This window comes from Peromyscus maniculatus, chromosome 5, assembly GCF_049852395.1.
Source record: "Peromyscus maniculatus bairdii isolate BWxNUB_F1_BW_parent chromosome 5, HU_Pman_BW_mat_3.1, whole genome shotgun sequence".
Lineage (NCBI taxonomy): Eukaryota > Metazoa > Chordata > Mammalia > Rodentia > Cricetidae > Peromyscus > Peromyscus maniculatus.
The window spans coordinates 21,457,648-21,518,595 of record NC_134856.1 but is presented as its reverse complement, the minus strand read 5'-3'; the positions used below and the strand labels follow the sequence as shown (position 1 = coordinate 21,518,595).

The 60,948-nt window shown below is 52.8% G+C and overlaps 2 protein-coding genes and 1 long non-coding RNA gene across 9 annotated transcripts; 1 reads left to right on the top strand and 2 right to left on the bottom strand.

Moving 5' to 3' along the window:
• Positions 1-12,439: 12,439 nt before the first annotated feature.
• On the top strand, positions 12,440-20,122 carry Dcaf15 (DDB1 and CUL4 associated factor 15). Of its 2 annotated transcripts, none has more exons than XM_006993085.3 (13): positions 12,440-12,703; positions 14,328-14,425; positions 14,509-14,644; positions 15,118-15,224; positions 15,317-15,456; positions 15,539-15,709; positions 17,951-18,385; positions 18,473-18,564; positions 18,655-18,783; positions 18,862-18,947; positions 19,099-19,203; positions 19,288-19,403; positions 19,684-20,122. In XM_006993085.3, exons 1-13 carry the CDS (start codon positions 12,572-12,574, stop codon positions 19,737-19,739), a joined length of 1,803 nt encoding a protein of 600 aa, XP_006993147.2. In that variant the 5' UTR covers positions 12,440-12,571; the 3' UTR covers positions 19,740-20,122. The 2 variants fall into 2 exon arrangements, with proteins under 2 accessions (XP_006993147.2, XP_076427973.1); XM_076571858.1 differs by having other exon boundaries at positions 12,545-12,703; positions 15,524-15,709.
• Positions 12,934-14,060, bottom strand: LOC143273275 (uncharacterized). The gene is made up of 3 exons (XR_013051207.1): positions 13,930-14,060; positions 13,239-13,344; positions 12,934-13,066 (listed from the first exon to the last, which is right to left on the bottom strand). It is a non-coding gene; the product is annotated as an uncharacterized LOC143273275 (long non-coding RNA).
• A 73-nt stretch (positions 20,123-20,195) lies between the features above and the next one.
• Positions 20,196-54,852, bottom strand: Rfx1 (regulatory factor X1). 6 transcript variants are annotated; one of them, XM_042277440.2, is made up of 23 exons: positions 54,720-54,852; positions 44,033-44,371; positions 38,013-38,122; positions 37,466-37,549; positions 36,305-36,394; positions 34,952-35,065; positions 33,506-33,598; positions 32,834-33,154; positions 32,589-32,648; positions 32,078-32,172; positions 29,568-29,952; positions 27,083-27,264; positions 26,380-26,499; positions 25,952-26,064; positions 24,764-24,882; positions 24,544-24,653; positions 24,306-24,457; positions 24,135-24,232; positions 22,323-22,472; positions 22,013-22,221; positions 21,673-21,826; positions 21,546-21,591; positions 20,196-21,422 (listed from the first exon to the last, which is right to left on the bottom strand). In XM_042277440.2, exons 2-23 carry the CDS (start codon positions 44,328-44,330, stop codon positions 21,253-21,255), a joined length of 3,273 nt encoding a protein of 1,090 aa, XP_042133374.1. In that variant the 5' UTR covers positions 44,331-44,371; positions 54,720-54,852; the 3' UTR covers positions 20,196-21,252. The 6 variants fall into 6 exon arrangements, with proteins under 6 accessions (XP_042133374.1, XP_042133376.1, XP_042133378.1 ...); XM_042277442.2 differs by lacking the exon at positions 32,589-32,648; XM_042277444.2 differs by lacking the exon at positions 32,589-32,648 and having other exon boundaries at positions 32,861-33,154.
• Between the last annotated feature and the right edge of the window lie 6,096 nt (positions 54,853-60,948).

Here is a 60,948-nt window from a genome sequence, read left to right as displayed (position 1 = left end):
TGTCTCAAAAAACCAAAAAAAAAAAAAAAAGACTCAGAAGTTGAAGGGACTTCTGAATCCTAAGGTGGTGCAGAGTACTGGCTGCTCTCCCAGAGGACCTGGGTTCATTTCCTAGCACACACATGGCAGCTCACACCTGTCTGTAACTCCATTTCTAGGGCTTCTGACACCCTTACACAGACATACATGCAGTCAAAACACCAATGTACATAAAATAAAAATAAATTATGGAAAAAAAGTGTGGTGGGACACAACTTTAATGCCAGCACTCAGGAGTTGGAGGCAGTGAATCTTTGAGTTCAAGGCCAACCTGGTCTATATAGCAAGTTCCAAGCCAGCCATAGTGAGACTCTGTCTTTAAAAAATATAATAAGTAGCAGGGTGGCAGTGGTGCACACCTTTAATCCCAGCACTTGGGGAGGCAGAGCCAGGCGGATCTCTGTGAGTTCGAGGCCAGCCTGGTCTACAAAGCGAGATCCAGAACAGGCAACAAAGCTACACAGAGGCACCCTGTCTTGAAAAACCTAATAATAATAATAATAATAATAATAATAATAATAATAATAAAGCCTTTTTTTGCCAGGCAGTGGTGGCACTTGCCTTTAATCTCAGCACTTGGGAAGCAGAGGCAGACAGATCTCTGAGTTCAAGGCTAGCCTGGTCTACGGAGCAAGTTCCAGGACCTGTCTTCCAAAAACAAAAAGCAAAAACACCTCTTTAAAAGATGATGGTGAGGGACTGTAGAGATGGCTCAGTGGTTAAGAGCATTATCTGTTCTTCCAGAGGACCTGGGTTCAATTCCCAGCACCCAAGTGGCAGCTCACAATTGTCTGTAACTCCAGTCCTAGTGGTACTAAAACATCAATGTACATAAAATAAATAAGTTATTTAAAAAAATGATCTATGATCAGAGGCTCATTAAGACTCAGTCAGTAAACAACTCACAAGTCTCAGGAAGTCTCTAAACCTAGCAGATGGACAAGCCCCTCCTTCCCCAAGATTATATAAGCAGTAAGGACTGATGAGGAGACTCTGAACATCCAAGATAACTGAAAAAAAAAATGATTTGATGGCACACTACCTACAAATTGTGCAGAGAAAACACTCATACACATTAAAATACAATAATCTAAAAAGAGAAGGGCTAAAGGCATGGCTGGATGGAGTACTTGCCTAGCATGCACTGGGCCCTGGGTTCCATCTCCAGCCCTAAATAAGCCAGGTCTGAGAGTACACACCTAGAATCCCAGCATTCCACCCTCAGCTACAGATGGAGTTCTAGGCCAGCCTGCGTATGCTGGCTGGTTTTATGACACAAGCTAGAATCATTTGGGAAGAGGACTCTCAACTACTAAAAACAGCTTCATCAGATTGGCCTATAGGGTTGGGCAGTTCCAATCCTGGGGAGGTGGCTGTGGGTTACATAAGGAAACAGCCAACAAACCGTGAGGATCAGGTTTGGGGCAGCACTCCTCCATGGATCATCTATCAGTTCCTGCCTCCCTCCAGTTCCTGCACTGACTGCCCTCAGTGATGGAGTGTGACCTGAGAGTTGTAAGATGAAATCGTTTCCTCCCCAAGTTGCTTTTGATCGTGGTGTTTTATCACAGCAATAGAAACCCTAACCAAGGCATTGGGCTACACTAGACCCTTTCTTCAAACAAACAAACAAACAAACAAACAAACAAACCAGAAAAGGCAAAACAAGCTAGTGGTATGCAAGCTGACTGTGGGGAGGAATTATAATGTGTAATTCCATGTGCTTCTCTCTTGTGCCCGGGGCCTGTTTTCCATGTCTGGTTAGTGATTCAGAGGACAGAAAGTGTGGTCTACCATACTGCACCCTGCTGTAATTTCCAACTGAATCCACACGTCATTGGGTTGTGCTGACAACTGTCTTCTGGAGTGTGTCTTGTGATCAAAAATATGGGGAACCTTCTGTGATAACACCTGTGAGTCTAGCACAAGGAGAAGGAGGCAGGGGGATCATGGGTTTAAGACTAGCCTGAGCTACATGAGACCCTCACTAAAATAAACAAACAAATAAACAAACAAACAAAAAACCATACCAGGTTGGCAAGATGGTCCAGGGGGTAAAGACACTTACTGTCAGGCCTGATAATTTGAGTTCAATCCCTGGGCCCCACATGGTGAAGGAGACAGCCAACTCCTGCAAGTTGACCTTAGGCCTCCACATGAACATCATGGTACATACACACTGTAGTAGTGTGAATGTAATTGACCCCCATAGGCTCATAAGGAAGTGGCACTATTAGGAGGTGTGGCTTCGTTGGAGTGGGTGTGGCTTTGTTGAAGGAAGTGTGTCACTATGGAGGTAGGCTTTGAGGTCTCATATATGCTCAAGCCATGCCCAGTATCTTAGTTCACTTCCTGTTGCCTGCACAAGATGTAGAACTCTCAGCCACCTCTCCAGCATCATGTCTGCCTGCACACCACTGTGTCCCACCATGATAATAGACTGAACCTCTCAACTGTAAGGCACCCAATGAAATGTTTTCCTTTATAAGAGTTGCCGTGGTCATGGAGTCTCTTCACAGCAATAGAAACCCTAACGAAGACAAACACCTGCACTTATATATTTCTCTGTGCAGTCCTGGCTGTCCTGAAATTCACTCTGTAGACCAGGGTGGCCTTGAGCTCACATAGATCCACCAGCCTCTGCCTCCCAAATGCTGGGATTAAAAGCCTGCGCCACCACCACCTAGTTTATTTGGTTTTTTGAAACAGAGTTTCTCTGTGTAGTCCTGGCTGTCCTGAAACTCTCTTTGTAGACCAGGCTGACCTCAAACTCAGAGATCGGCCTGACTCTGCCTTCTGAGTGCTGGGATTAAAGGCGTGCGCCACCACTGCCTGGCTATTTTTATATTATTATTATTATTATTATTATTATTATTATTATTATTATTTGGTTTTTTCGAGACAGGGTTTCTCTGTGTAGCTTTGCACTTTTCCTGGGACTCACTTGGTAGCCCAGGCTGGCCTCGAACTCACAGAGATCCGCCTGGCTCTGCCTCCGAGTGCTGGGATTAAAGGCGTGCACCACCACCGCCCGGCTTATTTTATTTTATTTTTTTTAGACAGGGTCTCATTAAGAATATCTGGCTGGCCTGGAACTTGCTATGTAGACCAAGCTGTCCTCAAACTCATCAATATCCTGCCTCTCTCTGCCTCCCGAGTGCTGGGATTAAAGGCATGTGCCACGTGACTTTTTAACACCTGAATTCTGAGGCTCAAACTCAGTTTTTCAGGTTTGTGCAGCAGTTTACTGACTCAGCCATCTCCCTAGCCCTGTGACGCTTAGTATCGTTTTCCAACCTGATTGGATCTGAGATCAACTAAGAGACAGGCTCCTGGGCGTCTGTGAAGGCATTTCCAGGAAGGGCTGAGGGGACCCACACAGTGCGAGGAGAATACCTCACAGGTTGTCCTCTAAGCTCCACACGGGTGTCACACACAAATAAAGAATGAACATTTTATAAAGAAGACGGTCTCACCAGTGTCCCAGCTGCAGTGGACACTGTGTTGGTCAGTTGTCACGTGCTATTTGACGACGTAGCTCTGTAAGTGAGGCTGCCGCCCCTAATTCAGACCCAAACACCTCTATCTATGTTAAGTGTCCTCGAAGACTCCTTGTCCAGGGATGGGCTGCCCTCTCCCCGAACTCTGCACCTGCAAGGAAAGAACAGCAGAACAGCCCGAGTGAAAACAGCATGTCCCTGAGATAGCTGGAGGGTGAACCGTTTCCAACCGCGTTGACTACTGTTCATACTGTCCACCCCATAATATAAAAGTGTCTGAGGGAGACAAAGAGCTGCAAGCTCAGCCATGGAGAAAAAGCTCAGTGGGAAACCCGTCTGGAGCTGAATAAGGTCAAAAACAGACTTTTCCCCCCGAGATAGGGCATTAGATTTACTTAAAGCACTGCTTGTACTGTTCATTTCCAAGCATGGAACCTGCCACCTGGGACAGAATGACCTGGAGAAATAGCTGACACCGTGCATCCTTGCCCTCAACCACCTGACTCCAAAGCTTACACCTTAGTAACTTACACAAAAGCTTATAACACATACCTGGAAAAATAGAAGGCTGACTGCCACGTAGGAGTCTGTAAAAGCTCTCTTGATTGCTTGCCCCAATTTGTGGTTTAAGAGTATAAAATGAGGGCTGGAGAGATGGCTCAGCCATTAAAGGCAAGGCTCACAACCAAAAATATAAGAGTATAAAATGAGAATGAAAACTGGACCTGGGACCAAGGCCTTTCAGGAGCTGTCCTGGCTTTGGTCCACCAATGACATCTCTTCTCTTCCATTCTCATTGGTACTGGGATGCTTATTCCAGAAAGATTCCCACAACACATCCATCCACCCATCCATCACCCATCTATCACCCATCCATCCACCCACCCATCCATCATCATCCATTCATTCATCCACCCATTCACCCATCCATCCATATACTCATCCACCCATGTATCCATCCACACATCGACCTACCCACCCACCCATCCATTCAATCTATTCATCTACCCACCTAGCCATCTACCTACTTACATCTGTGTATCTATTATCAGACTAACATCACTTGCTATTTATTATTTCACTGTGACTTGTTATATACTTAGTAAACTCACTCATACAAATGCCATAGCCAGATGCCCTTGGATGCCAGAACTGCCTGCTAAGTCAACCTCTGGGTTGTTTTTTTCTTATTACATATATTACTATTTGCAATATAGTGTGTGTGCATGTGTGTGCCATTGTGGGCTTGTGTAGCTTGGAGGGAACATTGTAGGAGTTGAGTCTTTCCTTCTATCATGTGGGTTCCAGAGGCCAAATATAGATTATCATGCTTGGTGGCAAGCACCTTTACCCACTGGGACACATCAAAGGCCCTAAAGGTAGTTTTCTTTTCTTTAGACAGGGTCTCTATATGTAGTCCTGGCTGTCCTGGAACTCACTGTGTAGACCAGGCTGACCTTGAACTCACAGAGATCCATCTGTCTCTGCCTCCAGAGTGCTGGGATTAAAAATGTGCACCACCATGCCCAACAGTCCTCAAGCTTTTATTTGGAAACCAGTTTACTTTTATCTAAAATTTGCAAAGATGTTGAAGGGCATTCTTACGCTGAATGTAGTAGGTCTCACCTGTAATCATAACACTCATAAGGCTGAGACAGAGGATGACTGTGAGTTTGGGTCTCAAGAAAGAGATGGAGGGGGATAGAGAACTCTTTTCTGAGGTGTGTGTAGTATATGCATGTGTGCACGTGTGGAGGATGCTGTTCGCGTGTGAAGACTAGTCCAAAGCCAAGGACCCAGACACCAAAGTGAGACAGATCATTCAGCACCTCGGGGTGTTTGTGGAGAGGCTGTCTGACGTGGGGGTTCTGGCAGCAGCAAGATCAGTTGGAAGCTGGATGTAGCATAACACATTTGCAGTCCAGATATATTGGAAGTGGAGTCTGGAGGATCAGAAGTTCAAGGCCAGCCTGGGCCTCACAGTGAGTTAGAGTTCAGCTAACTCAGATACGTAAGACTCTGTCTCAAAAAACCAAAAACCAAGTAGTTCATGATGGCCAATGCCTGTAATTCCAGCACTTGGAAGTGGAAGCAGAAGGATCCAATATTCACCATCCGAAGCCCAAAACCAAACAACAACAGACCTGGAGAGACGAGCCGGAGCAGGCCGGGGATGGGGGTGTCTCTGTGACCTTCACAGGCAGCAGAGTGAGGTGCTCTGGGAGCCAAGAAGACAGTTCAGCACACCACTCAGCAGCCAGTGTTGGCTCACACTTCGGGAGTCTGACCCCGAGTGGTTTATTTCAGTCCTACTTAAGCACAGCACCATCTAGTGAAACCTTCTCTTGTGATGATGAACTCAATCCCGCGTGCACAACAAAGCATACCTAAATCTCTTTGAGTAAGCAAGCTAAATACAGATCAGATGTGACGACATCCAATTTCTTTGTAAAACGCGACACCTTCCACAAAGACAGGTTCTATCAATTGACTGAGAAAACTAAGTTTACAAGAAGGGTCTGGAGGAGGGTCCAGTGCCCAAAAGTCCGGCCACACAGATTGTGCGAAGGTCATCAGGCCAGAAAGTGTGTCTGTTCCAGCCTTGAAGGAACAACCCTGTGTGCTTAACCTTCCAGGTTCTTCTAGTGCATGTCTGTGAGCACAAAAACCTCCGTGTGTCCTACAGACCCCTATCAGAGGGGTGTATAAATATGATTTCTTCCTGGATGGAATGCACATGGTTTTTTTTTTTTTTTTTTTTTTTGGTTTTTCGAGACAGGGTTTCTCTGTGTAGCTTTGCGCCTTTCCTGGGACTCACTTGGTAGCCCAGGCTGGCCTCGAACTCACAGAGATCCACCTGGCTCTGCCTCCCGAGTGCTGGGATTAAAGGCGTGCGCCACCACCGCCCGGCACACACATGGTTATTTTAAGCTAAAATGAAAGACCTAGGCTCATCCCTGATCCTGACCCCCACACCTCTAATGGCTGTCTAACGTGGTTTGCTGGGGAGCTGTTCTGGAAAGACCCAAGCATAGTTCTCCAACAGTTATACTGGTGATAACTCAAGCTGGCTGCCATTGTATATCATGCTAAGTCTGCATAGCACTCAGTTTCCTCTTGTCAGCATGGAGGCTTTACCACTTCTAGAGAATTGTTGGTAACCATGGACCACATTCACTGAGCCACAGACTGTGTTTAAATTTTACCAGTTTTCCCTCTGATGTCCTTTCTCTGGTTCGGGATCCCACCCAGAAAAGTCTCATTTGTTGGGTGACAATCTGCATAGTTTCATATCCTTAACACCCTGGTGTGGTGGTATTGTGTTCCCCAAAATATTGTGCACCCTCATAAACTTATCTGGGGTCAGAGACAGAACAGCCACAATATTAAACATGAGGATAGGCAGTGGTAGCTCACTCCTTTAATCCTAGCATTCCAGAGGCAGAAATCCATCTGTTCAAGGATACAGCCAAGCATGGTGACTCACGCCTTTAATCCCAGAAAGTGAGCCTTTAATCCCAGGGAGTGATGGTAGAAAGCAAAAAGGTATATAAGGTGTGAGGACCAGAAACTAGAAGCATTTGGCTGGTTAAGCATTCAGGCTTTCGAGCAGCACAGTTCAGCTGAGAGCCATTCGGATATGAGGACACAGAGGCCTCCAGTCTGAGGAAACAAGACCAGCTGAGAAGTTGGCCAGGTGAGGTTAGCTGTGGCTTGTTCTGTCTCTCTGATCTTCTAGTGTTCACCCCAGTAACTGGCCCTGGGTTTGATTTTATTAATAAGACTCTCTAAGATTCCTGCTATACCCTGGAAGTTCAATGTGCAGGTTTTTTTTTTTATTAGATTAATGTGTTTGTTTTATACGTGTGTGTATGCGAAGGCGTACCCTATGATGGGGCACACACAGAGACCAGAAGACAACTGTTCATTTGCTCTACCATATGTCTTCTAGAGACTGAACGCAGGTCATCATGGTTGGCAGCAGGCGCCTTTACCCACTGAGCCCACCCCGCTTCTGAAGTGGGGTGTGGAGATACTGCACCATGGGTCGGCCTTTGTGTCTCTGTTGCCAGGATTGTAAAGCACACCAGACCTTTCCTGACAAGGGTTCTGAGGAATCAAACTCAGTTTTCATGCTCAAAGGGTAAACACTTGAACAGCTTACCTGGCTGCTGTCACCCCAGAAGTGTTTGTTTGTTTGTTTTTTGAGACAGAGTTTTCTTGTGTAGCCCTGGCTGTCCTGGAACTCACTCTGTAGACCAAGCTGATCTTGAACTCAGAGATCTACCTGCCTCTGCCTGGGATTAAAGGCGTGGATCACCACTACTTGGCTGTTTGTATTTATTCATATATGAATTTTTTTTTTTTTTTTGGTTTTTCGAGACAGGGTTTCTCTGTGTAGCTTTGCGCCTTTCCTGGAACTCACTTGGTAGCCCAGGCTGGCCTCGAACTCACAGAGATCCGCCTGGCTCTGCCTCCCGAGTGCTGGGATTAAAGGTGTGCGCCACCACCGCCCGGCATATATATGAATATTTTTGTCTGGATTGGTTCTTCTTTTTTCTCTTTCTCCCCTGGGTTGCAAGTAGCTCTGGCTGGTCTTGACTCACCACAGGACCATGAATGAGCGTGAACGCCCAATGCTCTTCCCTTCACTGAGTACTGGAATCACAGGTGTGTGTCACCATGCTTAGTTTGCTTTTTTGATTCAGGGTGTCACTCTGTAGTTCAGCCCAGGATCCAACTACTACTACTACTACTACTACTACTACTTCTTCTTCTTCTTCTTCTTCTTCTTCTTCTTCTTCTTCTTCTTCTTCTTCTTCTTCTTCTTCTTCTTCTTCTTCTTCTTCTTCTTCTTCTTCTCCTAGATTTATTTATTTATTATGTATACAGAAGAGGGCGCCAGATCTCATTACAGATGGTTGTGAGCCACTATGTGGGTGCTGGGAATTGAACTCAGGACCTCTGGAAGAGCAGTCAGTGCTCTTAACCTCTGAGCCATCTCTCCAGCCCCGGCTTCTTTTATATATATATTATTAAAAGAGTTTATTTTTAAATAAGGAGTTTAGGGGATTTAGCTCAGTGGTAGAGTGCTTGCCTAGCAAGCACAAGGCCCTGGGTTTGGTCCTCAGCTCTGGAAAAAAAAAAAAAAACTCTGAAGGCAGAGGCAGGCGGATCTCTGTGAGTTCAAGGCCAGCCTGGTCTACAGAATGAGTTCCAGGAAAGGCACAAAGCTACACAGGGAAACTATGTCTCGAAAAACAAACAAACAAAAAAAAAAAGCCTTTAATCCCAGCACTCGGGAGGCAGAGGCAGGCAGATCTCTGTGAGTTCGAGGCCAGCCTGGGCTACCAAGTGAGTTCCAGGAAAAGGTGCAAAGCTACACAGAGAAACCCTGTCTCGAAAAACAAAAACAAAAAAAACAAAACAAAAAAAAAAACAAAAAAAAAAAAAAAAAGAAAAGAAAAAGAAAGAAAGAAAGAAAGAAAGAAAAAAGGAGTTTAATTTCCTATTTCCAGATTCACAGTCTGGGGTTTGTAGCAGGATTCTTAAAAGTTCTTATTAATAAAATCAAACCCGAGGCCAGTTATCGGGGTCAATGCTGGTAGATCAGAGAGACAGAACAAGCCACAGCTATCTTGCCTCACCAGTTCCTCAGCTGGTCCTGTTTCCTCAGACTGGAAGCCTCTGAGTCCTCATCCAGAATGAATCTCAGCTGAACTGTGTTGCTCCATAGCTTGAAAGCTTAACCAGCCAAATGCTTAACCAGCCAAAATGCTTAACCAGCCAAAATCTCCTAGTTTCTGGTCCTCATGCCTTATATATCTTTCTACTTTCTACCACCACTCCCTGGGATTAAAGGCTGGCTTTCTGGGATTAAAGGCGTGTGTCACCATGCTTGGCTATTTCCAATGTGGCCTTGAACTCACAGAGATCCAGATGGATTTCTATCTCTGGAATGCCAGGATTAAAGGTGTGAGTGCCACCATTTTCTAGCCTTTGTATCTAGTGGCTGTCTGTTCTCTGACCCCAGATAAATTTATTAGAGTACACAATATTTTGGGGAACACAATACCACCACAGGGGTTTTAATATAAACTATATCTACAATAAGGAAAATGACTTATTTTTAATTACATCTAAGTGTGTGGGTATGTGCATGTGAGTGTAGGTACAGAGGTCAGAAGAGGGCGTTGGATTCCCCTGGAGCTGGGTTTATAGGCAGTGCAAGCCTCCTGAGCTGGGTACTGGGAGCTGAACTCAGGTCCTCTGTAAGAGCAGCAAACACTTAGCCAGTGAGCCGGCTCCCCAGCCCCAATTTTAGCTTCTTCAAAACTGGGATTACAGTCCTATGCCACGTCCCTGGTCTCTGCTTATTTTTGAGTCATAATTTTTTTATAGAATGTTCTTGAATAGGGGACAAATAACTATCTACTGGTGTGTTCTCAGGGTTAGACTGAGGTTATAGGGTTAGGGTAAATGTTCTCAGAAGCCGTGAGCAGTGGACTTCCCTGTCATTCCTGGGCTGGCAAGACAAAGGCAGTAGGACCCAGAATCACACAGCACGACCATTCTCAAAGAAAGAAAGAAAAGAAAAGGGGTCTGGGCATGGTGATGCGCACCTTTAACCCCAGCATTTGGGAGGCAGAGACAGGTGGATTTCTATGAGTTCAAGTCCAACCTGGTCTACATAGAAAGTTCCAGAGCAGCCAAGGCTACATAGTAAGATCCTCAAAAAAAATGTGGGGGTGTTTGTCACACAAGCCTGACAAGTGAATTCAATACTAGGAGTCGACCAGGCATGATGGTAGACATCTTTATTCCAAGCACTCAGGAGGCAGGGACAGGAGGATCTCCGTGAGTTTGAGGCTAGCCTGGTCTACACAGTGTGTTCCAGGACAGCCAGAGCTGTGCAGAGGTACCCTGCTTTAAAAGAAAAAAACAAACAAACAAACAAACAAACAAACAAAAAGACCTAGGAATCTAAAGTAGGAGAGAACCAAGTCATGAATGTTATTCTCTGACCTCCACAAGCATGCCATGATGTCCTTGCGCGCGCGCACACACACACAGTAACAAAAAGAAAGAAAAAAGAAAAGGTGTTTTCCTCAGACCTGTCCCATGTCCAGGAGAGCAACATGGCTCACAACTGAAGTCTTTGACCTCAACCTCTTGGTTAAGAACTTTCTGCCAGGCTAGGTTTTTTTTTTTTTTCCCTCCAGTTAGTTCCCTTTTGTTTATTTGTTTGTTTGTTTGTTTTGAGATAAGGTCTCACTATGTAGCCCTGGCTGTCCTGGAACTCTCTATGTAGACCAGGCTGGCCTCAAACTCACAGAGAACCACCTGCCTCTGTCTCTCTAGGACTGGAATTAAAGGCCTGTGCCACCATGCGTAGTTTCCTTCGTCTTTCTGTAAAGACACTAATCTAATCCCTACACCAGGGAGGAAGTAAGCCCTACCTCCTGCAGCGGGGAGTGTCTGTCGTCGAAGGCCCCAGGGATGAATAAAGAGCAAAGCCAGATTCCTCACCAAAGTTTTGTTCCCAACTTTAGCATCCCTGGGTGGATCTTGTCTCCTAGCTGAAATCACAAGCTCCAGGCTCAGTAAAAGACTCAGGAGGCACTGGATCTCCCTGAGTTTGAGGCTAGCCTCGTCAACATTACAATAGCAAGCTCCCGGCCAGTCAAGGCTAGATACAGTGAGTCCCTGTGTAAAAAAAAGAAAGAAAAAATTCCCACCCCAAAATCAAGGTAGAGATGATAGACCAATGTTGACCTCATGGGTAAAGCACACTTGCACACATGTCAACACACAATCATACGTACATCATACATAGACACATATGCTGCGTCCTTGCTCATCTTTTCCCTCTTGATTGCTCCTGCTCTGGCCCCATTAGTCTGATTCAGCTGAGGGTGGGTCTGCTCATGGAAGGTTATGTTGGTTCCTCATGCTGTAGGGATTTTAGTGAGGACTCTGGTCTTAAAGATGAAATCACCCAATGACAGTATCACAGCACATGTCTCCATCACTAATCAATATGTCACTGCGGTTTAGTCGCAGTCTTGAAACTCCCCAGAAACCTTTGCCTTTGCTGGAACGTTCCTACCGCCACACTGCATAAGACTGCTTTCCAACTGCCTTTCTACCCTTACCTGGAACTCACTCCCCTGTTTATGGCCTGTCCTGTTAGTTGGTTTCTCCATAAACCCTACGAAGTATGCTGGCTCTTCTGCTACTGTAATGCGAGCAGGCAGCAGCCTCGGTACACAAGTGCCATGTCTTCAGGAGAGCTCATTTTATGTCTGTCTCACTGTAAAAATAAAGAACCACTGCAGAGACTGAGTGGAGGCACACAAAACTTGTGCACGAGGCATCCATGTCCAGCAGTGTTTATTACCATCAATAGTGGGATGGCCTAACACGGCTTCCACAGGGCAGTGCAAGCTCAGAACCGCGCCTGACTCATGAAAAGCAATTTTTTTAAAGCGGCATATTGGCCGGTGCTCTCATTGTCACTGTCGCTTGGAAGATGTTTTGATAGGAACCATTCTTTTTCCCCACCGTCTTTTCCCGGTCTCCTCCCTAGCCGCCCAAGGATGCTCCTCCGCCCTCCCCGCCTGAGCCAGAGCCAGGGTCAAGATTCTGCCCCTTGTGGACCACGGGTTCCCATCGCCCCGCCCACCGGCCTGGACGGCTAGTGGTCTCCATGGAAACCCACTCAGGGGCGTGTCAACGTCACGCCTGACAGGAATCTTCGCCTATTCACTTAAAGTTTTCTGGGCGAAGAACGCCACAATGGTTTCTGAGTGGTTCATCCTTAATGAAGGGCGGGAGTGAGGCGGGAGCTGTTGCCATCTCTACCAACCAAAAGCCGACATAGCTTTGATGGACAGGTGTAGCGGGAAGAGGCCAAGAATGCCGGTTGTCACCCAACCGGCTGGCCGCTGTGAGGAGAAACGGCCAATCAGAACGCGGAGGGGGCGGGGCTAAGGGACCGGTTGCTCCGGAAGTGGAGGGAGGGGGTGAAAATGGCGCCCAGCTCGAAATCGGAGCGGAACAGCGGGGCCGGGAGCGGCGGCGGCGGCCCTGGGGGAACCGGGGGGAAGCGGGCGGCGGGGCGGCGACGGGAACACGTCCTCAAGCAGCTGGAGCGGGTCAAGGTGAGGCTTGGAGCCTGAGGCGAGCGCGCCGGGGTGTGAGGAGGAGGGGACGCGGGAGGCGGCCGAGGGAGGGCGGCGCGGCGAGGTGGGGGGCGGGGCCGGGAGGGGGCTGGGCGGGCCGGGCGGTGGGGATGAGGAGGGGATGGCGGGGCTGAGGCTGGTGCCGGGGCGCGGGTCGGGGTGGCGGAGGTTGGTGACTTGGATGGAGCAGGCTGGGCGCGTCACCTGCAGGGGGCCTGGAGGAGGGCGGCTGGGCCGGATCCTCGGGGAAGGGGCTCGGGTGGAGGAGGCCGGGCGAATCACGGAGGAAGGAGCGGGGATGGAGGCGGCTGCGCGGGTTACTGTAGAGGCTTCCCGAGGAATCTGGAGGAAGGGGAGACCCTTGCTGAGACCCATTTTTCAAAGCCCCGCTCCGCAGTGGAGCTTGCCGCCCAGCTCCCCACCCCCGTGGCGGAGTCCCTGCCGCTGGCTCCCGGCATCCAGTGCCTGGTGCTCCCTCTCTGTCCCAGCTCTGACCGTCCCGGAGTTGGTGTACCTGGGTCTGCCTCACTCATTGATGTTTCCAGAGTAGGGCCAGGACTTCTCAAAGTGGAAGCCGCTTGCTTGATCAGGGCTCGGTCTCCCTCGTCAGATTGGGACACCTGGAAGGGCAGGAATGTGAATATCCTGTTAAGTGGGCAGCAGTGGAACAAGATTGGCTACGTGCACTAGAAATTAGAAGCTGCGTGAGGGCAAAACTGTGCCTCATCTTTTTTAACTGGTGCTCCCTAGGCAGGGCTGTGGCTCTGTCCTTAGCCTGGGCGCTCCCTGGGCAAGGGTTATACCCTCTCTGGAAGGCTTGGCCGACAGAACCATTCGCTTTGTGGGTTGAGATGTACTGAGGGCAAGGTGCCAGCCCTTCCCATGCAGCTCCTTCCCACTATCTTCTTGAAGGCAGGCCAAAATAGCTTCCCAGTGGTCAGTGTATGCCTGTCAAGTTTCCTCAGGTCCTTCCTTGGTGATGTTTTACGGTGTGACGGTTGGCAGGTTGCAGTTAATTAAGAAAAGGATTTGGCTAATAATGGATTGGAGACAGTTTGGGAATACTGGGTGCTTTGGGTTCTGGGGTTTTAGCCAGTGAGATGGCTCCATAGTGTACTTGCCACCAAATCTGATAACAATGTGAGTGTGATCCCCAGGACTCCCATAGTGCAATGGGGTAGCAGACTCCTGCAAATTGTCCTTACCTCTAAGTGGGTTGTAGCCTGCACAATAAATACATTCTAAAAAGAGAAATGGGTCCCTTTGTGGGCTAATTGAGAGCAGGCAAATGAATGAATGCATGGCCCGCATCCTAGTCTCTACTATCTCATGGTCCGCTTTCAGGAAGGAGCCAGGTGGCCTTGGGAGGGGACCCTTCCACAGGGAGAGGATGTTGGGCTTAGGCTGGGAGGACTCTGGATCCACAGGGGTAGGGCTGGGATACAGCAAGGGTCCCTGATGGGGTTAGGGTGCTTTGTTAAGTCATGTGGCCTAGGTGTCTCCCTCTGCCCCAGCAGTGGGCTGAGGAAGCTGCTCAGCTTCTTCCTCTGGTAAGGAGGCAGGGAACCACTTGACTGAAGAGCCCTGGCTGTCTTCTCCCCAGATCAGCGGGCAGCTTTCACCTCGTCTTTTCCGGAAGCTGCCCCCCAGGGTCTGCGTGTCCCTCAAGAACATCGTAGACGAGGATTTTCTCTATGCAGGGTGAGGCTGAGGCCAGGCTGGGAGGTGGCAGGTGGGGCTGTGAGCTTGTCCTCATCTGGCCACTGTGCCCGTTCTGCCCACAGCCATATCTTCCTGGGATTTTCCAAGTGTGGCCGCTACGTCCTCTCCTACACCAGCAGCAGTGGGGATGACGACTTCTCCTTCTACATATACCACCTCTACTGGTGGGAGTTCAACGTCCACAGCAAACTCAAGCTGGTAGGACCGGGCTGGCCCTTCAGACAGCAGGGTCTCAGCAGCTCCTGCATCATGCAGGCTGTGTGTAAAATGGCAGTGATGTGCCAGTGGGGTGGCCCTTGTGGAGCTGCTGACTTTTTAGTTCAAACTGGTAATTTCATCTGGCTCTAGGGGCCTGTACAGCCCGTCTAACACCCTTGGCCTGGGCGGGATGCGGGCAGATTTCTTACATTCACACAGGTTGGCATAGTGGCTTTAGCCCCCTGCCCCAAGGTGGGTGTTGCTTCCGTTTCTGTTGCACATGGGCTTCGTCACCCAGAGGGAGCCAGGAGAGAATATATTCAGTCAGGTGTCTCTAGCTGGCAGGGCTCTCTTGGCCCAGACCTTCCTGGGCAACTTGTGAGGGGAGCTCTTTTGTAGCCTGGTTGTGGTGTAGATCTTCATCCTCTGGTCAGCCCCCGCTTAACCTCCCACTGACTGAGCGTGCTGCTCAGGTCCGGCAGGTGCGGCTCTTCCAGGATGAGGAGATCTACAGCGACCTGTACCTTACTGTGTGTGAGTGGCCTAGCGACGCTTCCAAGGTCATCGTGTTTGGTTTCAAGTGAGACTGGGGGCAGGCAGGGTGGCCGCGGGGCAGGCAGGGTGGGCTGGTAGCCCTAGATGGGCTTCAGGCTGAGGGTGTGCTACCCCTAGTACCCGCTCAGCCAATGGGATGCTCATGAACATGATGATGATGAGTGATGAGAACCATCGTGACATCTACATCAGCACTGTGGCTGTGCCACCTCGGGGTCGCTGTGCTGCCTGCCAGGATGCCAGTCGTGCCCACCCAGGTGAGGCATCGGGCCCTGGAGGGGTGCATGGCTGCCGGCCCGCCGCCAGGCATCAAGTGAGCTGTAGTGTGTCTTGCTGCAGGGGACCCGAGCGCACAGTGCCTGCGGCATGGCTTCATGCTGCACACCAAATACCAGGTGGTGTACCCCTTCCCCACCTTCCAGCCCGCCTTCCAGCTCAAGAAGGACCAGGTGGTGCTTCTCAACACCAGCTACTCCCTGGTGGCCTGCGCTGTCTCTGTCCACTCAGCAGGTAGGCCCGTTTCTGTTCACAGGGCAGACCAGGAGACCTGGCTGAGAGGGGTCAAGTCTCGTGGTTACATAGTTGGGAGCGGGGGAGGCTGGTGCATCACCCCCACCCCACCCCCGTACTGTGCACTAGCACTTTCCAGGGGCTGACATGTTCAGTGATGGCCTTGTAGCTACTTGAAATACAGCTTGTCAGCCCAGGAGCTGCTTTAGCAACAGTGGGCTAGAGGTTATTCCTCGGGGCAGGTGGCACTGCTGTCCCTAGGAGGCACTCACTGCTCAGGTACTGACCTCATGCCTGTAGGACGGACTCTGTTCCCTTCCCAGCATGACAGAAAAGAAGATGTGATGCACTCCAGTTACTGTGCTCAGAGGACAGGGCTATGTCCTAAGCAGTGCACTCTCGGACAGTTTGTCACAGTGTGAGCATGAGAGACAATGTTGTTACAGTGTTGATGGTGTGACAGTGGGCAGTGCCATGAGCCCCATAGGCAGTGGTACCCGCCCTGCATGCATCCTTGGTGTCAGGGAATATCAGTAACAAATTGCATGGTGTCTCTTCTGTTAGACAGTGTCTCTGTAGCCCTGGCTGGCCTGGAACTCACCATGTAGGCCAGGCTGGCCTCAAACTCACAAAGATCCCTGCCTCTGCCTACTGAGTGCTATAATTAAAGATGTGTATCACCATGCCTGGTGTCTTCTTTTTTTGTTTTAATTTTAATTTTTAAATCACATTTTACTTATTTATTGTTCTGTGTAACAGCCCTGGCCTGGCTGTCCTGGAACTAGCTTTGTAAACCAGGCTGGCCTTAAATTCACAGAGATCCTCCTGCCTCTGCCTCCCCAGTGCTGTGATTAAAAGCGTGTGCCACCATGTCTGGCATGTTTTAATTTTGTATTACTTAGAAAATCTTTGTGTGTCTCCGTCTGTGCACGGTTTGTGTATACATGCATGTGCCATGTACATCAGGATAACTTTCAGGAGTTGATTCTCTTCTACCATGTGGGTTCCAGGAATTTTGAATCCAGGTCCGCACACCTAGTGGCAGATTCCTTTACCTGCTAAGCCATTTCTCCATGTCTTGCTAGAGTGACATGTTAGGAAGTAGTGTGATGTCACTGGCTGGCAGGAATAGAGTGAGGACCTGTGAGCCTGAGCCCACAGCTCTGCCCTGCTGACTCCCCACTTCTGAGAAAGCCTGAATTCGTCGGGTGTGTGTTCAGGTCCATATCAGGGAGCAAGGGGCCTCCTGGTGCCTTCTCTGTGGTAGAACAGGGTCAGGTCAGTGTCCCGTGGACACCAGAGAGAGACCACAACATACACAATGCATCTGGACACAGACACAGAAGAGAAATCTAGAGCTGGGCACTACTTTTGTTTTGATTTGGGGAGAACTCAAGAGCATTCCCATTAAGATGGCTGCCCTGGGGCAGGGGAAGGAAGAGGCAGGGTAGAGTGCATGGGACCAGGCTGCCCAGCAAAGGACAGGGCACTTTATCCTAAGGCTCAGCTTGAGTTCTCCCAGGCCTGCCTGGGCACCTCTGTCACTGTGGAGGGTAACTAACCTTTACCAAGGCTGTGCCAGCTGACTGGTGACCATGAGCCTCCCACACGAGGCCCGAGCAGGACTGGGGACTCTTAGCCTGAGGTTCGCTATCAGCCTTGTCCTCAGCTGGAGTTGAGCATATCCCGGAAGTTTATGCCAAGCCATCTTCAGTAATCCTTCTTTCCTCAAAGTGTCCCCCACGGCCTCGTAGACAACAGCCTCTCTGAGGGGCATGGTGCTGCTTAGAGGGAGGGCTGTGGCGCTCTTTGGTGGCTTGCCAGGCTCCTCTGCTGAGTGTGGCCTGTCTGCCTGAGCTGGTCTGGCCGCATGGTGAGAACTCACTTGTCGGTCCTCACTGCACACTGAACCCCGAGGGCACAGCTTTGTGCACCTCGTTTGCTGTGTCCTTTCCGAGGTTTGAGGCTGGGGTGGCTCAGCAGTGGAGTCAAGTCTCCAGGTTCTGTTCCCAGCATACTTTTTGAAAAGTCTTGAATGAGTGCCTGTCTGCATAGCTCTGGTCTTTGTGTTCAGAGTGTATGTAGTTTCTGAACTCGTACCCTTTGAAGGGTTTCACACTGATTTCAGGACAGGAAATGCTCCAGGGGGCTCCTTCGGGTGGATTTCTAATAATCCGGGCTTTGAGGCAGCTCAGAGTAACCGTGAACCGTGGTGACATGTCCCCTTCATGCTTCCTGCAGGTGACAGCAGTTTCTGCCAAATCCTGTATGACCACACAGCTTTGCCCCCAGCCCCACCCAGCTCTCCAGGACCCTGGAGCCCTGAGGCAGCCCCTGCCTTCCCCAGCCTTGGCCTTGAGGTGGCCCCAGCTCGGCCCTCTGGAGCCTCTGAGCCCTCACCAGCCATTGCCAAGGCCAAGGAGTTTGTGGCTGACATCTTCCGCAGGGCCAAAGAGGCCAAGGGTGGTACCTTGGAGGAAGCTCGGTTGCCCTCGGGCCTGGGGCCCTCAAGTAGCTGCTGCCGCTCATCCTCAGAGCCACCAGCCCCAAGTGGGGAAGTGGTGCCCAGGGACAGTCCTCCTGCGTCAGAGGCATCTGCCCCGGAGCCTGGCTACATCAACTACACCAAGTTGCACTATGTGTTGCAGTCTGGGGAAGGGACAGAACCTGAGGATGGTGAGGGGGCTTCCTGGGACAGGCTCTGGGATGGGGCAGTCCCAGGAGGACCCTTGGCCTGCTCCTACCCTGTGCCTGCCTCCCCAGAGTTTGAGGATGACAAGATCTCCCTGCCCTTTGTGGTGACTGACCTCCGTGGACGCAACTTACGGCCCATGCGAGAACGGACAGACATGCAGGTGGGTAGCCATTGTGCAGGCCGTGGGTGACCCAGGATCTGTGGGGTGGTTGGCACCACCTACCCCTGGCTCTCTGCCGTCTGTCCCCAGGGCCAATACTTGACGGTGGAGCAGCTCACATTGGACTTCGAGTATGTCATCAACGAGGTCATCCGTCATGATGCCACCTGGGGTCACCAGTTCTGCTCCTTCAGTGACTATGACATAGTTATCCTGGAGGTAAGGCTAGGTACAGCAGGAGGCTGGGGTGTTCCCACTAGAGACCTCTTATCTATAACCGTCGCTGCCTACTCCCAGGTCTGCCCAGAAACCAACCAGGTCCTGATCAACATTGGCCTGTTGCTCCTAGCCTTCCCAGCCCCCACTGAGGAGGGCCAGCTCCGGTAAGTGGCAGGGCCCTTGGCTAACCCTCACATGGTGGCCATACCCAGCCCCTTCTGTGCAGGGTGTAAAGGGTGAGCCCATCCTGTCACTGGTGTGTTGACAAGCCAGTGCAGGAACTCACTGGCCCACCCTCGTCCTCCACCATCACAGACCAAAGACCTACCATACCAGTCTAAAGGTGGCCTGGGACCTCAGCACCGGCATCTTTGAGACAGTCAGCGTGGGTGACCTCACCGAGGTCAAAGGGCAGACCAGGTGAGGCAGGGCAAGAGTGGGTGGCCAGGGAAGCCTGGCCAGTTGGCAGGAAAGGCTCCTCTTGACTCATTGCCTGGTCTCCAGCGGCAGTGTCTGGAGCTCCTACCGAAAGAGCTGTGTGGACATGGTCATGAAGTGGCTGGTGCCAGAGAGCAGTGGCCGCTATGTGAACCGGATGACCAACGAGGCGCTGCACAAAGGTAGGAACTGCCCACTAGTGCCCCAGCAGGGCAGCATGCTGATCTTACCCTGGATCCCAGGGCATGCTGAAGGGAGTGTGCATGCGGGACACGCAGGGTGCCATAGATCTGAGTGCCGTGCCGCTGTGGGCTTACTCAGAGGGCTTAACTATGGCTGGAAAAGGGGGTGGAGGAATCATCAGGGAGCCTGTTTCTGGAACTTTCTGAGTCCAGTTAACCCATGGAAGTTGTCTGCAGGACTAGACAAGTGCATCATGGTCCTGCATGTCCTTCTCTGCAGGGTGCTCACTGAAGGTTCTGGCAGACAGTGAGCGGTACACTTGGATTGTGCTGTGAGGGCTGGACCGCCCTGGACCCTGACTCCAACTACCTCCGCAGGCCCGGGAGAGGACCGCCTTCCTGGGCTGGCCCTGCAGGGGCCACAGCTGGCACTAGTGTTAGGTTGCGGGATGGGACTGGTGCAGCAGCAGCCTCTGGTGGCCCAAGAGTCTGGATGTGTCTTTATTTATGCCTATTTAAGTTGGGAAAGGGCAGAGGGAGGAGCCCCTCAGGCCTGGCCTGCCCTAGCAAGTCCAGTCCTGCTTCCTGTGCTCTGGCCCTTTCCTTGGCTGCAAGTGTAGCCCTTAGGGAGGCCCAGTGGTTCTGGCCTCCCTCCCCTGGGGTGGGAACCCTGTGGCCACCTGGCCTTGTTCTTCATGTACTAAATGCTTTATTTCTGAGCCTGGCTGGTGTCCCCGTTCTGTCCTCAACACAGACACGCCCCCAGCCCTGCTAATCATCAGTAGACAAAGATCACAGCAGTATTTATTGTTTTAAGAAAGACTACAAAAAGGTAGAAAACAGCACACTAGACTAGCACGCGCGTGGGTACGTTCACCACTGGGAAGGGAGGCCCCTGGGGAGTGTGCAGGACCACCCCGAAAGCTGTAGCACGCGGAGCACACAAAATAGTGATTTCTATACAGTAGGCCGGGTTTCCTTTTTTTTTTTCCATAAACATCTATCACAGATTGAAGACACTGAGAAAACGGGAACGGATAAGGCCATGATGGTTGGAAAAAAACCAACAAGTTACTGACTCCGCTCAAGCGGCACTCACTAATCACACAATAGTTACAGGGGTCGGGGGCACGGCACGGAGGAGAAGCATCTCTGGGAGCAGGTTTCGGTCACAAGCCGGTAGGGTGGAAGGCGCAGGGCGCGGCCTCAGGTCTGGAGCACCTGGCCCTGCAGCCAGCCGGATGCTCCTCTTTGGAAGCTGAAGGCCGGGGGCCCTTCACAATATGCCCCTCTCTGGGCTGCGGGGCCAGGAGAACCCAGCTCTGGAGAAGGTGCGACACCCACAGCTTTAATTGCACTTATACCAAGAAAGGGGAGCAGTGGGGCTGCTGCTGCTGCTGACAGTGGGGGTCCCCGGGTGCCACCCACCTGCGCCTGCCCAGGCTTGGGTCTGCCCAGGCAGGCTGTGCAAAGCCAGAGAGCAGAATAAGTTAACAGTTCGCAGGGGAGGGGCCGGCCTGCTGCCCTCTGGGGTGGTAGTGGGGGACAGGGCTGCGAGCTGGGGCGGGAGAGAGGGGCACCTGGGCAGGCTCCTTAAGGCACGTCTTTTGTGTCACGGTTTGCAGCTTCAGTTCTGCCCGGCCCGGCCCGGGATTGTACCGGCTCCACGGGAGGGGAGGCTCCCCAGCCTTCCCTGTCACAGGGCCCTCTCCAGCTCTCGTGGGCTGGAAGGGTGACAGTGAAGCCACAAAAGCTGAGGGACCGGACCCTGGCTTGGAGGGACTGACCCTGGCCTGGAGGGACAGCAACGGCGGGTTGGGTGGGCGGAGGGGGCAGGGACGTCTTGGGCTTAGCTGGAGGGCAGGGCCTGCACAAAGAGGCCACGAGTGTCGGCCCGCGCCAGCTTCGCCGGTGGTTCTAGGGCTTCTGGGCCCAGAGCCGGGGACTCGCTGCCCGCAGCCAGCGAGATGTCTTGTGGCAGCTCATCCTCACTCTCCTCCTCCTCTTCTTCCTCCTCGTCTGGAGCACAGGGAGCAAACCCAGCTCAGCGAAAGGCTGTGAAATTTCTAGGGACACCCGGCCTCCCTGTCAGGTGCCCCCACCCCTGGAACCCAGGTCCTAGGTGGGGACACGCACTACTACCTTTGTCAGGGTCCAAGGGGTTCAGCGAGGTGGCCAGATTTGCAAACTGGAAGAAGACAGAGGAGAAGGTTAGGAGTCCAGGGCCTGAGCCTATCCGCATCCCCAGTCAGTACCTCACCGTGCGCACCTCTCCCATGACTGCGATCGGGGTCTCGCCCTTGGCCTGGGCCACGCGGTGCTCGATCAGATAGTACATGTACTCGTCATAGAGCAGCCGGATGAGGTGGAAGGAGCCGAAGCTGGCAGCGCTGCGCAGGGTCAGGTCCCGGATGACCATGGAGCTGCGGCAGTGACCGAGACACTGTCAGGCCTGCAGGGCTGTTTCCCTGGTGTCTCCCGTGAGCTAAAGGGCTTTCCTAACCCACCCACCGCTCCTCACGAGCACACCTTGGAGGGGGCTTTCCCTAACACGCACTGGGGTTCCCCGTCTCATCCCCCCCAGCCAGCACCCCGGCACAGGCGCGCACCTGTAGAAGGACCACTTGAGGAGGAAGAGCTTGGCCGCCTTGGGGAAGCCGGAACTGCCCTGGTAGGGCTTGAGCACCTGGCTCACGACGCCGTCCAGCCAGGCTGCCCATTGCTCCAGTGAGTTCTGCTGCTGCAGCGTCACCTTGAAGTCCTGCTCCAAACGCTGCACCACCCGGTCCTCGCAGCGGCACACCCACGAGGCCTGCTCCTGGAGCGCAGCAGGCAGCCTGCTCAGCCTCCTTTCTCTCCCGGTCGCTCCCTCCCTCCCTCCCGTCCCAGCCCCACTGATGCCCACTGATGCTCGCTCACCTGCACATTTGCGAAGTCCACACGGTTGAGGTCGCTCAGCATCTGGTTGATCTGCGCGGTATTCTGCAGCACGGCTCGCGCCGCCTGTGCCAAATGGTTGAGTGACGTATAGCGCCGCAGCGTCTGTGCGAAGGCGCCGGCCGCGGCCACCTGCACGGAGACAGTAGGTTAGTGCCTTCCACACAAACCTCGCCCGGCCCAGCCTCACCTGTTGCCTTTTCTTAAAAACCAGTGTGCGTTACCGTTCCTGTCTGGAGATCAAGGGAGGACCTCCAGTACTGATGTGGGTCAGGCGCTCAGCTTACTGCGCTGACTGGGCTATTATTCTATTTATTTGGGTTTTTCCCGAGACAGGGCTTCTCGGTGTAGCCCTGGCCATCCTGGACCAGGCTGGCCTTGAACTCAGTGATCTGCCTGCCTCTGCCTCCTGAGTGCTGGGATTAATGGCGTGCACCACCACTGCTGGCTATTTTTTATTTATTTTGTGTTTGTGTGATGGCTCACGTATGAAAGTCAGAGGACATCTTGTGGTAGTGGTCCTCTGCATCCACCTTGTGGGTCTCGGGATCAAATTCAGGTTCCTGGGAGTGGAAGGCAGGCACCTTTATGCACTGAGCCATCTCCCTGGCCCTGACTGGCACTTTTTTTTACTGTGTGTGTGTGGTGGTGATCAAACTCAGGTCCATGTTCACACTAAGCCAGCACTCTACCACTGAGATTCACTCCCCAGCCCAAATTACTGGGGTTTTTGGTTCTCCCCTGTGAGGCAGGGTCTCACTGTGCAGGCGGGACCGAGGTGACCCTTCTGTCTCACCCTGTGCTGGGATTACAGGTACGCATCTTCACGAATGTCCTGCCACTTTCAATTTAAGACACAACGAAGAGCCGCACCCCTCCAGTACTGAGCCCATGGCCCTGCACAGACTTGGCGAGGGTGTACCACTGAGCTCTATATGCAAGGGTAGTCACTGTTTCCATCAGAGCAGCCTCGGATACCTGTTCCGTGAGGGCCTAGCTCCGTCACCACGGACCCACGTTGCCTTCAGTCTTCAGAGTGCACACAGCACGGACCAATGACTGTGAGGCCCGGCAACTGCAAGGCCTGCTTCCTGCGCTCTCTACTCTTGCGGGCTCTCCCTGTCTTTTCTGTCTAGGTGAGGAGTGACTCTAGGCACCCAGCCTGTGTGGGCTGGGGGTGCAGCTCAGTGGTAGAGTACTTACCTCCCTACTGTGCATGGAGCCCTGGTTCCTCTCCACCACTTTGGTAACAGAAGTAGACACCAGAGCAAGTGCATCTTGGTGGATGGACAGCACCAATCAGGTGCTGTCTGTTTGAATTCCTTGTACATTAAAAACATCTCTGGACAGCTAAGTTACTTCTTCCTCAGTCAAGAACAGAGCTTCCATTTGTCTGGTTTTGTTTTGAGACAGGGTCTCTGGGCTGGACTGGTGAAGCCAAAGCTTGTACTGGAAGGAGCTATAGGTGTGGACCACCGTTCACTACGCTGTTGCAGAAGACAGTCTTGCTGAGCATGTGGGGCACACCTTTAATTCCAGCACTCAGGAGGAAGAGGCAGGGGAATCTCTTGTGAGTCTCAATAAATAAATGAATGAATGAATAAACAAATAATGTTTTAAGTGCTGAAACCCTGGGAGCCTTTCAGAAATGGGTCCAGAAGGTATACGGTACAAGATGATGCCTGGAGCCTGCCCTGGGGCCCTTGAAGGGAAACAGTCTTCACAGGCACACAGCAGGTCTGCAGACAAACCTCCCCACAATGCTACGGCCTGGCTGCCCAGGCCACCCCTCACCTTCACCCGCAGCATCTCCTCAGGGATGTTCACCATGGCGTGCGTGAGCCAGCTCTCTAGGCTCTTGGCAAAGTTCCGGATTGCTTGGGTCAAGGCACCTGTGGAGGATGCGGGTGCTGGTCAGGGTGGGCGGGGAGCCTTCTGGGGAGGAGCACAGACAACGGCACTCACTGGGGATGGGCCGCAGCACGTCAGGGATGAGGATCTCCACCAGGCCCTGGTACAGCACATTGTCACAGCGCTTGGTCCACTGCAGCACGGGCTGGAACTTGGAGAGGAGCACCAGACTGGCCCTGGGCAGCCGTTTCTCTGCCTCGTCATGCCTGGGGGGGACACACTCAACCTTCAGTCAAGGGCATGTGTAACCCCCACATGCAAGGGTGACCCCCTCCAAGCCCCAGGGACTCACACAGCCAGCGGAGGTGCCTCGTTGGGCTGGCTAAGGTTATATCTCCAGAAGGTCTTCCACAGTGTTTCTACCAGTGTGAACTGGAGATTTACCATGACGTCCACAATGGCCTGCAGGGACAGGACTTCACGATGGGGATTGGGCAGCATGGGGCTTCCTGCCCAAGGCTGCATTCAAGGCTGGCCCACCCACCTACTCACTCACCATCTGACTGCCCTACCTCACAGTGTTCCCGGTACAGGACCTGGAAGGCCTTGACGTCCCCAGGGCCGACGCCCTCAGGCAGCACTTTGCCCTGGAGGTCCAGCTCAACAAAATCAGGGAGACTCCTGGAGGCATCTATGGGGAGGGCGCCATGAGGCCGTGTCCACCTGCCTACCTCTCTTGCTACCTCAGGGTCCTAGTCCACCTATCATCTTCCCAACATGGTGAGGCTCAAGCAGGGTGAGCTCCTGGCCCAGGGCCCCAGGGCCCCAGGGCCCCTCCACAGAGCATAGGAGGTGCTTGGGCCTGGCCTGGCCTGCTGAGTGACGGTTCTGACTGGTCCTTAGACACCTGGTCCAGGCAGCCTCCCTGCCGAGACAGCAGGTGTCTAAAGGCCCTATTAGTACCGCAGGGGTGCAGTTCAGGGTTAACATGGTCACCAGGGCCACACTTGACTGATCTCCCATATCTTTCTCCACTCCCAAGCCACAGTGCCACCATGTGGCCATGAGACTTGGCAACTGTTAGGGGCACCATCAGGCCTTGTTCCCCCTTTGTCACCTTTAGTGTGTGTAGAAACTGAACACATACCCTGGGTACACACAGGCTCTCTCAGTTACTAATCCTAGTCACATGGACACAGGGCTGCAGGCCAAAAAGGATGGGATCCCCTGTCATGTTAGTGGACACTGTTGGACCATCCGAGGCATTACCTGTCGGTGTGGGGTTCCGCATCACCAGGCTTCACTGGGTACACAGAAGCACTGGCTACTGAAAGGAATATAAGATGGTGCACACCCTGGGGTCTCAGCACTGGAGGCCAAGGCAGAGGCTCATGAATTCCAGGTCGGTCCTGACTATACAGTGAGACCTGGTCTCCAAAGTACAGGGCAGGCTAGGCATAGTGGCACACACCTTATCCCAGCTCTTAGGAAGTAGAGGCAAGCGGATCTCTGTGAGCTAGAGGCCAGCCTGGTCTACAGAGTGAGTTCCGGACTAGCCAGGACTACACAGTGAGACCCTGTCTAAACTGCCCACCCCTCCCCCCAAAAACAACGGGGTTGGGAGATCTTAGAAAGGTTTCTGGGGATGGAACAATCCCACAAAGACAGAGGGAAGCAAGCCTGAATGTCCATCAGACTCCCCGTGGCCCTCCTGGGTCCCCGGAGGCAGCAGGCAGGCTGCCCTGCCCATCGGCTCTCACCCAGGAACTGCTGGTACTGCTGCACCTGGGCGCTGATGTCTGCCAGCCCTGTGCTCTGCTGCCCCACGGCAACACCGTTGGCCACGCCCTCCATCTTCTGGATGGGCTTGAGCCTGGAGGGGAAGGGGTAGTGGGGTGGCTGGTGGGGAGAGGGGCCAGCTGGGGTGAGGGGGGATGAGCCACCTAGCACGGGGGGGGGGGGGGGGGGGGGGGAGGGTAGCCCAGCTGTGTGGGGACTAGGTTTCTGAAGGGATGGGCTGGGGTGGGGGGTGAGTGGCAGGTGAGGACTGATGGAGGGGTGGCTGGGTCACCTGGGAGGGGCACGTCACCTGGTGGGGGACAGGCAGGCTGATGGCCTAGGGCATGGTCAGGTAAAACAGCAGTCAGCTCTGCAGTCCCCGCTCCGTCTCAGAGCAGGAGGCTCCTACCTCTGTTTCTGGGAGAAGGGCTGGCCTCGCATGGCCATGTGCTGCTGATCCTCCATCAGCCGCAGCAGGGGTGAGCTGGCTTTGATCCGCAGGCCGTAGTAGTGGTACTTAGAGTTGCCCCTGGGAAGAAGGGGAGAGGTGCTTTACCAGCTGGGCAGGACACCGGGGGTCTCACACAGCTTTGCTCTCTTTTCAGGGCCTGGACAGAGAAAGCTGCCCTGCTCAGCTGAGGAAGCAGAGGGCACCAGGTGGCAAGAGTCTGATACCAGGCAAGCACTTAGCTTGGTCCTAAGGGCATACGAGGTGCTTATACTGAGCATGTAACCCCACTTCCTCTCGACCCTATGAAAGGTGTTCCTGATAGCTTGGACAGACATGAGAAAACTGAGACAAAGAGATCAAGAACATCACCAAGGACAGTATGAATGAATGAATGAATGATGCCTGAGCCACTAACTGGAAAAGAGATGAGCAGACACCAAGAGATAGCTGAGTAAGGAGATGAAGTAAGTACAGAAACGGGAAGGCACAGCCAGAGCAATGTCCCAGAGGTAGGCACAGGAAGTAGAGCTGAGTGGAGTGAGCAGGAGCAAGAGTTCTTGCCCTGTGGTTCAGACCCACTTGGAGTTGAGGTGGGTCACAGGAGCAGACAGCATATGCCCTTGGGGCCCAGGGCAGCTGAGGGAGGAGGGGTGGGACAGACCTGGTGCCCAGGCGGCGGGTGCGCAGCCCCATGAACACTGAGCGGATGAGCTTGCCGAAGGAGGCGGCGTTCACAGGCTCCAGCTTCTGCTCCTGGCAGTGCAGCAGGTAATGGCAGTAGAGGGTGCTCCGCGGCAGGCTCACGCCCTCGGCGGTCTCGTAATTGTCTAGGAGCCACTGGACCTGGAGCACACAAGAGGGCAGGACAGCGCTGACAGTCGTGGCATCCTTGGAGACTGGCTGCGTGCTCTGCCCCTGGGTTCCACTGTGGTTCTGACGGCCGTAAGGCGCATAGCCTGTCACAGTATTCCTAGGAACTACAGTCTTTCAAAGCCTCTGGAACAGCGCTGACCAGTACACATGCCACTAGCCACCTGCAGCTACTTAAAGCCAAGGTTGGTAATATATGAGGAATGAAAAGCCAACCTCCCCAGGTCACAGAGTAAGAGTCCACCTAGAAGTGACATTATAGAGACGGATAACAGATCATGGCTCCTGAGGGGCTGAAGATGTTGAAAGGGAGGTAGAGGAGGGTCAATATTAACAGCTGAGATCTCTGAGGATGAAACAGCTCTACATTTTTTCCTCAGTGCTCAGTGCTCCGGATGGAACCTAGGACCTCACGGAGTGAGGGAAGCCTTTGCTGCCTCATTTCTGTATTTTGACTGTGGCAGGCATCTCTCCACATCTACAATTCCATGGAGCAAGCCTGGCGACATGGTGATACACACCTAAACTCCCAACACTGGGGAAACTGAGGCCATTCTGGACTACACAGGGAGATCTGTCTCAAAAACAACAGACGGGGGGGGGGGGGGGGGGCTGGAGAGATGGCTCAGAGGTTAAGAGCACTGGCTGTTCTTTCAGAGGTCCTGAGTTCAATTCCCAGCAACCACATGGTGGCTCGCAACCATCTGTAATGAGATCTGACGCCCTCTTCTGGCCTGCAGACATACATGCAGGCAGAACACTGTATGCATAATAAATAAATAAATCTTTAAAAAAAAGGCAGAAACTGCCCCCGGCCACAAACATTGTCTGTTAGGGAAATGGGGCTGAGCAGGGAAGCAGGTGAGCAGGAGAAGGTGCACTGGCATCTGTCACGGTCTTTTTGTGTGTGTGTGTCAGTGTTCATGTGAGAGGGCACACAGGGGCGCTGTGCAGCGCGTGTGTACAGACCGAAGGCTGGCGGCTGACGTCTTCCTTGGCTGCTGCCTACCTTGTTCTTGTTGTTGTTATTTTATGTGTATGAGGTCTTTGCCTACAGTCTGTCTGTGTACATACATGCCTGGTCTCCACAGAGGCCAGAAGAGGGTGTCAGGTCCCCTGGAATTAGAGTTACAGACAGGTGTGAGCTGTCATGTGGGTGCTGGGAACTGAACCCAGGGCCTCCAGAAGAGCGGCCAGTGCTCTTAACCACTGAGCCACCTCCCTAGCCCCACCCCACCCCCACCTTGTTTTCTTGAGAAAGCATCTCTCACTGAACCTGGAGCTGTCTGGCCGGCTGCCCCAGGTACCTGTCTCTGCCCTCGAGCACCGGGTTTATAAACTTGGGGAGGTGCTGGGGATGCAAACTCAGAAGAAGCCCTTGCTTCACAGCAAGCCCTTACTGTCCAGGACAGGCACCAAAACACACACGCACGCACGCACGCACGCACGCACGCACGCACGCACGCACGCACTACAGTCTCTCAGTGACCTCAGCCCCCAGGGCTCAAGAGCAATCCAGGCCAAGCGGCGTCTTCTCCAGCGGGCAGGGCTCTCACTCCCTCATCAGACCCTGGTCATTCTACTTGTGTGTGTGGTTTTTATTTTGTTTTTGTTTGGTTGGTTTGGTTTTTTCAAGACAGGATTTTACTGTGTTAACAGTCCTGGCTGTCCTGGAACTCACTCTGTAGACCAGGCTGGCCTCCAACTCACAGAGATCCGCCTGGGCCTGCCTCCTGCCTCCTGGGATCAAAGGCGCGCGCCACCACTGCCCAGCAGCATGTGTGTGTCTTAAGCAGCACCGGAGGACCCACAGCATTGTGAAATCACATGGTTCACACCAGTATCCTTTAAAATAGACTAAATAAACTAGTGAGGACTAGTGTAGTAGTCAGGGTGCTCTGGTGTGTAGGGGATGTGGGGGGCGGGGACAAGGTGTTCTGACCCAACCCACAGTCCCTACTGATAATGGGCCTGACTGGGGCTGGAATCCAGTGCCACCAACAGTGACTCTAAGAGCCCAAATCTCTCACTTCCTATCTAGCTGTCACCAGTTCTGACTAAGGACATTTCTGTGACTGTCCCCGAGCGTCACTCAGCAGCTGAGCAGCACCTAAGGTCACACTGCATAGGACACCAGGCTCCTGGGTCAGGTGAGCACTGGACCCCTGAGCTAGAGTGCCTCGGGCCGAACTTCTCCACCCTGATTATGGCCAAGTTCCCCGCCACCCCTCCCAGGTGCTCACCTCCCGTTTCCCGAGTGAGGTCAGAACACTTACTGTGGCCGGTGAGGCACGGGTGGTGTGGGAATAAGACTGGCTGGCGTTGCCTAGCATGTAGCCGCCTTGGATCACGTAGGTGCCTGCTCCACTGCCACCGCCGCTGCTGCCGCCGCCACCGCCGCCGCCACCACCATTGCTGCTGCCACCTCCCCCGCTGCCCCCTGCCCCCACGCTGCTGTTGCTGGCCCCGGCCTCACTGCTGGAGGAGCTGGCGACAATCGGGCTGCCGGACACATACATGGGCACTGAGCCACTGCTGGCCACAGTCTGGGAAGTAGCCGGCGTGCTGACCTGGGCAGCGGTGCCTGGAGCCTCATAGTAGCTGGTGCCTGCTGGTTGCGTGTAGATGGGCGTCTCAGGGTAGGGGTAGGTGCTAGAGCGGCTGCCAAGAAGCAGACATGAGGCTATGATCAGTGAGCCTTGTCCAAGGAAGTAGGGATTCCAGGAGAGGACCAGAGAAGCCACAGAACACCAGGGTGGCCCACCTTCACTTGTAAGAGACTGGGCATGGCCTAAAACTGAATGGGCAACCACGTCCTTGGTGTTTTTCTAAAAAGATTTCTTTAGTTATTGATTCCTCAGAGGGGAGCACACAGGTACCACGGCACACGTGTGGAGGTCAGAGGACAACTTGTGGGAGTCAGATCTCTCCTTCCACCACGGGGGTCCTAGAGATCGAACTCAGGTTGTGAGGCCTGGCAGCAAGCACCTGCCGAACCATCTCCCTGGCCCTCTGTGGGTAGCTGTCACTGAACTGGGCAGCACTCTGGTACGGGGCCACCTCCCTTGCTGCAGAAGTGGAGAAAACAAGGTGGGGTCCAGAATGCAAATACAACACACACTTCCCTCAGCAACAACAAGTAAGTTCTGGGTCCAGGGAGGGAAAACCCAGAAGGGATGACGAAGTCCCTAAGACTGTCGGGCAGACAGAGGAGTGTCTGTGACTGTCTACCTTTCCTGCAGGGGCTGCCCCTTCAACCCAGAACACGAACTGACGGACTGTTCCGGTAACACGCTGCAAATCTAACCATGCAACTGTAGCAGGACAGCCAGGGCAGCTGGGCCATCTTTGGAGGCTGCAAACTAAAGTGGGCTAGAGCAGGGTGAGGAGAAGAGGATGACGGCCTTGCAGGCCGCCTAAACCAGGCACAGTGGACAACCAGAGACAAGGTTGGAAGGGTAGGAAAAGATGACCCTAAGTGCAGGTGGAGGCCTCTGTGGAGAGGGGACAGGCAGAGCCACCTCTCAGTTTCTGTCTCTGAGCCCACTCAGTGTGTCAGGGATTAAGACATGAAAACTTGAGCCTGGCCGGTGGCTCAGGGGGCAGGGTGCTGCCAACCAGCCTGAAGCCCTAGGTTTGATCCCCGAAGCCCACGGAGCACACAGACTCCAGAGTTGGCCTCTGAACTGCACTTACTACATGGTGTACACACACCCATTCTCTCCACCATCTCCACACACAAACGAGGGCCAGTACGACGGCTCTGGGGCTACAGATGCATGCCACCATGCCAGGCTCTTACACAGGTACAGAGATCTGACCTCAGGCGCTCACGTTTAGTAAGCAAGCAATTGACTACTGAGCCGTCTCCCCAGCCTCCAAGGAAAAGTCTGAGACAGAATATTCAGCCTGTGTTTCTGAAAAAAGAAATGATCCATTTCTTTTTTATTTGAGACAGGATCTAACTGGGTAATTAGCCTTCAATTCAAGATCTTCCTAGGGACTGGCAAGATGGCTCAGGAGGTAGGGTGCTTGCTACCAAGCCTGAGGAACTGAGTTTGATTCCTGGGACCCACAGGATGGAGAGAGAAGACTGACTCCTTCAGGTCTCATCTCCATATGTGCACCATGGCACGCACATGCCCCCTCCCCATTACAAATAAATCAATGTGATAAAAAAATCTGCCTGCCTCTGCCTCCCCAGTGCTGCTAAAACAGGGTAGTTTTATGCTCAGAGCATTTCTGGGTAGTAACAGAGAAACAGACACTCTGTGGGGCATTAAAGGTGAGATCTGAGAACTGAAGAACTGCTTTTTCCTGATTCATATAGACAGATTTAGTCAGGCAGTGGTAGCACACATCTTGAATCCCAACACAGGAAAAGATCCGCCTGCCTCCGCCTTCTGAGTGCTGGGATTAAAAGGCATGTGCCACCACTGCCTGGCAAAAATGAAAAATTTATGTCGTAGAAATGTATTTACAAATACCTCTATATATCACATGTATACATACATGTATGTTTTTTTTCTTTCCCTTTCCCTCCTAAAATCGAAATCCATCTAGCCACACAGGCCCTAATCAGTGGAGGTGCCCTCCCAACTGACCAGTGTCTATTCTGCTACCAGCAGCCTGTATTCCTGGTAGCTCTGGCTGCCCCTGGGAAGCTCCCATGGAAGTGAGGCTATCACCTCAGGCTTGCAGGTCAGTGGGGAGCTGGAACTGTGGCCCCATGCCCGACAGATCTGTGCCGCCCGCCCCCCCCCCCCCCGTCACTGTGCCCACTTACATGGCACTGGCTGCGTAGCTGGCATCACCACCCTCCACATACTGCACCTGGCTGGGGTACACATGTGGGACAGGCACCTGCTGGAGCTGCTGTACCTGAGGCAGGAGGAAGAACAGGGTCGTGGGTCAGGGCTGGCCACAACCCAGTCTCCCTGACACCCAGAAAACCCCCCAGCCCATCAGGGTTCTCTGAACAACATGGGCCAGAGGCCTAAGGCTGAAGATGGAAGGCTTTGGGCTGTGGCTGAAAAGCAGGAGGTGCCGGGATTCTCTGTTTTGGTTGGGAACAGAGGTTGAGGATGCTGACGGGCACGGGAAGGGATACCAGATAGGTGGTAAACACAGGCACGTGTGTATCTGGTTTGTAATTAAAGATGGGGCCTGAGGGGCTCCTGGAAACCTGAACGTTTCCCAAGCAGAATGTTCAGGGTGGAGCCTGGAGAGGGGTCAGTTTATGGGATAGAATCTGAAATGACTGACAACACCTTAGGGGCGGGTACGGGATAACCCACCTCCACCCCCAACCCTGGTTTGCAGGGGTGCAGTCTGGGACTTAGTTCCTGAGGCAGAACCTGTAATGACAGCACTGTGGGGGCGGGGCATAGACATCTCACCCCTCCCTCCTTGGACTGCAGGGGCGGAGCCTGGGGCCTGGACTTGGCTTGGAGGCGGGGCCGAAGCGGCCCGGCGGGCGGGACGCCCCGCCCCCGCCCGCCCTCCGCCCCCCGCCGTGCGTCCGCGGTCCGCCGCCACCTACTTTGAGGGCGGTGCCGAACACTAGCACCTGGGGAATTCTGTGGATCCTGACCCTCAGGTCGGGGCTGGCTCGGGCCGAGAGCCCCGGCAGTGGCTCGAAGACTACCCTCTGCTGCGGCAGGAGCAGGTGTGGGGGCAGCACGCCCACCAGCTCCACCCACTGCTCCACGCCCGGCTCGTAATGGAGCGGCGGCTGCTCTGGGCTGCCTAGCTGCGAGGCCTCGCCGCAGCACGCTGGCCCGGGCCCGGGAGGCCGGGGCGGCGGCTCCGGCCGGGGTTCTTGCTGCTCTGCCTTCCTAGCGGGAAACTGACTGCCTGAGCTCTGGAGGACAAACAGAGACACTGGGGGGTCACCGGGCTGTGCGCACATGGCCACCCAGATGAAGATTCCCCACCTGGTCTTGTTAGGGAAGGAAGGAAGGAATGGACCGGGCGGTATCAGAAAGAAGCGGGATTCAAATCCAGAACTCTCTTAACAAGACCCGTGTCCTGAGCGGTCGGGGGCTGGGATGGGGTAGGATTCAGGATGGAGTCAGCTGCCCAGGGCTAGAGCGAAGCCTGACCTGTACAGGGCTTCAAACTTTGAGGGATCCCATGTCCCCGCCCTTCCGGGCCCCCCAGCCCCAGCCCGGCACCAGTCGGATTGCCCCCGACGCAGAGATGAGACACGCACCTCTTGAGCAACGTGAACTGGCTGCAGCCCCTGCACAGTCAGCTGCTGCACCGCGGCAGCTTTGGTCTGGGGAGTGGCCTGGACTACCGACCTCTGGGAAAGAAGAGGCAAGTCACACTATGGTAACCATAGCAACCAGGGCAGCAAGTCCCATGCATGCTTGGGAACCTCAGAACAGCATTCCAGGGAAAAGGCTGCCATTTCCTCAGGCCAGGGGCAGCCTTTCCATGTGGGGTCCAGCAACACAGGCCTTCCAGGTCCCTTACTGTCCGACTCCTGTCTGGATCTGGAGGTTCAGAGTGGTTCTAGCCCAAGAAGGGAAGTATCTGAATCCTTAGGGTTGGGTGGTTTCTGTTCCCTCTAGGGAAGAGTCTGTCTATGACTGGCCTATGTGAGAATTTCCAGCCTGGTACTGGGCACTTGAGGCCTTAGGCATGGTGGGCAAGCTCTCTACCGCTACGCTGTATCCCCAGCATTCTTTCCATTTTTGTTCTGAATCAGGGTCTGACTACGCTGCCAGACTGGCTTTGGAGTTGAGATCTCCTGGCCTCAGCCTCTCAAGCAGCAAAGAGTGTGAGGGCACACGTCTCACCGTGGTTCCTGAGAGGCCAAGAACCCCAAAAGCTAAGCAGTTAGGAAGGACACAAGCCCACCCTTCCCTCTTGATCTGCCCAGGCCACTGTGGCTGGCACTGGGGAATTGGCCTCCTCTGGAAGGTTGGGCACATCCTGGGGATGGTAGACTGGAGAGATGGCTCAGTGGTTAAGAGAACAGGCTGTTCTTCTCACGGACCTGGGTTCAATTCCCAGCACACACGTGGCAGCTCACAGCTGTCTGTAACTGCACTTCTAGGTGGACACACGGCACACAGCCATAACATGCAAACAAAACACACATACACATTCAAAAAAAGTTAAAAACCTGAGGCCTCGCCCTGACACCTTAGGAATAAGCAAGTACTTGGCCTTGCTACCTCCCCTCCTCAGTAAACTGGCCTAAAGAGGCCAATGTGTGTTCTTGCTGCTTGGTTTTGTAGAACTGAGATGGAATCCAGGGCCTTGGCATGATGGGTAAGTACACCCCCAGCCTCCCAAGGTGGGTTTTCTTTTCTTCTTTGTTGTGAGTGTTGCGTGTGTGCACAAGTCAGAGGACAGCTTGCTGGCCGTCCTGTTCTCACGCAGGGCTCAGGGATGGAACTCAGGTCGTCAGGCTTGGTGGCAGGTGTCCTTTACCCCCTGAGCCACCTCCCTCGCCTACCACCATGAGTTTTCAGAGCCAGTGTGTGCCCTCTGAGGTTCTTCCACAAGTGTCACAGTCAGGGACACTGCATCTAGGAGAGGCTCTTGCCAAATGCCCACATGGCGGCTAGAGCTGGACCCCCTCTGCTTGGCTCTAGCAGGCCAGAGGCACAGACATGGGTGGCTGCTGCCCACCCTGGCCAGGTACCTCTTGGCTGACAGGGACACTCTGCTGGACGCTGTGGACCTGTAGTTGCTGTACCGTGCCTGCAGGAGCGCCAGCTGTCTTGCTGGTGGAGTTGTTGGCCTGCACTGGTGACCTCTATAAGAGAACAAACGCACAGTGTCAGGGCCAGCTTGGTTGTATGTGGGACAGCTGGGCCCTAGCAAACCCGCCTGAGAAGACTCTTTGCAAAGGGTGGAATATCCCACAGCAGCCATCACACTACTCTGCAGGGAGGAGCTGCAGGGTGTCCGATCCTGGCAGGACCAGAGGCCCCGTGGGGCTTCCATAGTCAGAAGGGCTGCAGCAAAGGTGAGAAAGAACAGGTGGGGGCTGGGCTGGTCCCAGGGCCCAGCTCCCACCCCAGGCTTTCCTTCATTAACAATAGTAACGAAAGTGACATCTACCTTCACTTTCTGCTGCCCCCCCCCCACTTGCTGTGGTGAGTGCTTCTGGTCCCCATTTCCCAGTGGAAATGAATGGGAGGGGTTCCCAGGGCCACGGGGGGCGGGGGGCGGGGCTTGTGTTTGCTCTGGGACACGCTGCACTAGGATGGACTGCAGTTCTGTTAAGAGGGAGCAGATGAATGGTGGATTTCACCTGCTCTTTCTGAGACAGGGTCTCACTCTAAGACCTGTTAGCATCACACCTGAAACCCTCCTGCTTCAGCCTCTCGGGTGCAGGTATGTGACAACACATCCAGAGCCACCAGCTCTGCCACACAGAAATACTGGGCTGCAACCTGTAGACCCTACCCACAGACTCGGCTAAGCCTGGCATCTGGCCTGTATTCTTTTTTAGGTTTTTGTTTTGTTTTGTTTTGGAGACAAGGTCTCACTATGTAATAGATCAGGCTGTCCTGGAACTCGCTGTGTAGACCAGGCTGGTCTCAAACTCACAGAGATCTATCTTCTCTGCCTTTGCCTCCAGCCTGTGGTCTCCAAGCCCTTACTGGTGTGTGTGTGTGTGTGTGTGTGTGTGTGTGTGTGTGTGTGTGTGTGTGTGTGTGTGTGTGTCTCAACCTCAGCTCAGCTGCAGGGCCAGGCATTGGCTAGATGCCCCACCAGGGTTCATGGAGCAGGGCTGCTAGGGCTCAGGAGCTGCATGTGAGGCTAGTCAGAGTGGTACACACCTGCATCCCAGCACTGGGGACTGAGACAGGAGGATCAGAAGTTAGGGGTCAGCCAGCTCTACACAGGAGTTTGGTATTAGCCTGAATGACGCTGTGAGATCCTGTCTCAAAATAGGTGGTGGGGCAAATATGCTATTTGGCAGATATGGGGTACATGGCTGGAACAGGGGAAGGAGATGGGAAGAGGTCAGTGTGGCAGCACCTACCTCAGGGGCAGGGTGCACCGTCAGGGAGACCTGGCCACCCTTCGTGCCCGGCGCTGCGCTCTGCACCACCAGGTGCTGTGTGGGGATAGCCTGGAGTCAGGAGAAGGAGGAGCAGGTCACCAGTGTCATCGGCCAAAGCCAAGCGTTTGGTTTTGTTTTCCTGTGCTGGGGGGGGGGGGGACCTGCACCTCACAGCCATGCCACCACTGAGCACTGATGCACTAGGAACATTCTAGACACTCCATGCCCGTCAGCTCAGGAACTGCCCCACGTCCCGACACAGCGTAGTTATGGCTCTACTCCAGAGCAGGTGACACCCACGCTCAAGGCTGATGAAGGGCTTGTTGAGCACTGGGACCAAGAGCAAAGCCCGAGCTGGGTCCTGGCTCAAAAGGCACGTGGAATATGTTCTAGAGCCCAGTGTGAGGTGCATGTCTGCAATCCTAAGGTCAGGAGTTCAAGGTCATACTCCACCACATACAGAGTTCCAGGCCACATGAGATCCTATCTCAAAACACCTCCCCTCAAGAAAAAAACAAGAAGATGGGCTGGAGGGATGGCTCAGAGGTTAAGAGCACTGACTGCTCTTCTAGAGGTCCCGAGTTCAATTCCCAGCACCCACATGGTGGCTCACAACCATCTGTAGTTAGATCTGGTGCCCTCTTCTGGCCTGCAGACATACATGCAGGCAGATCACTGTATACATAATGAATAAATAAATCTTTAAAAAAATTATTAAAAAGAAAAGAAAAAAGAAAAAAAAGAAGACAAACACATTCTTGTCCTTATAGTCTGCCAAACTGGGCTGGGGTGTGGCCCGGTGGGAGAGCACATGCTTAATCTGCCCTAGCGCTGGCTTCCAGCCCCAGCACTCTAGCTGACAAACTAGAAATGGTCCAGGGTCCCAGCACCAGACTGTGGCCTTCTGTGAGGCGCCACTGTGAGAGGCTGGGGCTGGACCACAGGCTATCTGCTGACAGTCCTCCCCAGTCCTCTTTCAAATGCTTGGACAGCCCCTGGGGTAGCTGATCTTGTCTCTAGAGGCCACTGCCCAAAGCCAAGAGCTGGAGCAGCCTGTGCTGAGGCCCATGTGTGGAGACAAGCAGGCAGGCAGCAGGAACTGGTTCTCGGCCCCGAGGGAGGCTGCAGCAGGAGCCTTACCTGCTGTGGTACCTGGATGTTGGTGAGCTGCAGGGGTGAGGCGTGGCCTGGCTTGGCCTGCACGCTTGCCTGGACCAGCAGGCGCTGTGGAGGCAGAAGGGAAGAGCTGAACTGGGTCTGCTTACCAAGAGAGTGGCTGCTGCCATATCCTGGTAAGACAGGTCAACAGCTTTTCATGGCAGGAAGAAGGGGAGGCCCCTCCCCCCAGCGGAGGCCCCTCCCCCCAGCGGAGGCCACGTCCTACCTGCTGGATGCCCGCCCCCAGCGAAGGCCACATCCTACCTGCTGGCTGCCCCCCCCAGCGAAGGCCACATCTTACCTGCTGGCTGCCCCCCCTCCCCCCCGTGAAGGCCACGTCCTACCTGCTGGCTGCCCCCCCAGCAAAGGCCGCATCCTACCTGCTGGCTGCCCCCCCCCAGCGAAGGCCACGTCCTACCTGCTGGCTGCCCCCCCCATGAAGGCCACGTCCTACCTGCTGGCTGCCCCCCCCATGAAGGCCACGTCCTACCTGCTGGCTGCCCCCCCCCCAGCGAAGGCCACGTCCTACCTGCTGGCTGCTCTGCACCTGCTGTACCACCTGGGTGGGGACGCCGGTTTGGCTTGCCGTGGAACTGGGGCTGGCCTCTGACACAGTCTCACTAGCCCGCATGGCACCTTCTGTGGGAAGAGGTTGGCAGGTCAGCTCTGTCTGCCTCTCTACTCAAGAGTGAGCCCATCAGCAGAGGGCAATGCAATCTATAGTCACCCTTAATGAGACCTGAGCTCTCTAAGTCCTGCCAGGTCTTTTCTAGCTTCCATCCGAGGTACATGGCAGAATGGGATGAGGACCCAGAGGACCCAGGATCACTAACATCTGGAATTAGCCCCCTCATTTTCTTGGTTCTGAAGTTGTATGTCTGAGGAGCCTGTTTCCCATACAAACAGAACTATGGATATGGACAGGCAATAGACTAGACCCTCTCCCCCTGGCTCAAATCCTGACAGCTCAGGAGGGACCAAGGTGCTGGGCTTCTCCTGGTTTCTTAGGAAATAAAGATGGTCTGAGCCTTCCTCCTCTACTTGAGCAGGGGGAGCCGGGGAGGAAGGGGCTCGGAGCCCAAAGTGCAGGCAGCCAAGAGGAGACAATCCTAGAACATGGTGCCCCTGCCTGCTCCCAACCCTGCTGTCCGGCCGCCCCGTGGGGCCAGCACTATGGGAGCAGCAGAGTGTGCAGGTGGCTTATACCTGCGACCTTGGGGACCAGCGCAGTCCCCACCATGAGCTCAGAACGCCTTCATGCCCTCTCAGGTAAACAACCTGCTTCATGCAGGCTGCGAGGGGCGGGCCAGAGCAGGAGCAAGGCTGGTACCCAGGGCTGCAATCAGCAAGAGGCAGGTCACGTTCCATACACATACTGCTAAGTGATTCATGGGACAGCAGGGAAGTAGAGAGGGATGGTGCCCCTAAGACACACTGGCTAGGAGATTCTTGCCCAAGCTGGAATGTCATCTGGCCCATGGAGCCTAGCTTGTTCCTCAGCAGCTTAGGGGCCAAGGTCAGGTAGGGCGGCCATGTGCCTGATCTCAGTCTCCAGTATGGTCTAAAGGGACCAAGACCCCAGGCCCACCTTCCTGGGATCTGGCAGTGGGCAGGAGTCCAGAGAGGTTACTCAACCCCCTCAGGGCTGAAGGGTCACATGGCAACAAAGGGGTCATCAAAGGGCTGGCAGTGTACACGAACAGTTTCTGGTGTACCGGGGGCTGCCGGAGGGGAGTCGGGGCCCTTGGAGCTTCTCTTTCTCACTCATTTGCAGGTAGCAGAGACCGGTATCACCCAGCTGGGGGGCCTGGCCTGAGTCCCAGATCTCCCTGTACACCCACACTGTCCAACCCCACACACCAATCTCAAGTTGCTAGTCTTATTAGGCAGGATCACACAGACTGGCTCAGGAAGCTGGGGCCCTCAAAGACACTTCAAGGTTGAGGTTTCCATAATAGGGCTCAGCCTCCAAAAGGGACACAAGAAAGGGACCTGGGGAGGCCAGGAGACTGGCCCAGTCTGCCTAAGAGCATCCAAGTATCCTGTGGCTCTCTCCAGGCCTACTTGGGTAGCTACACCAATTCTAAGCAGTAATAATTAGTTAAGTTCTGCGGGAATCTTCCCTCAAAACTACTTTAGGCTTCTCTGGGCCTTAAGAAGGCCCTCTCCCTCAGCCCCTCTGAGAGAAATCCAAGCTAGCCTTAGAGTCATAGGCTCTCTCCCTCACCCCTTACCTGGGCTGTCTGGAGTACAGGGAGTCAGGCCCAGCCCAAGGATGGGTGCTGAACTGAGACTCATGGAGGACTCACTGTTGCTCAGGGTGGGAAGCCACACAAGGCATTGGCCCTAGCTACCTGCCCGGTCCAGAGGCTGGTCCTTGGGCCAGACCCCCTCAGCTGCACACCTGGGGATCTGCTCCAATCAGGCATCTATCCCAGAAGCAATCCTGTCATCACCTGCCTTGGGGTGGCCCTTAAGGCCCCAGGCTCTTCCCTACCCATCCACACCAGGAGGGTGAATGGGCCAAGGGCTTCCTAGTTGTGTTTTGAAAGGGGAGCTGGGAGGAAATTAAGGGAAACTGTGGAGTCAAGGGACAGCTGTGCCTGTTGGCCATCTCTCTTCTGGGCACGTGCATAAGCAGGGAGGCCCCTGAAAGCTAGGGTAGGAGGCAGAGCTGATTTTCTGTGTGAATCGGATAGCCTATCTCCTCCTTGTGGTCACTACTTCCTCCGGGGACCAGGCTCCCCCACCTGTCCACCCCTCAGCTTGGAGACAGCAAGCTAGCTCTTCAGGAAGCTGAAGGCAGGCTCAGGAGGCTAAACTCTGGCTGTCTCACCAGCCAGGCCCCTCTTCCCCAGAGTAGATAGACCTGTCTGCCTCTCTTCTGCTTGCTCCTGGGGATGGTATGAAACAGTTCAGGGCAAGGTTCTGGGCCCCTGCTGTCCCAGAGACTTATGTCTTCTTGGACCCCAGTTCCCATCTCCACTGGAGACGAGGAAAGCAGAACCAGTCCTCTGTGGCTGTGCACAGCCCTCTTGGACTCTGGAAGGCCCAAGCTGAGGGAAGCGGAAAAGCCTGCTGGCTGCAGCGCCTTCTGCAGGCTGACCGCGCCCCTCCAGGCAGGTCTGGCCCCACCCTCCCAGCCTACAGCCACCTCCTTCCACCTTAAATCCTAGAGGCCTCTCGGGAGGACAGGGATTATGGATCTGTCCTGTCTGACCAGAGAAACCTGAGCTCCTTCCCTATTGTCACCAAAGTCACTTTGGGGCAGAGCATGCCAGGCCCAGGCTGCAGGGCTCAGCTGACTCCTGCTGTCTGGCTTCCAGGGCAAGGGGCAGCCCTTCCCCTGCGCTGAACTTGCAGGGCTCCTGGTCAGCCCAGACTGCTCTTGGCTCAGGAACTGGCAAAGCTGTTCCCTTCTCTGGGGTTAGCTTCCCTTTCCTCAAAGGACTGGCTCACACAGGCAGCCTGGGGAAGGGATTAGGAAGACCCCAGCACAAAAGCCTCTCTCCTCTTCCTCAGAGTTCATGGAGGCATCAAGGACCCTTGTAGGGATGGGCTCACTCCTGCTGGGACTCGAACAGTGGGAAGACATGCCCCAGGACCACTGTGAAGAGCAGGCAATAAGCCACTGTCTAAGGCAGAGGTGTGAGCCTGGCAGAGCCTGGCAGCCTGCCTACCCAACCCTGTCCTCGGGAGGGTGCTATCTCCCACCCTGTCCTCGGGAAGGTGCTATCTCCCACCCTGTCCTCGGGAGGGTGCTATCTCCCACCCTGTCCTCGGGAGGGTGCTATCTCCCACCCCACAGCTAGTGAGAATGGCCTAGGTCTGTCTAACAAAAGGTACTATGGCCTGGGCCTTTAAAAACCAGGGCCTCCCTCAGTGTGCCATGAAGAGCTAGGAGACGATGAGGTAGAGACAGGAAGGATGTGAGGTGTTCTAGGCCTGGAAGAGCGTGCCTATTCCAGACCCTGCTCTGAGGACACCAGGTGCCTGCAGTGGGCCACCCAAGGGCAATGGGATGCTAGGCTAGATGGCCTCGGCTGGTTGTACCAGGCCAGTCTTGCGTCCAGCAGTCACTACACAAGGACCCAGAGATATGCCCTGTCCTCAAAAACATCACATGATGATGATTCCAGAAAAGTGGAGGAAGATGACGAGTAGGAGCAGAGGCAGAGAAGTGGCTTCTGAGGAAGAGGCCTGGAGAGAGCAACAGAGGGCTAGCTGGGCCTGCTGAGGTAGAGGGTGCCAGGGTCAGAAGGGGAGGAAGTAGCTAAGCTAGCGATCTGGCATGGGGACAGGAGACTGCCGAGGCTGAAGCGGTATGTCAGGGCACAGGCTAAAGTCTGGTGGGCCAGAGAGACAGGCACTTGGTGCTTATTAGGAAACCCATAATGTGGAAAAGAAAAATTTGAGACAAGATCTTGATCTACATGTAGCCCAGGCTAGCCTGGAACTCGGAATTCTCCAGCTGCAGCCTCCCCAGTGCGTTTATAGGTGTTCATCCCCACACTTGGCTTATGGAGTACTTTTAAAGCCCTTCTCTGAGGTGGGGCCAGCCTTCCAATATTGCCTACTCCAAGCCCTAGGGGATCCTCTCTGGAATCTGGGTTGAGATAGGATGTGAAGGGGCCTAAGTGACAGCCAGGGACAGGCTCCTTGTTACTGCCATGAGAGCAAGACCTAAGAAGCTAATCATTAGGGCTGGGAAGTAGAGGGTGGGGTGCAGCAGCAATCCTCGGAGGAGCAGGACAGGAGTAGAGGCTAAGCTGGCCTGGGTGGAAGGAGACATCTCAGAGGAGGGCCTGCAGAGAGAGGGTGGCGTTCTGAAAGCCATCTGCCAAGCTGGCTCCAGAGACCAGTCTGACCTCCGGTAGCCATGACTAGAAGGACTAGTCACAGGCTCCTTGGCCCCAGGACAGAGGCTAGGGCAGAGACCTCAACAGGAGCAAGGAAAGATTTGACACTGGGATCTGGGGGCATGAACCTGTCATCAGCTTCTGAGGAGGATGAGGCAAAGGGATGACAGGGTGAAGGGCAGCCTGGCTTACAGAGTAATTTCAGGACCAGTGTGGGCAACTTACGGAGACCCTGTCTCAAAATAAAAAGTAAAAAGAGGGCTAGGGACGTAGCTCATTAGTAGAGCACTGGCCTAGAGTGTGTGAAGTCCCGGGTTCCAGTGCCAGTACTGGGAAGAAGGGAGGGAAGGAGTCACGACACTCCAGGAGGCCACCGTGAGGGGGTGATGACTGCTGGAGCAGAGAGGACCCAGCATGAGCTCTGCCCTTTCTGCAGTGGATCCCAGAGGTGAGGCAAGAGAGTGGAGGCGACAGAGGAGATGGCGGAAGTGAGGGAGCCTGGGCAGGTGTGCAGGACAGGTCTGCAGCAGGAGGGGACGGTGTGCCAGGCACTGCCTGGAAGCCAAGGATAACTAGAGCCTAGAATGACCAATGAGTCTGACACGATGAGGTGAAGGGGACCCTGGCTGGGGTTGTCAGGAGCAAGGCCACAGGTGGCTGAGAACAGGGTGGATGAGGAAGCAGGAATGAAAGAGCGAGCATTCTGAGAACAGCTGACTTTAAAAGAAGAAGCTAAGAAGCAGACTGCAGACGTCATTGGCAGAGGGCAGGCCCTGGGGGTCCTGGCTAACAGGCTGGTTATGTGTTAGCTGACGGGGAGGAGTCTGTAGAGGGTCAAGTCTGGCAGGAGTTCAGAACCTGAAGGAGAGGCTGGGGCACGTGGATTACTCCACCTCTGAGGGGTTGTAGATGCCGCCGGCCAGTACCTGGTCCCGCTAAGGTCAGCTGCATGCTCAGGCGTGGGAGAAACAGTGCAGAGCACACAGACAAGGATGAAGTACCACACTGGGCATTGTGTGAAGGCAGCATCTTCCTCCTTCCCGCTTCCCAAGAAGGGGAGGGGAGAGAGGGACAGAAGACCTGTAGTGACCCCCAGAGGGACAAAACAGACCTAGGGCTCTGGGCCAGGATGGGCCAGCTTCAGTGGTTGGGTTTTTCTCTTGATTCTGGCCTCCCCTTTCCCCATTCTCATGCTGTGACATTGAACTTCTCCATGGCACAGGGTGGTCATGGACACAGGAGTTGCCTGGCCACCAGGTCCTGCCCTTCCAGGGAAGAGAGGGGACATATCCCAGCCATCTAGACAGTCTCTCTCAAAGACCCCTCTAGCTAGCCTTCTAAGCACCTCTCACGTGTCCCCAGACACAGAAGCCACAATGGTCCCTGTATCAGCAGTTAAGACCTAGGCAGGGAGGCCCAGGGCTGGCAGGCAGCCTGACTCTTGCAGGTGTGTGCAAACTGAATTTCACCATCCCATCCTCTTTTCTGGGGACATTTTACTTAGGGACAGATAAAAACAGGAACATCCCAGCAGGATACAGAAGCATCTCTGCTTGGCCTGACTCCCTTTACCCAAAGATGTCCCAAATCCCACAGGGAGCCCCAGAGAGGATCCCTGGATGCTGAGCTTCCCAAAACTCCTCGCAGAGATTTTCTAAGAGTCCAGCCATAAATGTGGGTGTGAACTTACCTGAGACGGTGACCACGAGATACTGCTGGGCCACAGGGGAGGGGGCAGGTGTGGCAGGCTGTGAGGGTGCGGGGGCAGCCGGAAGCTCTGCCACATACTGCTTCTGGCTGCCCGGAGGCTGCGTCTGGGGCTGGGGGCTCTGCAGCTCGGTGACATACTGGGGCTGGGGGGTCGCTGCAGCAGGAGGCTGGGGTGCTGTCGGGGGTGGTGGCTGGGGCAGGGCCTGGGGTGGGGCTTGTGGCGGCTGGGATGCTTGTGGGGCTGCCTGTAGCTCAGTAACATAGGACTGTGTTGCCATGCCAACAGTGAGTGATAATAAATAAGGCGGTTTTCCTCTTCCTTGAGAAGAAAAGCGGGGGAGAGAGAAACAGAAAACAAAAGAAGAAAAAAAAAGAGTTAATCTACCAGCAGAGGGAAACGGACAGCTCCCAGCTCCCTGGAGATAGCTTTGGACTCATCACTAACTTGATTAAGTCCCTGGCTACATGCAATGGACCATCCCTGTAGGGGATCTGGGAGTGGACAGAGACAGGATTCCCCACCCTCATTCTGAGCCGTGACTGTGGCTCTTGCCCTCCAACACCCCCTTCATCTCCCCCCAACCCCCCTCCTGCACCTGAACATGCCTACAGTGCCTCAGGACAACGCTCCAGACTGCGAGGGGCCCTGTGTTCCTCTCCACAAACGGTATGACTGTCACTTGGGTCAAGTGGCGAGTGTCTGGCCTGGAGCACCTGTCCTTCCTCTCACCATCGAACCAAGGACACCTCTCCCCTTTGAGACAGGAGCTCACTCTGTAGCCCTGGTTGGCCTTGAACTCACAGAGATCTGCCTGCCTCTGCCTCCCGAGTGCTGGGATCTTTTCTTTGGTGCTCTGGGGATGGGACCCAGGACTGTGCACACGCCAGGCAAACACTCTACCACAAAGCCAGATCCTCAGCACTGGGTCTTCTGCAACAGGCCTTCCCTGTGTAGTCCAAGCTAACCGTGAATTTGTGACCCTTCCGCCCCAGCCTCTGGAATGACATATGCCACTATGCTACCTTCCAGTGGACATCTCCTAGGCCTCCTGCGGACATGCGCATTCCAGATCTGCCAAGCTGACAACCAACACCAACCATCACATACTCCATTTTAGATTTGCAACCACCACAGTGGATGAAGACTGAGTTTGCCAGATGAGCTGATGCTCGGAGAAGGTAAGATGCTAGCCCTAGGCCACACAGCAGGGAAATGGTAGGTCTCTCTGAACCCTTGACAGCTTATCTCAGAGTTGGAGCCAAGTGGCCGTCTGAATGTTGTCACAGCAGGATGCCATTCACAGGCCCCAAGGCAGTAATGATCTGCAGGATCAGGGTGGGGGCCTCCTGAGGGAGGAGTAGCTGATCCTCTGGCCAGTGCAGAAGCTTTCCTGGTGGCACTGGACCCATCCTTGCATGAGATGGGCGATGCCTTTGGAGGGTGCTCATTCCCAGCACCTCAAGGAGAAACTGCAGCCCTCAGCTGTGTCCTTGTCCTGCCCCGGGCTCTGGAGGTGACCCTGTGACCCTGAACCACAAAGCACCCAGCTGGGAGCCTGCCAACTGGGAGGCTTCGGCATGGAGCCTCTGGCACCACCGTGGCACCCATGTCAGCAGGCTGACCTCTAGAGCTGGGCAGCCTAGCCTGAGAGCGCCAAGGGGAGAGCTGCAGAAACACAACAGCCACTGCTCACTCACCCTGCAGCCCTGGCTCAGCACGCAGAACCCAGGCATCCTGTCTGTCACTAACTTGACTCAGTCCCCAGGCTCACGGCCAATGCAGGGTGCTCTCAGCACCAGCGAACGGCAGCCCAGAACACCACCCGGACCTTAATTACTTCTACACTCAGCAGACAACAGCTCCTTGTCCTTCCTACCAGAGGTCCTGGTGCCTTCAGCTTTATTAGGACCGCAGAGCCAGGGAGTCGGCCTGAGCACCAGGGGACCAACGGACAGTGCGGCCTTAACATGCGCCCACTTCCCTGTGCCTGCCCCTCCGGAGAGCTAGGCCTCACCCTCGGATGGTAAACTCAGGAGGATCCCTAGTGGGCAGCGGAGAATCAGCCTACACAGGGACAATGCAGAGCTTGAACTTAACCACTCCTAGGGGGAAAAGGAAGGGAGAAGAGGAGGAAGAGGAAGGGAGGACTGAGCAAAGTACTGAGGACTGACTGCAACACGGTCCCCAGACAAGAGTGCTCCCCAGGAACAGGCTTCAGGCACTCTGTCCCCAGACAAGAGTGCTCCCCAGGAACAGGCTTCAGGCACTCTGTTGGGGAATATTATTCTAAGGTGTGTTACTTTTGCTTATGTTGCATCTGTCTAACTCTGTGAAGCTGTGTTACTGTGCCTGTCTAAAACACCTGATGGTCTAATACAGAGCTGAACGGCCAACATCGAGGCAGGAGAAAGGATGGGAGAGGCTGGCAGCCAGAGAGAATACATAGAAGGAGAAATCTGGGAGGAGAGAGATCAAGGAAAGAAGTAATCAGAGAAGGAGGAGGACTCCAGAGGCCAGCCACCCAGCTACACAGCAAGTCAGAGTAAACTTTACAGAAGAAAGAAAAGGAAAAAGCCCAGAGGCAAAAGGTAGACGGATAATTTAAAGTTAAGAAGAGCTGGCTAGAAACTAAGCCAAGCTAAGGCCGAGCATTCTTAAGTATGAATAAGCCTCTGTGTGTGTGTGTGTGTGTGTGTGTGTGTGTGTGTGTGTGTGTGTGTGTGTGTGTGTGATTTATTTAGGAGCTCAGGTGGGTGGTGGGCCCCCAAAAGGCAAAAAAAAAAAAAAAAAAAAAAAAAAAAACAAAGACCGAACACAACAAAATGGCATATCAACTTGGGGCTCTCGAATATCCATCTAGAGCCTGAGAAAGCTGAACAAACAAAAAAGGGACATGGCTCCTTTAAGAGTTTGAGCGGGACAGTTTCAGTCAGTGAGCTCTTGAACGTTCCTACATGAAGTAGGAACAAAAAAACTAGGTAAAAACGCCTGCCACCGTGCAAGCATCGGCATTCTAGAACACTAGGAAGGTTGATGCAGTTCCTGATCAGACAAACCTCTGGACAGCCGTGAGTTTTACACTTGCCTTTCACGATCCCAGCCAATGGAACCAACTGAGAGTTGCACACTACATCCAGGTGTAGGTTAGCAGTCTAAGGTTTGCTCGTACTGTCAAAAAAGGCTGAAGACATGCAATAGAAGGGGTCCAGACGGAAAAACCTCTCAGCAGATTACAGTGTGTTTAACAATGTGCGTAGGCTTAAGAAAAGGAAAAGGGGCCGGGCAGTGGTAGTGCATGCCTTTAATCCCAGCACTCGGGAGGCAGAACCAGGCGGATCTCTGTGAGTTCGAGGCCAGCCTGGTCTACAGAGCGAGATCCTGGACAGGCACTAAAACTACATGGAGAAACCTTGTCTTGAAAAACCAAAGAAAAGAAAAAAAGAAAGAAAGAAAGAAAGGAAAAGGGTATAGTCATAGAAAAAAAATAGTTTATAAAATAAAGTCTTTAAAGAGAGACTAAAAGTAATATAAAAGAAAAAAGCCACATAAGATGGGAAATACACAGGGAGTCTGGATCCTGTATGGTATTGTGTTGATTGTGAATTTTTTGAGTGTTGAAAAGCAAAGGACAGCTGCAGAGAGATCTGGAATTGAAAGAGAGACTGCTGAAATCAATCAGCTTATGTACTTTAGGAATGCCTTAACTTTTAAAAAGTCAAAAAATAGCCGGGCGGTGGTGGCGCACGCCTTTAATCCCAGCACTCGGGAGGCAGAGCCAGGCGGATCTCTGTGAGTTCGAGGCCAGCCTGGGCTACCAAGTGAGCTCCAGGAAAGGCGCAAAGCTACACAGAGAAACCCTGTCTCGAAAAACCAAAAAAAAAAAAAAAAAAAAAAAGTCAAAAAATATATTTGCTGACTGGAAATCAGAAATGCTCTGGAGTTTTGTTCCCACAGGAGATGAGAGGCTGTGGATTTCTTCAGGGTTAATATGGATGAGTTTTGATCAGGGGAGACCTCCTGAAACTTGACAGGTGATATCCATCAGCAAAGATTACTGCTGGTCTTCCCAGGACTTGGTCATTATCTCAAAATTTTCTCTCTGGGACCCTAAAGATGCTTCACCCACAGACAAATAGGAAGCAGTTTGGAGAAAACGACATCTACATTCCCAAGAGGGTGTGGGAGGTTTTTGGTTATTTGGTGGGTTATGGATGTTTACTATTATTTAGGGGAATATAGTATATTGATATAAATTTAAAGTTATTTTTGTTACACTATATATATGTTTCTACTCTTGTTTAAAGGATTTTTGTATTTTGATAAAAATTTTAAAGTTATTTTTGTTAGAACATATTGTATATATGTTTCTATTCTTGTTTAAGGTATTGTGCCTATGCAGTTTATTTAAAAATATAAAGTCCTAGTTTTTGAAAGCTGATATTACAAACTATATAGGATAATCAGGAAATATAGGTTAGTGGTTAGTCATTTATAACAATCAAATTTGTAGATATGTTAGGTATGCTTTCCAGATCATATAGAGATATATTTTTAGATAGACAGATGGTCTTCAAACCTTTCAAAGACCTACAGAATATGGCATTTTATGTTTTGGTAACAAAGTTTTTCCATGACAATGAGACATCTGTTCCTGGCAGCACCCATTTACTTCAGAGATGATGGACATTGAAGAAACTCCTTATGGAGTTTGCTTTCATTGTAGCGAAGTTAGCCACTGGGCAAAAAACTGGTTTTGCCTTTGACTGTTTGACTATGTGCTGTGCAGACTGGATGTGCAGGACACACAGGAAAAAAAGACTTTGCCAAAACAAGGCAGAACAGTCCTTCAAATTTCCTGCTTCACAAAAGAGTCTGTCAGACATCCTGCCAGACACAGAGAAAAGTGACTGATGAATTTTGCCAATACAAGGCAAGATAGTCCTTCAAATTTCCTGCTTCAATGAAAAGTCTGCCAGATACTCTAGGCATGTAGGCTGAAGATGGATGCCCCAACGTTGCAGAGAACTCTGGATGACTGTCCAGGCAGCCAAATGTCTCTGTTGTTAGATAATATTACATCCTTCTGGGTCTTTGATAGAGTTGAAGACTAGATAGTTATAGTTGCAGTTTTCCTTAGTTATGACAGTAAGTTAGGTGTAAAACTTTGGATTCACTAAGATAGGGTAAATAATGCATTATTTTCTCTGAATACACTAACTATAAATAGACACAATATTGTAAATGCAATCCTTACTTGATAATTGTTATTGTATATAGGCTTACTATGTTTAAGTTAAAACCCTTTCATTTTTATTTAGTCAAAAAGAGAGATATGTAGAATATTATTTTAAGGGATGTTACTTTTGTTTATGTTGCATTTGTTTAACTCTGTGAACCTGTGTTACTTTGTCTGTCTAAAACACCTGATGGTCTAATAAAGAACTGAACGGCCAATAGTGAGGCAGGAGAGATAAATAGGCAGGGCTGGAAGGCCGAGATGATAAATAGAAGGAGAAATCTGGGAGAAGGAAGGAGAGATCTAGGAGCCAGAGGAGGAGGACATCAGGGGCCAGCCACCCAGCTACACAGCGAGACAGAGTAGGAGTAAGATTTACAGAAGAGGACGGAAAAAGCCCAGAGGCAAAAGGTGACGGGATAAGTTAAGAAAAACTGGCTAGAAACTAAGCCAAGCTAAGGCCAGGCATTCATAAGAATAAGTCTCTGTGTGTGATTTATCTGGGAGCTAGATGGCGGGCCCCCCAAAAGAATAAAAACAACACTCCTCATATGTGTGTCTGACACATGTGTGTGTGAGACAGTCAGTGTAGCCCTGGAACTGCCTGGTGCTGGGCCATCCTGTGAGAGCCCAGAGGATGAACAGTGGTTCAGACTACAGGGCCCAAGCAAGACATGGGGCAGCAGGCAGCCTCAGTACCACCCCACCCCACCCTGCCAAGGACTTAGGCATCAAGACAGGAAAGAGGCCATACTCCACCACACAGAGAGCACATCTTCCACTGACCCCAGCTTCTTGCCATTGTTAAGGGACTGCATCTGAGGCAACCTGGCTCAGGGTTTGTAGCCATTAGCATCTGCCCCATATGAACCTTTTCCTAGACATTTGTTATTGACTGTCTTCTGTGCCCTAGTTTACCTATCTGTGACCAGGGTTCATAGGACCACGGTAAAACTCCAGTGATCACTTAGCAGCCAGCCGGTGCTATGGACAGTAAACGCTGTTCCTGCCATTCATTCACAACTGTGCATGCACTTAATAGGCAGTCCCTGGGGAGGTGGCTAACATGCAGGTCACCAGGTTCTGTTGCTCGGAAGGCTGTGGTGGCCCCAAATATAACTTAGCTAGTCCCCATAATACCTCCAGAAGTTCAGGACTTCCTACCCTAGCCCAGGCTGCCACAGAGCCAGCTGCTCTCTGGCAGGAAAGGACTCCAAAAGCCTATGCTCATGGGTCCTTCTCTGAGGACTCACATCCCCCCCATGAGCAAGGTCAAGCCTGGGGCTCTTTAGAGGCTGATGAATTGCACATGTGGATGTGGCATGCATATTTCCCATACACATTTCCCGGCACAAGACCCTTGTTTCCTGGAAGGTACTACACAGAAAAGGAACCCGCAGAAAGCCCATGTGCTCTGTCAATGACCTGCTGAACCAATCACCAACACAACATGGTCTTCAAAGCCAACGACTAGTTTCTGATGAATGCCTGAACCCATTCCTTGAGAGTAACTATGTTTGGTTCTGTGGGCAGACAGTGTCTGTTGGTACCCAATCGACTCTGCCAATGCACTGTGACAGAGCAACAGGTGAGCAGGTGTGCAGACTGGGGGCAAGAAAACCAACTCGAGACACAGACTTGAATTTTATGATTTTTTATGACAGGAAATTTATAAAATATTCACATTATAAAGTATTCTTTTGACCTTTTCCAATCATCCCAAACTGTAAAAATCATTCTTAGCTCTCACCCACACACAGACAGCAGAGCTGGAGGGGGAAGGCCGTAGAGCCCAACCCAGCCTGTGTAAGGAGAGGTTGCATCCCATCATCAAACACAGGCAGCAGGCTACAGCTGATATGATAGATCCAGGTCACAAATGTCAGATTCTAGGACCAAACGGTTTACAAGACAGGGAGAGAAACTCTACTCAGCTCATCTGTAGAACAGCTTTGGTAATGGACTCGGAGGGAAGTGGGAAAGTCGGGTGTGACGCCGCACCCCGCCCTGTCCTTGTCTGATTGGCTGGGCTGGCTACTTCTCCTTTAGACATCTGTGACGCTGCATCTTCACATGGACCCCTGAAGCACACATCCTCAGGACGGCCTCCACATCCTACAGGATCCTTTCTGGACTGTCCTGTCTCACCAGAGAGCATGTAACACTCACGGTCCTTCTCATGACTGTGGGGCCTTCAGGAGAGAGCATGCAACACCCACAGTCCTTCTCATGACTGTGGGCCTTCAGGACCTGTCCCTTCAGACCCTGTTTCTTGTTCTGGCTCCCGTTCCCTCCTGCCTCAGCACCCCCCTCCCCCGACTTACATTTGCTTCTGACCCTGTCCCAAGCCTAGCTCCTTAACACTCAGGCCACTTCCCCTGGTCCCCTGATACTCTGAAGCACACACTCCCTTTAATGTTTTGGCCACTGTATAGCCGTTTGTTTATTCCTTACGGTTTCTCTTCCCTCGTGAACTGGAAAGGTAAGCTCCATAGGGCCCCCTTTCATCCCCAGCTCCAGAACGCTGATGGGCATATCCTGGGAGTTCAACCCTTTTTTGTTTTCCTTTTTGCAGTGCTAGGGATGGAGTGCAAAGTCTTACACACACTGGGCAGGTGTTCTCCATTGAGTCCCAAGCCCCAGGGGACTCAGCTGTCACGGGGCTTTGGGCATAGGTACGCAGCTGAATGAAGATGGCTAGTGAGCGTGGAAGGCGGGCCGGCTGGAGGCCACTGACTGAGCTTCTGGGTGGAGGTTCCAGACTCTACAGTAGCAGGTGCCGGCTGACCCTGTGACTACCATCCCTCCTGGTGCACAATACGACCTACACACACACACACACACACACACACACACACACACACACACACGCAAGACCCTCCCTAGTTCAGGGCTGTCAAGGAAGAGGGCAAATCCTTGTTAAAAAAAGAAACATTCTTCCTACCTTCCTCACAGTGCTGCTCAGTGCTAGAGAGCAGCACTTTTTCCTGGATACTCTCAGAAACAAAAGCCACTCAAGTGCAAGCAGAGTCGGCTACACCTCTCCACAGGAAGCGGAAGGAGCACTAAGTCTGGCCTGGTGGCACAGATCTGTCATCTCAGCTACTCAGGAAGCTAAGCAAGGAGGCTCCCAAGTTCAAGGCCCGCCGGGACAACTTAGCAAGGCCATGTCTCAAAAAGTAAAATGGACCATTAAGATGACTTAGGCTGTAAAAGCAGCTGCTGCTAAGTAAACCTGATGACCAGCTCTAACCCATAGACCTACTGGTAGGCACCACTGCCACCAGCCGGCCTCTGACCTCTACCTGCATGTTGTAGTGCATATGCATGCTCATGCACACACATACAAAAAGTAAACATTTAACTTTTTTTTAAAGTAAAAAGTAGGGCTGGCAGATTAATTGCCTAGTTTGGGGGGTGCCATAGGTTCAATCCCCAGAAGAGAAAAGAGGAAGAAGAAGCTGCACTCTTGGTCTCCAGCTTCCTGTCACCAACTCACAGCATCACCCTTCTCTCTCATACAAAATGATAGAAAACACCAGCTAATTCCGAGGGCGGACAGGAAGTGACATCACTTGAGCCCTACTATGTATTTGATGCTTCATGTGGGATACATTTCATGGCATCCATACACAGTGATCTAAAGCTGTGCACCTAGATGAGAGCACATGGAGGCCCCCCAAAAGTGATATGATTCACCCAAGAACACACAGCTGCAGAATAACTGCATTTAGGTTAAAAAGAAACTGAGTCAGTACCAACCTTCCCCAGTCAAATGACCCTTCTGGGCCTTCAACTGTGAGAACTGCTGGAAGGGAGGATGTTCAAGCAGTCGATTAAACCAGAGAATCAATCACTTTCTGTTCCAAGTCAGCCTTCCCTCACAGAGGCTGAACACTTTTTTTTTCTTTTCTTTTTCCTTTTTTTTTTTTAAAGCAATCTAGCTAACCCCGGCATCTTCCCGAAGGTTAATGTGCACAGTCCTAACTTTGAAAACCCTTTGAAGAGAGTAGGAAAAGTCGCTGTAAGTGGGAACCCATACTTCCCTGCTTAATTTCCAATGGAAAAGTCAGTCTTTTTTCTAAGACAGGGTTTCTCGGTGTAGTTTGGTGCCTGTCCTGGATCTCGCTCTGTAGACCAGGCTGGCCTCGAACTCACAGAGCTCCGCCTGGCTCAAAGTCAGTCGTCTTATTGGCTGCAGGATAGACCAGTGCCCGCAAATGCAAGGCAGGGAACAGCACACGGCCGGCTGCCTACTTCTGCACCCCCAAAAGCAGCTGCAAAGGCCGTGCACTAACAGATGTGTCTCTCCTTGCTTCTGACGTCACATCTGCTCCTGCCCACGTGGGACTGGTACCACCTTGTAACATTTGACCCCCTACACTGACTTGACATAAACATGTGGCAGGTCAAGAGATGTGGCTTAAGGAATCTAGGACAGCTCCATTGCTCTGCTGTTTCCACAAGACCTTCTGACTAGGGAGAAAAGTCCAACCTCCAGGAACAAGAGCCCACACCTGTACCACCGCACAGCTGAGATGGCACCCCAGGGAACAATTTCAGCGCCTCTAGATTTGTGGCCTAAGATCACGTCTCTCCAGCAGGAACTTCGGATTCTGACAACTAAATCCCCCAGGCTAGAGTCAGATTGAAACTTGACCATCTCCACCTTCTCCCGGGTTTAGAAGTGGAGGTCATTTTGCAATCAATACTAACAATTTATCAAATCTCACTGAGAAACAGTAGACGTGGTGTGTGTGTGGGTGTGTGTGTGCGAGAGAGAGAGAGAGAGAGAGAGAGAGAGAGAGAGAGAGAGAGAGAGAGAGAGAATGAGAATTTAAGGATGAGTCCCGAGGAAATTCCCAGAAGGAATTAGGAGTTACTGTCATGAAGGGGATGGCAACAATTTCCCCCATTTTATAGGAGGGAAGACAAAGGCCCGAAACGGAATAGTCGAACATCCAAGTTCTGAATCTTAGGCAGGTACCCGACCGGCGGCTTCTTTTCGGGAAGACCCGGACCGTCCCGGTGGCGGCGGCGGCGGCCGCACCCGACTCCGAAGGCGGAGGGACGCTAGGCCCCGCCCTCCCCAGTCACGCCCCGCCTCCGCACGCTGTCATTGGTCCAGCCTCGGTAGGCCCGCCTCGCCGCACCTCCCGGCACATAAAAGCGCCCCCCGCCCCAGCCGCCCGACCTCCACTCGCCCGCGGCCTGCGAGCACCCGCCCCTCGCGGGGGCCGGGCTGCGGGTCCGGGGGCGGGTGGCGTCGCCGGGGCCGAACCCCGGCCCCCTCCCCCACGGTCCCGACAGTCGCCGCCGCCATTTTGACCGCCCGCCCCTTCCCTCAGGACTGTGCTCCAGCGACAGGCGCCGCGCGGGCCCCGCCGCTCGCCCCGGCGCGCCCAGCTCGCCAGGCGCTGCCCCGGTTACCTCGGCTTCTCCGCACTCGTGTCCGCGGAAGGCTTTGAGGAGGTGCGTGGGCGCCGTGCAGAGGGGACCAAGCGCGCCGGGGTCCCCAGGCCGGGCCGGGGGCGTGGGGGCGGGGGGCGGCCGCGGTTGTTGTTGTTGACTGGCGTTGCTGGGTTGCTTGGTCGCCACGACTACCGTGGCTATGGCGCCTCCGTTTCCCTCACCGGGGCAACTGTTGCTACCCACCCTACTACGTCACGCGCCGGGGCGGGGCCCCGGGGCGGCGATTGGACGGCGCCGGGCGCTCCCAGCATGCTATTGGTTCTCGTCCATGCTTTTCAACACCCTCCGGACTTCGCGGAGCTGCGATTCCTCGGTTCGGACGTCCGTCAGAGGAGTCTGAGCCCTAGAAGGCAGCGAAGCCCGTCACTCGCGCGAGGAAGCGGCCCTGAGAATTACAAAGGGGCGGGATGACGCGCTGAAGCCGGCCCTCCGGTTGGACGAGGGAGGAATCAATCTCGTCCAAAAGTTTGTCGCGCTCCCTTGCCAGGTGCACGGAGCGTCGGGAGTTGTAGTTCCGGCCCTGCGTGCCGATGGGAGCCGCAGACTTGCTCTGGCTGGGCCACTTTCTGGCCTCTCACGCTCGTAACCCCTAAGGAACGCTGCGACTCGGCGCTGCCCTTCTGTGACGTCGGCGGCGGAGGCCGGGCTCGGAGTTCGATGACGTCACGGGCGCGTTCTCCCAGCCCCGGAGGGTGGCGAGGCATGGGCTGGCGCTGGGCGAGTCAGAACCTCGGAAAGGTCACGGCCTGGCTGAGCCGCTATCTCGGCCACGCAGGCGGCGAAAAGGTCTCTGGCAGACGGGGATTTAATGAGAGGACGATAAGCAAAGGTCAGCGGCAATCTGTCCCCAGAGCTCCCGCCGCTCTGGACCTCAGTTTCCCCAAGAGATAGGTCAGCTGCAGCCAGAAAAGGTAAAACAGACGTAGCCCCGGCCGGAGTGAGTTCCTCGAGCTCAGAAATTAATCACCAAGATAATATTCCAATGCAGTATTTTAAAATATCAATTGATGGGAAAAAGTAGACCCACGATGAACAAAATGTCAAGTGTTAAATGCGATCGTTCTGCTGGCACCGAGATTAGGGTGAGATGAGTCTTGCAACTCAGGGATGGATCTTGTGCTCCAATATTTTTGTTTATTGAGTCAGATTTTCTTTCTAAATGAGATTCAAACTGCTCTTTCCACAGGAGAACATGAGTAACTGTGAGAGATGATGAATATGTTAATTCCTATATAGTAATCATGTGTCATAACTATTGCCTACCTCAAAAATGTTCAGAAATGGCCAAGTCGGGTAGAGTGGCCCTGTAGACACAGCTGCTTTGCAGGCTGAGGCCGGAAGATTGGAGCTGAGCTATATGGCAAGTCCCAGCTCAAAAAACGATCGTTTTTGGTTTTTTTTAAAGACAGGGTCTGAAGCCCACAGCTGGCTTTAGACCCTTCTGAAGCTGAGGATGACCTCGAACTGACTCTCCTGTCCCCGTCCCCACCCTCCCAGTGCTGAGATTACAGGGGTGAACCATCACACCTTAAGTTTTGCCATTTCATACCTGTGGAGCTGGGGTGGAGAAAGGTTCAGGAATTGGAGACTTCGTTCCAGCTCTGCTGTGTTCTAAAGGCAAAATGGCTCCACCTCTCTGAGCCTGTTTTCCATACTTCTCCTATGCCGGGTCCTGAATTGTAAGTGTAAAAACATAAGTCAGCCAGGCAGGGGTGGTGCACCCCTTTAATCCAGCACTCAGGAGGCAGAGGCAGGCAGATCTCTGTGAGTTCAAGGCCAGCCTGGTCTACAAAGCAAGTTCCAGGAAAGGTACAAAGCTACACAGAGAAACCCTGTCTCAAAAACCATGTGTGTGTGTGTGTGTGTGTGTGTGTGTGTGTGTGTGTGTGTGTGTATGTGTATGTATATGCATATATGTATGTATGTATGTATATATAATGTATGTCTCATATATATAATATATATATATGTAAGTCTCCTGTCTTTGTCTTGTCTATATCAGACCCCCAATAAACAGTCACAAGTAAGACAGGTCCTGTAGCTGCTCTGGCAATGGAAGAGGGGAGAGACGAAAGAAAGAGGCTTCTGTAACCAGTATTCTCTGAGGAGAAGAACCCCTCAAAATGAGGGGGTATGGGACAAGCACCACAAAACCTAGAAGGAGGAAGGCCTGGGCCACTCTAGTCCAAGGCAGGAAGATTGAATCAGGCCAGATTTAAAAAAAAAAAAAAAAGAGATGGGAACATAATAGCTCACCAATGGAGCACCTGCCTGAGGTCCACCAGTAAGAGAGTTAGATGATGCTCAGCTGTGGTAAACTGAGGGCTGGGGGTGTGGTTTGGTGGTTCTGTCTCCATCACCACAAAACAAGGTCAACAAAGGGATTTCGGAGACAAAGGAGGAGGCCCACATCTGGCTGATGCCGCTGGTTGCCAGGTAATTCTGTAGAAATGCAACATCCCAGGCGAGTGAAGCAGGCGCCCTGGGGACGATGAACCGTGGAGGGACTCCAGGAATAGAGTTGCTCCACCTGCTTCTGGAGATGCAGCATTCAGCTGCCTGTGTCCCTGATTAGGCTTTCCCGTGCCCCATGTGTGAGCATCAGTAAAAACTACTCCATGACTACCTAGAACATGGCTCCTCCAGCCTATCTAGAAATAACTGCTGTACTCAGCCCTGAGAGTGAGAGCCTCCTAAGAACTGAAAGACATCGGGCCAGAGGGCAGAAAAGCAAACTCCAGCAAGACTTGAGGTTTTGGTCAGAGGAGGACTCATTGTGGAGAGGCACCTAGAAGCCTTATTTGCACTTCCCGCCATTCCCCAACTCCCAGAGGACCTGAACCCTGAGATAGGCAGCAGCAGAGCCAAGGCCAGCGTGTCTTCAACAACTGAAAAAGGAAGTTCACAGAAACTTTCTGGGGACACAGCTGCCTAGAACACCAGCCTGGCTCAAGCTTTGCACCCACACAGTGCACCAGTTCACAGGAAGTGGAAAGGGCGGAGGTGTACATCAGAGCGGCAGGAAGCCACAGAGCTTGAGCTGGAGTCAATCAATGGCAGAGTGCTTGCCAGCGTGCGCAAGGACTGGGTTTGTCCTCCGTCACTGAAAAGGAGAGGTCTAGACAGATGTCTCGATGGGTACACGCTTACCTTGCAAATACGAGACTCCCAGAACCCACACGAAACTGGGCATGATGGTGCATGCCTGTAACACCTGCACTGGACAGGTCAAGAGAGGAGAGTTCCTGAGGCTTATAGCCAGCCAGCCAGCCAGTGAGCTCCATGCCATTGAAGAGGGGTGCCTGGTGACTGACAGCCAATGCTGCTCTCTGCTCTCCGCACACAGACATTCCTGCACCTGCAAGCTCTTGCGTAGCAGATTACAACCTTGCGTCTTGGAGGAAAGCTTTTTAGGACACAGGATGTTAAAAGACGAAACAATATGATGTGGCCTGGGGTGGTAGCACCTGACAGGCAGAGGCAGGCAGATTTCTGAGTTCAAGGCCAGCCTGATCTACACTGGGAGTTCCAGGACAGGGTTAGTTACATGGTGAGACCCTGTCTGTATTAGCGTTCTCTAGAGGAGCAGTACAGTAGTTTGAATGTAATTGCCCCCCATAATTCCATAAACTCATAGAGAGTGGCACTGTTAGGAAGTGTGGCTTTGTTGGAGTAGGTGTGGCCTTGTTGGAGGAAGTGTGTCACTGTGGGGTGGCCTTTGAGGTCCCATATGCTCAGGATACCGTCCAGTGTTGCAGTTGACTTCCTGTTGCCTGCACGATGTAACACTCTCAGCTCCGGCACCGCCTCTGCCTCATGCCACCATGCTCCCCACCACGATGGACTGAACCTCTGAACTGTAAGCAAGCCACCACAATTAAATGTTTCCTTTATGACAGTTGCCGTGGTCATGGTGTCTCTTCACAGCAATAGTAACCTTAAGTAAGACAAGCAGAATTTATGGAATGGATTGGATTTATTATGAATTGGATTTTTACAAATACAGATTTATTAGAATGGCTTTACAGGCTGTAGTCCAACTAGTCCAACAATGCTGTCTACCAACAAAAGGTCCAAGAGTCCAGTAGTTGCCAGTCTCAGCTGGTCATCAGTAAATGCCAGTTTCCAGAGGTGGGCTCTAATGCCATTGCAGGAATGGACTTGCCAGTGAGAGCGAGAGCAAGCAGGCAGAGTGAGAGCTTCCTCTTCCATGTCCTCACATAGGCTGTCTCCTGAAGGTGTGGCCCAGATTAAAGGAGGTCTTTCCACCTCAGAAGATCTGGATTAAGCTGGGTGGTGGTGGTGGTGGTGGTGGTGGTGGTGGTGGTGGTGGTGGTGGTGGTGGTGGTGGTGGTGGTGGTGCACGCCTTTAATCTCAACACTAGGGAGGCCGAGGCAGGTGGATCTCTGTGAGTTCAAGGCCAGTCTGGTCTACAGAGCAAGTTCCAGGACAGCCAAGGCTACACAGAGAAACCCTGTCTCGAAAAATTGGGGAAAAAAAACCTGCATCAAAGGGGTGTGCCTCAGAAGATTAGATTAAAAGTGGGTCTTCCAGGGGCTGGAGAGATGGCTCAGTGGTTAAGAGCACTGACTGCTCTTCCAGAGGACCCAGGTTCAATTCCCAGCAACCACATGGCAGCTCACAACTGTCTGTAATTCCAGTTCCAGGGTACCTGACACCCATGGCAAAACACCAATGCACATAAAAATTTAAAAATTGCGCATGCCTTTAATCCCAGCACTTGGGAGGCAGAACCAGGCGGATCTCTGTGAGTTCGAGGCCAGCCTGGGCTACCAAGTGAGTTCCAGGAAAGGCACAAAGCTACATAGAGAAACCCTGTCTCGAAAAACCAAAAAAAAAAAAAAAAAAATTTAAAAATTAATTAATTAAAAACATTAAAAAAATGAGTCTTCCAACTCAGCCACCACCCGGCCCAGAACCAGGATTACAAGGTAGCCCACCCAACGCTCACCTACTCTGAACTGCTGGGGCATGTGAAGAGGATGAGCCTACAAACTCAGAACTACAGACTCTCCGTGACACAAGCAGCAACAGGATGTCCAGGAGGGGGCCCAGTGAGGGCCCAGGAGGAGGGTGTGACAGACCAGTGACTCACAGCAATGAACACAAGTGAAGATGTGTGGACTAAAGGGCACGGTGTGACTCACGGGGCCACACTACAGCTCCCCACTGAGATTTTTTATTTGTTTGGTTCTTTTGTATTTTTAACCTTTGTTTTGGGGTTGCAAGGGCAGAAGTGAGGGGACAAGAGATGGGTGGGATTGGGGTGCATGATGTGAAATCCACAAAACATCAATAAAAGTTTTAAAAAATGGGTCCTCCCAGCCAGGTGTGGGGTTGCCCACCTTTAATCTGTGCATGGGAGGCAAAGGCAGGCAGATCTCTGTGAGTGTGAAGCCAGTCTGGACACAGAGTGAGCTCCCCAGGAGCTATGGAGAGAGATCCTGTCTCAAAAAAAGGTGGGTCTTTTCACTTCAAATTATTTCATTTAAAAATCCCTTACAGGTATACTTAGTCACCTAAGTATAGGGTTTTAGTTGATTCCAGATGTAGTTAAGCTAGTAACCAAGAATAGCCATCACATTGTGTCTAAAAATATATATAAAATAAAAATTAAAATTTTAAAAAGAAGCCAGGCGGTGGTGGCGCACGCCTTTTATCTCAGCACTCGGGAGGCAGAGGCAGGCGGACCTTTGTGAGTTCGAGGCCAGCCTGGTCTACAAAGCGAGTTTCAGGAAAGGCGCAAAGCTACACAGAGAAACCCTGTCTCGAAAAAGCCAAAAAAAATTAAAAATAAATAAATAAAATAAAAATAAATGAAAACAAACAGCAACAAGGGCTGGAGAGATGGCTCAGAGGTTAAGAACATGGACTGCTCTTCCAGAGGTCCTGAGCTCCATTCCCAGCAACCACAGCCATCTACAATGGGATCTGATGCCCTCATCTGGTATGCAGGCAAGCATTCAGACAGAACACTGTATAGATAATAAATTAAAAACGAAACAAAACCACAAGCAATTGGCAGTATAATCATTGGTTGGAGAGACTGCTCAGTGGTTAAGAGCACTTACTTACTCATGCAAGAGAACTCACAATGGCCTGTGACTCCAGCTCCAGGGGATCCGGCACCCTCTTCATCCAGCCTCTGGTCATACATGGTATTCA

What these genes read in the sequence shown, in the direction of transcription:
- Rfx1 (XM_042277440.2), bottom strand. Translation starts at nt 44,330, where the DNA reads ATGGCAACACAGTCCTATGTTACTGAGCTACAGGCAGCCCCACAAGCA. An exon ending in GAGGCACCTCCGCTGGCTGT is followed by an intron (nt 24,458 to 24,543) that starts GTGAGTCCCTGG and finishes TGTCCCCCCCAG; the next exon opens with GCATGACGAGGCAGAGAAAC. An exon ending in CGTGCTGCGGCCCATCCCCA is followed by an intron (nt 24,233 to 24,305) that starts GTGAGTGCCGTT and finishes CATCCTCCACAG; the next exon opens with GTGCCTTGACCCAAGCAATC.
- Dcaf15 (XM_076571858.1), top strand. Translation starts at nt 12,572, where the DNA reads ATGGCGCCCAGCTCGAAATCGGAGCGGAACAGCGGGGCCGGGAGCGGC. An exon ending in ATGACATAGTTATCCTGGAG is followed by an intron (nt 18,784 to 18,861) that starts GTAAGGCTAGGT and finishes GCCTACTCCCAG; the next exon opens with GTCTGCCCAGAAACCAACCA. An exon ending in ACTGAGGAGGGCCAGCTCCG is followed by an intron (nt 18,948 to 19,098) that starts GTAAGTGGCAGG and finishes CCACCATCACAG; the next exon opens with ACCAAAGACCTACCATACCA.